Raw genomic sequence first — 72,089 nt, 5'->3', positions numbered from 1 at the left:
GGTTTATGATGCATCTTGAAAACAAATAAAGTCCCAGCAACATTTTTTAGGTAATGGGACAGCATTGTCAATACACTCCAGGGGGATGGGTTGTGAAGGCATCAATAACTAGTTACATTAGCAAGATTACAAGACTGGGATTCAAGGTATACTGCTTTGTCACTACCACCTCATTAACTTCACCATTACAAGGCTAAAATCTGGAGCATTGGAATCTTCACTGCTCACCTGGCGATTGGTTTATTTGCAATAATAGTCAAGAAGCTCAATATGATCAAAGAGAGAACAGTTTGATTGACTTGCAAAAGAACTAATGAACCTAATTTCCACTCCCTTCACCATCACTGAGCTACGATGTTGGGCTACCTCGTACTTCCACTCTACGGAATGAACTGCAGCAACTTATTAGCCTTACACTGAAAGGACCTTTCCTGTCTATAATCTCTATTTCTGAACAGAACAACGATCAGCTAAAGGTCTGTTACACCAGATTCTGACTTTGCATGGATATCTCTGTTCTGTTATTATCGCTATGGCAAAATAATGTGATTTATTAAAATTGCAGTCATTGACTAACTTAAGAAAACTAATCGATCAGGCTTGGAATATTGAATCGCAAGTCTGCGATGTTTTTTGTTAAATTGCTTTGGACTTAATTCTGAATAAGTTTACTGATAGCAAATTACTTAATTTGTGCTCTTCGATGAATTGCAGTTCTGGAAACATTGTCAGTGCAAACAGTGAGGAAAATGGGAATGCAGGTTCGCCTGGATCAAGTGAAGTAATTGCAAAGTAAGTTTAGTTTCATGCATGACTGACGAAGTCATTATTTCAGAATATAACAAACCATTAGGAAATAACTGGTGAGCTGGGAGTTTGTGCAATGTTATACAACGATCAGTGGTAACAACTCGGAGGCAATGATTTGATGAGCTCTCAAAGAGGAACTTGCCTGTGTTCACTCCCAAGTCCTTTTACTATGTGATACTGCAAAACCTCTCCGTATGAAAATCGTAGATTCCCTTTGAAGACCTCAGTTGAAGCTGCCTCAACCACTACACTATTAGGCAGAACATTCCAGTTTCCAAACTATGCTGTTTTTTTAAAAAAATGACTCCTTGTAACCGTTGTTTAATTTTGCTGATCATCTTAAATCAGTGTCCTTTTCTTCTCAAGCCATTTTAAAATAGAATCCGTACAGTATGGAAACAGGTCACTTGGCCCAACAAGTCCACACCAACCCTCCACAGAGTAACCAATCCAAATGTATTCTCCTCCCCTTTTACTCTACTCTATCCAAATCCCTCATGATTTTGAACACGTGTAAAATGTCTTCTTCATCTTCTGTTCTCCATAAAGAGCAGCCCGAGATTCTTCAAACTATCCAAAATGTTCTCCAGTTGCTCATCTCTGGTACCATTTTTGTGTACCTTTTGTGCACATTCTCAAATCCCTTCCTGAAGCGTGCTGCATAAATACTAAACATGAGGGAAAAGCAAGACTGTTTATAACTATTTGTCATTATTTCCTTATTTTGCATGTGACGGTCCTATTTCTAATGTTCAGAATCCTAATGATATCTTCAATCTGCACTGCCAACTTCATAATTTGTGTGCATACACACAATATGTATAAAATGCATTAAATATTAGACCGGGATCATTTCAGAAAGCATTGAACATTGTATCAAAAGATTTTAGCTTGTGTATAAAATGAACAAAGAACAATCCAGAATAATTCTGAGTTGGAGGAGGGCTGAGTTCAATGGGGCAAGAGGGCATTTGTGAAAGGACATTTGAGCACAAATCTGGGCAATGTTCAGCTTCAGCTGTACAGTACAGCTTAACATTTCCACAAGCAGGAAATGGTGGCAAAAACAGTACTCTAATTCCCTGCATGATGTTGCAAAGGATATGGATTATTGTTAACCCCAGTGAGGACCATGCGAAATATAGACTGTTCAGAGGGGAAATAAAGAGTAAGGGAGACTGGCAGCTAACTTTAAAAGGGAATCCAAAAGTCATCATTAGTCACAAACAGTGAAAGGGTAGCAAAGGAATGAGTGGGGCCAATTATCATTCATCTCCTGTTTAAACATCATCGGGGCAGGGGCCTGGCTGAGGTATTATGAAGAGGAAGTTGATGTCCAGTTCATGGTGAAACAAAATGTAGTTGAGACTTGGATGAGATGAAGTTTGACAGAGTTTTAGAAAGGCTAAAATAAAACAAAATTGCAGATGCTGGAAATCTGAAACAAAAATGAAACTGCTGGAGAATCTCAGCAGGTCTGGCAGCATCTGTGGCGGGAAAGCAGAGTTTTAGTTTTCGGGTCCTGTGACCCATTGAGTATATCCAGCTCTTTCTTTTTCAATGAGAAAGGCTGATCATCATTGAGTGTTGTATCTGATAACAGTGAAATTGGAGACACCTGAGGATACAGAGGAAAGTAACATTGAAGCTGCAGTGGGAATATCCACAACAACCGAATCCTGTTCAAATAGAGGCATGGAATCAGAGACAGGAGAATCACAACATTTCAAATACTTTTGTTCAAAATTGTCTGGATAAATCCAGCAACCAGATTCATCTTAGTGGTAGGAAAGTTTCTAATGAACTGTAATCACAGCTCAAGCAACAATACTTGGAGATCATATGGACTAAATGTATATGCTGACTAAAAATCTAATATGTAACCTGTTTACCTAAATCAACTGATGAAGGCTCATAATTCTGAATCTTCAGTTTTCTTGGGTATTTAATCCAGTTTAGAAACGTAGAAAATAGGGCAGGAGCAGGCCATGCAATCCTTCGAGCCTGCCCTGTCATTCATCACGATCATGGCTGATTGGAATATGACCTTGTTTCATTAAATTAGTTGATCAAGGCTTGAAATGCAGCATTGTGAGACTTCTGCTTTTTAAATGTCTGGCAATAAATTATAGACTCAGACACCATTTTAGTTTGCTTTTAATTTTGTGGTTATTGATCAATTGCAATTTAACAGACAGAGCATTCAAAAAAATTATAGACTCAATTCTACAGAAAAAACAGTGACGAAAAAGTAAGTTTGATTTGTCATGTGGCTAAATTGTATTTTTAATGTGGAATCAACACCATGAGAGAAATTGCTGGAGAGTCAGAATATCCTGCAAAATAATGTAGAGACTTTCTCATGAAGACATGCCCCGAAAACCAGTCTACATTGTTTGTCCTTGAATTTTTCCAAAACACTTTCAAGGATTATGATCTATATGTATGGTTGTCTCAGATACATTACTGGCAAATGTTATATCGCCAATACCAAACTCAAGGTCTCTTTCTCAACTTTAAATGTTCCTAGGAGAAATTGAGGACTGCAGAGTCTGGAGATCAGAGATGAAAAATGTGTTGCTGCAAAAGCACAGCAGGTCAGGCAGCATCCAAGGAGCAGGGCAATCGACGTTTCGGGCATAAGCAATAGTCAGTAATTTCTATCAGTGTCCACCGTTACAGCTACAAAAAAATCCTCTAATATCTCTCCTCAATGGGTCATTCTTCCCCTTTGATTGTTGGCAGTAGCACTCAGCTCTATCTTTTTTTTGGCAGCAATTGGCTATCTTGCTTCCAGCCTGCTCTCAACAAGAGGTTAACTTGCACTGTCAATCTGAGAACAATCCTCCCCATACATGACCCATGCTATGATCACAAGAGAGGGGCTTATGCCCGAAACATCGACTCTCCTGCTCCTTGGATGTTGCCTGACCTGTCAAATATTCCTGTTGATGAATGTTTAGCTTCCTGAGAAACAACTGGTGAGTCTTTTTATCTTCTTGATGCTTTCAGTAAGAATATAGCACCAACACTTCTATCACTTGCATCGATAACTATATTGAATAGCTTTGGGTTATTAGTTGTCGCTAATATTGGGGCAGTAGTTAACACAACTTTCAGGCTGACAAATGCCTTCTGACAGTTTTCCATCCATTGAAACTTCCTGCATTTCTACGCAATTCAGTGAGTGAAGCAGCCACACTGCTATGACTCCCTCCAACTTTCTGATAAAACCCACTTGTAGTACTACCAAATGCAGAACAAACTCTGTTTTACGAACGTTAATTATCCAAATTTCAGGTTATCCGAACAAGATCTCAAGGTCCTTTGTTTGCAATCTGATCAGTTATCCGAGCAATGCATTACATGAACAATTAGTTATCCGAACAATTAGTTATCCCCACCCGTCTAATGTAGGTAATCAAGATTGTTTTGTAGTCGTACTGCTCTTTTGGTCGATGAGGACACCTGTCCATGTTCAATAACATGGTCCAGGAGAGTGATTTGTGTTTTCTTGAGTTCGCTGTCAGCCAGGTTTATCACCAAGCCTGCCTCTCAAAGTCGAGTGAATATTTTGAGAAATTCTGCAAATTTTCCATCCATGTGTGACTAAAAACCAGGTCATCAATGTGTACCACGCAATTGGGGAACGAAGAAATTGCGTCATTGGTTAGTCTTTAAAATGTAGCTGGCACATTCTTCATACCACATGACATGGCTGTAAACTGTACAGTGCACTTTGGTGTCACGAAAGGCGAAATTGTCTTCACCTTTTGAATAGAAGGAGCTGAAGGGATCCTTTGAGTAAGTTGTACAGAGAAATATAAATTTCTAGTCACATCTTCTCAATATGGTCTTCCAAACTTGATTTTGGACACGTATCAGATTTAGTAACTGCATGGATTATGCATAGGTCCACACATAATCATTGGATATTATCTGACTTTGGTCCCACTGATGTAGGTGAGCTCTATTCACTACGACAGATTTTGATTATATTGTCTTTCAGCAAGTGTTCAGTCTCTTTCTGAACCTGTGCCAACCTTCAAAGGCTAAATCGGTAGGATATTATTTGATTGGAACAGCATTTCCTCAATCAATATTATGTGCAGTGAGATTAGTAATTCCCAGGTTATTCCCACATATCTCCCCATGTGAATATACTATTTATTTTGGGTCATTTCGATTTTCATCTGGAAGGGAACTCAGCAGTTTTTCCCAGTTTCCCAGAATTTCCTCATTGTTCAATTTAATTTGAGGAGACCAATTCACAATCATCTGAAATTATTTTGTCACTCTGTGTTGTAACCAGTACCACATTCTCTTTTGTTTTCCTATCAAAATAGCTTTTGAACAAAACATATCTCTTTAAGCCACAGAATTGTCACAGAAATAAGTGGAGCAGTAAGCCATTCAGCCCATTAAGCATGCACTGCTGTTCAAAATGACGATGGCTGATTATCCAATCCAGTACCCTGTTCCATCATTCTTTCTGTAAGCTTTGATCCCTTTAGCTCGAAAAAAAACTATTACATTTTGGACCCACTCAATTTCTATGACAGTGAATTCCAAAGAGTCACCACGATCAGGGTGAAGAAAGGTTTCCTCATCTCAGTCCAAAATGCCCAAGCCAGTATCCTTAGACCGTGAGCCCTGGTTCTGGACTCCCCAGCCGTGGAGAACATCCTTCCTGATTATCTAATTCTGGACATAAACACTGACTTGTACTACATCTTGTGATCTTAGCCTGGGTCAATATGGGGAGGGTTGTTCTCAGTATTGCCACACTTTGACAGTGCAAGTTAACCTCTTGCTGATAGCAGGCTGGAAGCAATGTAGCCATTTGTTGCTAAGGAAGAGATAGGACTGAGTGCTCACTGCCCATATTCAAAAGGGAAGAATTACCTATTGAGGAGAGATATTAGAGGACTTTTTGTAGCTGTAACGGTGGACAGTGATAGAAATTACTGACTCCCGTAGAACACACAGGGAATCAGCAAAGGTGACCCAAAGTGCTGATTCCTAATTACACATGTTGCACTTTCCAAATGACAACAGCCCATTGGTTGAAGAAGTTTTCCTTTATTTAAAATTAAAATGCCCATCGATGTATGATACACTTCTGGAGTAGGTGAGACAGGAAGATAAGCCTACTCAGTCTAACCTAGGAACTTAAGCTCCTGATCTAGGGTAGGGAGACTACCATTCGACGATAAGAGGCCTGTTTGGCATCTCATACAGAATCGATGCAATTGCCCTTAATTGCTTCATTAATCCCTGGGGATGTAAGTAATAAACCACTTGTCAGAGTGTTGTGTTTTGCTCAGGTGTCACTGAGTAGTGTGCTGATCTTTAAGTCGGAATGTTCAGGGTTCAAGATCTACCCTCGGGGTTAAAATAGACTAATTGATACTGCCACAGCAGTGCTGTCCTGAGATAATCCTACACATCAGACATATATGAGGCATTAAACCAAAGCCACTCTGCCCGCTAAAGGGACCCTTATTATTTTGAACGAACGTGAGGAGATGAGACTTGGTGTCCCGGCCAATATTTATTGCTCAATCCCGATGAGCAGATGATCCAGTCATCATCTCCTTCCTGGTTTTCTCATGGCACACAAATTAAATATCACTTTTCTGACATGTGACTACATGATCAAAAGTACTTCGGTTGTTGTATAGAATATCTCAGATTTAAAATTGATTTGTCAGAACCTGGATGTATTGTTACTCAACTTTGCTGTTCATTTTTTATTCTCTTCACTCTATGCTGTAAGAAAAACCTCCTTTCCAACTTCCACTAAAGGAGAATGAGACAACGCTCAGTGCAATAATGTTGCACTTTGTACTAACATCTGGATGAAACTAAAATACCATTCAATGCAAATATAAAACGAATTGAACCAGTTTTAAACGTTTAAAACAAATTGTATATTTCACCAAAGGAGTGTATTGAAATATTTCAATAGTTCTCATTGAGTCACGTACCAGAAAACAGTGGAGTCTGTTCCAATCTACTTTATCTTGTCTAAAGAAGAGGCTGAGGAAAAGAGCAGTGCATTATGGGCTCCTTCAATTTGAGAATGAGGAAAGGAGTACAGTGTGGATCAGTGACTAACAGCAGGAAAAGTACTCTTCAGGTTAGAATAGATGTGCAGTGGAATATACTAAAATGATAGAATGAGAGAAGCTGAAGTGGGATATTGTCAGCTGAATGCTTTATAAGCGTGTTCAAATCGGGTCAGTCAGGATCTTATTGAATGGTGGAGCAGGCTCGAAGGGCCAAGTGACCTACCCTTGTTCATTGTTCATACCTCGAAACAATAATGTTAGTTACTCTAGCGGAAATATTAATCACACATTTTAAACTGTTACATGGTTACATGCTGATATTTCCATCTATGACTCCCTGGGTTTGATAATATGCAGTTGACAGTGGCCCCAGGGGTTCTGCACTTGTTTCAGAGATCTGGAAATAGATGTATCGGATACTCTGAGGTTGCATTAAGATGTTATATAAATGCACAACTTTTCTACTTGTCTTCCTGCGAGGGTAGAGAGGGTTTTGCTCTTCATCAAACCTGTGCATCATTTGACTTCAATCTGCTTTTCTTTTTTGCATTATTGTGTGGAGTTTATTCTCTTAAGTCAATAGCCTGGGTTTTGCCCAAAGTTTAAGAGGTTTTTACTCACATTGGTGAGTTTCTGTATCCCATGAGTTAGATTCATTGCAATCAGTAATGGAAAATAGAGCAGATCAAATATAATGTTGTTAACTGTTATTAGGTCATTTAACAGGGATAACTATGTGCTGTTCTATGCCCCTCAGGATTTAAAAGCCTTTTCAGTGGGGCCACTGCTGATTTACCCAAGGCGCTATACTGATGAACTCACTGAGACTGAAACCTTTATAATCTGGGACAATGATGAAATACACACTGACTGGAGCTGCAACTTATCAGAAAAACTAGGGAACAGGGAGAGATTGGGACGGAAGCTCAGAACACAAAGGCACTGTAAACCCAAGCACCCATTGACACAGCTTCTCGAGATGAGTTATGATGTGGTTCTGCACTATTCGGGTCTGATCTCTGATCAGGACCAATGCTTCTCTGTCAAACCTATGTGGTTTGTGGAAACAAATAATGTCTGCTAGGAGGCAACTACAAAGCTCTCCTGCGATAATGTCACACAGAATCAAGTGAAATTTGGAGTATCCCCTTTTGGGGCTTCTTGCATCCTTTCAAGTGGCAGCTGAATTTGTTGATCAGGTATCAGTTACCATTGAATTGGATGAAATCTTGTTAGTGGTTCACTTATTTACATTTCCCTATCTCTGAGGTTTGCCCCATTTCTTTATTAAAGAGACAATGTGTGTGAGATCTCTTTAGTGCTGTCCATAGGAGAGCCGTGTTCCTGCCACTGTGCAACTTCATATTGATATCTGCCTTTAAAAACAATCTGAATCTATGGTCACATACTGGTGTCAGAACTGAGTAGGGCTCATAATAGAATGACCAACTCGACAACTGCTACAAACCAATGTGGGCTAGATTTTCCAACTGTCATTATCACAAGGGTGCTTTTGGTGCCACATTCACTATTCAGAATAACAATTAGTTTTTCTGCTCGTGCAGAATTTCTCTCTATTACTTTAAGTAATATTGTAATGATTGTGGTTTGTTTCTATTTATTTCTGTTCCTCAATGACTTTGAAATTCTTACTGTAATAGGATCAAAGGCAAAGTAATGCCATTCTTCTCTCTCCAGAAGTACATTGTTGCTGGTTTTCCTCTGAGGCCAGTGCAGAACTCTACCAGTTCATTGTAGGCCTGATACATTATCGTTAAGTTTCATCTCTGCCAGCTGGTACAACGTGGAAATTTGAGTATTGATGAAAATAAAGATTTTTTTAAAATTTAAGTCTTTATTATTGTACTTATCAGGACACGCTCAAGAATACCAATGGGAAGGGAGAAGACATTTAATCTGTCTGGGTAATGAGTGCTGATTGGTAAAGGCCTGGAGAATGGACCAGCTGATGATTGGCAGTTAACTGCCAATGCTTGTTGTGATTCGATTAAATTGGTGATGGCCATTCTCTGATTCATTTGGCAGTGCAATACCTTGACCACTCAGGCAACCTGCCAATTGAAAACTTAACAAAGTTTAGCTGTTAACTGTCCGTCACCATCTGACCCGCCCATTTCCATTGGGGACATCTCGATCAATCATTGTGCACTTTCCAAAGCAGCAGATCTCTTTTCCTGTTCAGTGTAAACTGTTGTTTCCCTTTACATCAAAATCCTTGCAGCTATGCTGATGCATGCAAGACAAAAAAAAAGAGTATGTCCTATTTTACAGCAATACCCAATTTCTGTATTTGCAAACAACTGTTTGAAAATGGGAACCTTTTGCTAATGGAGGATCCAACATCCGGCTGGTATGATTAAAATGGAGGAGAAAGTGAGGACTGCAGATGCTGGAAATCAGAGCTGAAAATGTGTTGCTGGAAAAGCGCAGCAGGTCAGGCAGCATCCAAGGAACAGGAGAATCGACTTTTCGGGCATAAGCCCTTCTGGAGAAGGGCTTATGCCCGAAACGTCGATTCCCATGATTAAAATGGAATCTAGTTTTCGAATTTGAAATAATTTAACCCCCTGACAAGCCCACCTTGTACATGCAGATCCTCTTTGAATATTGTATCAGTCTGGCTGTTGAAAGACAGCTTTGGAAAGTTGTTTGATTATGTTAACTTCATCTAATGAATTGCTGAACCGGTGGAAAATACATTCTATTGCATTTACAAAACTAAGATATCTTGTGAAATCAGGAGATGTGCACAGTGCAAATGAACATCCCATTTACTGCTGGCCTGGACAAGACTGGTAAATTTAAACTGGCGCTTATAGAGAAAAGACTGAGAACTTAACTGGCTCATTATCATCTAATGTATTGAGTTTAAACTTATGTCTGTCTGTAAATTCTTCAAGGCCTTGATCCATGCTGTCTCTTGTACTTTTTATATACACACTCTGTTCTTTTGGTTCTCTGATTGCTTTATATCTTTTTGTCCACGAGTATGGTCAAGTCCCCTTAATGAGCTGTACTTTACTGATAAACTTCCTCAGATGCCCTCTTTACTCATTCTCTCTTTGAAAGCCTACTTAAAAGGCAGTTTCATGTTTCTGGTCATTGGTCCAAACTCTACTGATACATGCCAACAACCTTCTCCAGTTTGGCTTTCGGTGCATCCTTTTCCAGTTTGGAAGGTCGAACTCAAATGCTGAATATAGGGTTAAAGACAGGATTCTTGGCAGTGTGGATGAACAGAGGGATCTGGGTGTGCAAGTACATAGATCCCTCAAAGTTGCCACCCAAATGGATAGGGTTGTTAAGAAAGCATATGATGTTTAGGCTTTCATTTACAGGGAAATCGAGTTTGAGAGCCGCAAGGTTTTGCTACAGCTCTACATGTCCCTGGTGAGACCACGATTGGAATATTGTGTCCAGTTCTGGTCACACTGCTATAAGAAGTATATAGAGGATTTGGAGAGATTGCAAAGAAGGCTTACCAGGAAGCTGCCTGGACTGGAGGGCTTGCCTTATGAAGAAAGGTTGAATAAGCTCAGACTTTTCTCTCTGGAGAGAAGGAGGAAGCGAGGAGACCTGATTGAGGTGTACAAAATAATGAGAGGAATAGATAAAATCAAAGCTAGAGAATTTTCTGCATGGCAGGATTGACAGGTACGAGGGGGTCATAGTTTTAAGATATTAGGAGAAAGGTGTAGAGGAGACGTTAGAGTAGGTTCTTTACACAGAGAGGTGTGAATGCATGGAATACATTGCCAGCGGTGGTGGCGGAAGCAGAGTCATTAGGGACATTTAAGTGACTGCTGGACATGCACATGGTTAGCAGGGAGTTGAGGGATGTGTAGGTTGTTATTATATTTTACATTAGGATTAAAACTCGGCACACTGTCGTGGGTCAGAGGGCCTGTTCTGCGCTGTACTTTTCTATGGTCTACGTGAAAGCATCTCATAAATGTGAGTAATAATGTCCACTTTTGACAGATTTAATTGGAATGTATCTGCCAAACCTTTAGCAAAACTGAATCAGCAAACAGCTTCAAACTGTGCGCACATCCATCACATAACATTGCTGCTCCTCATTAACTCTTCAAATACACTGCTCCATTCCAAATAGCGGACCATCCCGTTCCCATTCAGAGACCTTTGTCTCTGATGGATGGAAGCGGTTGTAACTGTACTTCTGCCATTTTTATTGAACTCATCTCAAGCTACACTTTAGAATTTGACAGTCAGGCCAAGACTGTTTGTGTTAAGCTTTATCAATTTTGACCAGTTTTCCAGCTCTTCATGTTCTTGAATATTGGAATGGGACTGGGGTCTATCAGGCCTCAAGGGACAGGCAGCAAGGTCATTAGGTGGATAATACAGTGGAAGATGACAAGGGAAGGAAGGAGTTTCAGTGGCTCTCATATTTCCACCTCCGTAGTATTTTATTGATCCCAAATTAGGGAAAAGATGACCACTCAGGTGGTCAATGTAGAGTCTGTTCCCGCCAGTGCTGGCAGTTTATTAGCAGTAGGTGGGTCCTCCATTGCGTGGGAGACCTCCTCCTGCATCCTAGAGACACGCCTGCAGGATGTCCCTCCTAATGAAGTACCTCATGGCTCACAACAGGGTATCCCATCTGCATACTGGAACAGTCTTCTGTCCATGGTAGCGATCATTACGGGAACTGGAAATCAGAGTATGTGAGTGAAAGAAGCTGTGAGGGCTAGAGTGTTCACAACATTCCCAGGACCAGGTTGGCAGGTCCTACTGAAGCCATTAATAAGTCATTAAGATCCCCCAATTGTTGCATGAACAATGAGTTACTCCTACTCCTAGTATGAGTATTGTGATTAATGCTTTTTAGTGCTATTAAGCAAATAGTGAAGTGTGGCCATGTGATAAAATCATTTACATTACTGCTGAATACTCGAGACTTTTTTGTGAGAAACTTTATCATTTTTCTAGCTGTTCTGAATACACTTTTTGTTTCATACAATGGTGATTTTCTACATAGGATTACAGAGGAAAACAGACCATTTGGCACAATCAGTCCATGCCAGTGCTTATGTTCCACTCAAGGTGTTTCACATCTTTCCTCATCTAAATCACCCATTGTAATTCACTATTCCCAACCCATCCAAGTGCTCGCCTAGTTTCCTTGAAATACATCTAAACTATTGATTTCAACTATTCCGTCTGGTCACATATTCCCCATTCTCATCATTCTTTCAGTGAAGAGGTTTCTTCTGAATTCCCTTTTGGATTTCTTGAGGTACCGCCTTATATTGACAGCCTCTAGTTATGTTCTACCCCAAAGTGAAATGTTTTCTCTGTATCTTCTCCTTCAAAACCTTTCATAATTTTAGAACTGTCAGCCTTCTTCTCAAGAGAGAAGTGAACAGCACAACAATTCTTCCTTGATATGCACATCCAGAAACTTGTGCAGTATTTTTATAAATCTTCTCTTCACTCTTTCTCATACATTCTATAATATGTCAACTGGAACTGCAGGCAATACTCTTAATTATAGTCAACCAAATTTTTATAGGGACCCTACTTTCAAATCTATCCCTTTCGAGATAAAGCTGAGAGCTTTTTTTGCATTTTTATGGCCTTTGGAACCTGTGGTGAAATTGTTAGTGACTGATGTAATTGTCTGAAATCCCTTTGTTTGTCTCCCTCACTTAGATGTGCATCTTTGAATAAATGACCTGCACATTATTCCTACCAAGATGTAACACCTTATGTTTATCTGTGTGGTTCTTCATTTGCTGATTATTTGAACATACCGAAAATTAATTAATGATCGCTTGCAACCTCTTGTAGTCCTCAGAATTGCCTACATTTCAACATTCCTTTCCAATTTGGTATCATTGAATTGCTAACTTTTTTGTCGTAATTAGATACAATATTTAATTTGCAGTTTTACTTTATTTTGTTTTGAACTTTTAGAGACGTGCAGTAATCAACACGGTAACTATAACAACTAAATGTAGAATGACAGATAGATGAAAATTATTACAAACACAGGACTAATTAATAGACTCTATTAACTGCAAGGTCAAAACAGGGAATTATTTTTTACATGAATGATATGGTGAGATTATCCGTAGTGCAATAACTTTTTCTCCATTTTTTTGTTGCAGTTTATTTCCTCAGGTCTTTCTGTGCTACTGGTATGAAATTGAAAAGGCACCCATCCTCCATTTTAAGCTAAATGATAATTAAAAAACAGCATTTATATAAAATGTAACATGATTTATGAAGCCATCCCTCTAGGCTTATACATATTCACAGCCATGTAGAGTTATATAGGGAGAGGCTGAATAGGCTGGAGCTGATTTCTCTGGAGCGTTGGAGACTGAGGCGTGACTTTATAAATGTTTATAAAATCATCAGAGGCATGGATATGGTGAATAGACAAGATTTTTTCCCTGAGGTGGGTGGAGTCTCACCGAAACCTATACTCGTGAGTATAGGTTTAGAGTGAGAGGGGAAAAAGTTGAAAGTACCTAAGGAGTAACATGTTCATGCAGAGGATGGTGTGTATAGAATGAACTGCCAGAGGAAGCGGTGGAGGCTGGTGCAATTTCAACATATAAAAGGCATCTGAGTGTGTATACGAATAGGAAGGGTTTAGAGGGGAATGGGCCAAGTACTAGCAAATGGGACTAGATTAGTTTAGAATATCTGGTCAGCATGGGCAAGTGAGACTGAAAGACCTGTTTCCAAGTTGTAAATCTCTATGACTATGATCTACCCCTTTGCTCTTAATGTACTAGTCGAATCTCTTTGGATTATCTTTAACATTATCTCCCAAGGCTATCTCATTTTCCTTTCTTGCCCTCCTCATTTCCCTCTTTAGAATGTCCCTGCACCTCTTGTACTCTTCGAGATTCACTTGATCTCATTTATCTATATCTAATTTATGATTCATTCTTAATCTGAACCAGACCCTCAATATCTTTATTCCTCCAGTGTTCCCTCCTCTTACCAGCCTTATCTTCACACTAACAGGAACATCACGCCTCTGAACTCACGTTATCTCACTTCTGAAAGCTTCACTCTTGCCAGCCGTCCCTTGAGCTGCAAACAGTCTACTCCAATCAACCTTTGAAAGGTTTTGTCTCATACTATCAAAATTTGCCCTAGTCCAATTAAGAACTTTAACTTATATATAATGCCAATCCTTTCCATAGATATTTTACAACTAATCGAATTATGACCCCGGCTCCAAAAAGCTCCCCTACTAACCATTCAGTCACTTGCCCTGCCTTGTATCACAAGAGTAGGTCAGGTTTGCTCCTTCTGTGATAGTTACATCTGCATTTTAATAAAGAAAATTAACTTTAGCACTTACCAAATTCCACACCATCCAAGCTCTTAAGAGCATGGCTGTCCCACTGTATGTTTGGAAGTTTAAAATTTGTGATTATTACAATTCTATTATTCTTACATATAAATAAGATCTTTCAACATATTTGTTACTCAATTTCACTCTGACTACTGGGGGGACTATTACAATTGCATCAAAGTAATCATGCCCTTCTTATTTATGAGTTCCATCCACATAGCTTCACTGGACCATTACTCAGAAATAACTTGTGTTAGAACAGCACTTATATTTCACCACAAGAAAAATTGACTCCAATCTCCTTCTAACTCTTCCTATTTCTGCCGAACCTTTGATGGTGGGCGGGGCTTAGAACATAAATTATTCAATTTACTGGTGATGGTTAGTAGCTGAAAATAAAGATACCATGGATGATTTGGGTGATGGGAAATAAAAGGTTACATTGTGTGGAAGGAAAATTCTGGATATAAACAAGTATTTTACAAACGGATCTCCATTCTGTCTGCCCAGGTCTTGCCTACACCGCTGTACCTCCACAGGACTTTCCTTTTATTTTGATGAGTTCAAGTTAATCTCAGCCGCTGTTTTGTACTTGTCAGCCATTTGTTAACGGGGGTTTGCTGTTTCAGAATGTAGGTTACCTTATTGTGTACCTTCTCAGAGTTCAGTGTTTGGAGTCCTTGTTGGTTCACCCTGTTCTTTGGTATATAATGCAAAATTACAGAAAAATATTAATAGCAATTTAAGGTAAAATGTCAGGATATTGGAAGAACAGCTAAGAGCATCAAGTTTGACAGAGGGGTTGTGGGACAGGACATGGAAAGCAGCAGGGTTTCCAAAAATTCCCATCTCTGCCTTTCCTGATCGAAATCAACCTGTGATTTATCATTTTTGAGGATTGCTGTTCATTAATATCGGTGTGTCAGATAAATCTCAGTCTCAGGGAGTGTGACATACTTCTTTGTTTTGTGATGAACTCAGAGGAACACACAATAGTAAGGGTGTAAACCCAAAGGGGTGAAGGAGCAGAGGATCCTCCGTGTGTATGTGCTCAAATCAGGGAATGTACAATGACACATGGACAGAAGAGCAAATAATCCCTACTTCATCAATAACGCTGTAGAGAACAAACACAAGGCAATTATATTAAACTGAAATAAAACAGTCTCTTGTCTCACCTGGAATGTTGCATCTTGTTTCCGCTGCCACGTTTTTGAAAAAATGTAAAGTTATGAGATTGGGTGCGTGACTGATTCACAACACTATTCCTGGAATGATACACCTCACCAACTCTGAGAAATTGGGATTGTTCTCCTCTGCTGATAGTTTCCAGACTCTGTGAACAGTTGCTCTGATTGGGTCTCAATTCCGTCTTGCGTCACATAGATCCCAATGGCTGAATATTTCAAGTACTCATGAGCTCTGCCTTGCCTGATCAACATCGAACTCTGATTTATTATTTGTGAGGGTTGCTGTTCAGTAATATCCCTGTCTCAGTTAGATCTTAGTCTCATTCCCTGGGATTTGACAGGTGTGGTGTGTCACATAGACCCCAGGAATTGTGCTCCATGAGATTTATGTGTGAGAAAAACTCCAGTTCTGAGAATCTGCCCTTGGATTGTGCATGTGTTGTGAAAGCATACCTGACTGAACGTTGACATTTCTGGCTGATGAATGTTTCGTTGGGCGCTTTAGGTGGCGATTTATGCATAACTAACCCAGGCTGTCCCCACATTGGGAATACTTTTAGTTTAGACAGTGTAGAGTAAACTTTCAAACTCCTTTGCCTGCCTTTTATCGGCTTCTGGTGGAGCCAATAAAATTATCATTACGTGACCCGAGGTCGTGACCCTTTGTGCATAAGAGGAAATGTTCTCTAATCATTCTGCCTCTGGAGTGTTCCATCAGGCATATCGTGTGAAAGATGTATTTACATTAGTGGGCTGCATGGTATCGCAGCATTAAACTAAATGACTGGATGAAACACAACCAAACAGAACAAGTGAAAGCATTTGGCTGGGAAAGGAGTAGGATGTGGGACTGGGCCTTGAAGAAAGAATTAAGCAAACTCAAGGTTAGTGCATATTCATTCGAGATTTATTAACCATTTCAGAAAGCAATTTATCCAAAAAGTTGATGTAAAAGCTCACAGAAGTGAATATAATGGCTGGATACCACATTGAGATGAGAACACATGCGCTGTGAGGTGGGAATTTTCTGTACATCGGTAACAGTCACAAGAAAGGGAATACAAAGGCTCATCAGAAAAGGTAGGCAACCATTCTGAGTAAGGAACAAATAAAACCAAAACAAATGGGCTTCAAACAACTGGGAAGGTACAATTTCTTCCAACAACAACCATCTAAACGATATCAAAGTAAAAAGGAAAATCCATTAATAATTGTCTCAGTTACACGCTGATAAACTGAAGTAATCTCACTGTTAGAGTCAGCAACAGGACAGATTGCAGATTGGGAATTCAGAGACCTTGATAAGCAGAGCACGAAAATCAAAGGGGTCCACAATTCATTCACTTAACCTGGAAAAGAGAAATAAAGCATTGACGCAGATATTTATGATCAGGGATTTTCAGATTTGATGTTTATTCAATGGCACACTTAGAGATTTCACAAAACATATTGGGCTGCTTGTCGTGTGAAGGATGTGATTATTCTCACCTTCACCAGAGTGACGGCAGCGCTGTAGAAAATACTCAGGAAGAACAAGGTAATGAATGTGGAAGCAGTTGTCCAGATTTTGCTGTTATCATCCTCATAGTCTTCAATCCAGGTGCGATCTATTGAATGTATGAATATAAAGCCGAGAGAAACTATTTAGATTGTTTATTGATCCAGATCGATCTATCTGCATCCAAGTCATGTAATTAGAGACCATTAAATCTTCATAAAGCAGTCAAGTATTTCTCAAATGTGACTCTTATCTGTATCTGTTAGTGCATTATTGACTCTCAGCAAGAAATTACAAATACTAACTGCACATGTTCTTTCTTCATTGTCCATGTCAGAACGTTTTAAATTATTTTTTCTTTCAATCTATTATTTAAGGATATTATTATTTGAGGAATGCTGATAACGAATGATTATTTTAATTGAATCATTATATTTTAAATGTAGGCTGTGACAGCACTTTAGTTGAAAATTGTGGCCATCACTGAATAAAAGTTCAAATGTGATTCTCATCTTTATGTATTGGTGACCAATTGTTTGGCAAATCATGAATATAAGTGACATCACAGTCAGGACATTGCTTCATATTTTTGTTTGTAGGATCTGTATATTTAGGAATAAGTTTTTGTGCATGTGTCCCTTAATTTATTTGATCTACTGCTTGGTGAGTTTGGTTTTCCTTTAATGTTTTTGTATGTGGTTATGAGAGTCTCTTACTTCACTCTTGCCCATGTTGGAGTCTGTGCATGAATAAACATATTCCTGTTCCTTTACTGCTGGTGTGCTCATGTGTTTGTGTACCTAAATTTTGGTCTTTTCACGTTGTGTAAGCATCATCATGCTAATATGCCACTTCGTTGCTGCCTATGCTTATCTTGTAATGTCTTTGTGAGTGTTCACTTTTCATTAGTGCTATCTAAAATGTGTGCTTATGTGTCTGTGTCAGATCCTACTTACATTAGGTTATTTTCATGTTTATGCTTAATAAATGTTAGCATGCAATGTTATGTTTTGATGGATGTTTATATTTATATGATGATGTTTGCTTGTGTGGCAATCTTTCCCAAACCATCTCCTGATAAGCTTGTTTGTGTTATTGTTTGTGGATGCTTGCTGATGCTTGGGCCCATTCTCCTTATTTAATAAACACCCCTCTATTTGTTGATCTATGCACTTGTGTGTCTGCATGTGAGACTCTGAATTTGTTGTGTACGTGTGATATTGTATACATACTGATCAATGTGGTTTAAAAATAACTAATTAAGCTGCCTCTGTTATCGTATGTTTGTGATTCTGAAAATGGTAAAATAATGATAATAATATTTATCTCTGTGCAATTACATGTCTGTGTGAGTCGACATGTGGGAGGACATTTTTCGGAATTTTTATCTGTGTTCATGCATGTATTTGTGCTGTACGCATTGTGCTGTATGAATGTATGTGTATTCATGCCCATTTGTGTGTTACCGTGTGTCTATGTTTCTCATGGTTATGTTTGAGTACACCAGTTATTTTGTGCAAAAGATTTTCTTTCGGTGTATGTGAGTTTTTGAAAGAGCTAAGGTGAGTGTTCAAGTACCACTTGCATGTGTGGCTCTGTGCGAGTATGCGTATGTGACGTCTTATCTATATGCCCATTTGAGTGTGCACATAAATATGTGTCTTTAGGTGAGAGCCTGTATATGTGTCATTACGTGTGTATTTGTGATCATCTCTCTGTATCTGTTCTTATGCCAAACTGCAATTTTTGTTATTCTAATTTATTGTCTTAATTTTAATGGATTGCTCATAATTAGATTTGACCTTGGTGTTGAAGGAAACATTTCCCATCGTCGTGGAGAGATAAGTGTTTTGTGTGGAACTCTTCTGTTGCAGTAATAGAACTTCTGTCTCTGAGTGAAAAGTCTTGAGTTCAAATCCCCACTGCCCCAGAGATAACATTTCTGAATATGTTTATTAGAAAATGTCTACTTGTGTTCTGTATGCGAAACAAAATGATATCAGGTATTCGAATACCAGAATTGATCCCATGTGCTCCAGAAAACTGAAACAAAACTATGGAATTCAAACCGGGACGATGCAAACACCAGTTTTGGATTATGGGAATCAATGTTAATCATTTATTAACAGGGCCAAGCGTGTCCAACATGCTTCAATTGTATTATTTTGCATGGAAATGTTAAATCTTTGAACAGTAAGCAAGAAGCTGACTGTTCCTGTTAGCAACTGAGTTACATTACAGAGGACATCTACTTTGAAAACTCTGCACAGGGAGAAAGAGGACAGACCATTCATCATTCCCCACCCCTCTGCTCCACGACAACTTATCTGTTGATTCTCTTTGGTGTGACAGTGAAGATACATCCTGTCAACTCATGCGCTGGCGCAAGATCCCTGGCAGTTCCCCAGAAACAAAGGTTCCATTCAAACTGCTCTGCACTCTTTCGGATTGGTATGTTCCAATCAAAATTAATTTTAAAGTGTTTAAATTTTCATTTCCAATTGGTGCAATGTGTCAGTTTAAAACTTACATGAAATTTGTAAAAATGTCCAATCGGGGGAATCAAGAACACCAAGTTCAAAACTTGAGCTCTACTCTTGACATAAAATGGACATTGTCCGATTTTGTCACAGAGGGATTTAGGATGGATAAGGTACTTGGCGGAATCCTGCAACGAGTGAGCTTTACTCTGTCTCTGACACAGGGTGTGTCTGAGCAGAGAGCATTAACTGCACAAGACACTCGTCCTAGACCTGTTAATAATCCACTTTAACTACACAGATGTAATGTAAGTCAGAGTGAGAAACAACTAATTCAGTATTTAACTCACAACTGGAGGAAAAAAACTTTATTACTTTTGTTGAATTATTAAATGCAACTTTGAGATTTTTATTGACATGAATTAACAGTGTCCATCAGTGCAAGTGAAATGTTTACGAAACTCGGTTTACCGCTGGATTTATCGACTGTTCTGTTGATGATCTTCAACGGAATCGCTTCATGTCCCACCACACAGGAGTAAGAAGCACCGCTGGCCCACTCCTCCGCTGTAATGGATAACAGGCTGTACATGAAGAAGGAGATGTTGTCACTCTCCGCCATCACCTCGGTGTTCTTGTAGTAACTGGGATTCACCGGCTTGTCATTGTTTGTCCACTTGACGAAGATCTCTCGGGGGGAGAAACCTCTCACTAAACAGGTGAGAGAGAGAAACCTCTGAGCGGAGATTTCTTCTGTTGGTGGCAGGAGGACCGACACTGATGGCTCCAGCGGAATAATCACTGCAAAATATTTGAGACAAATATAAATCAACCAAAAAATCCTGAATCAATATCACAATTTCACTAAATATTAAAATACGCCATGTTTAATTTGGGATTTATTCACTTCCGTTTACTAAAGGAGCAGAATGGTACACATTCTGTTCAGTTAAAAAAAGTAAAGTTTAATGTGAAAGTTGCCTCCATGTTTCCAGCCCACAACAAGGACATTCTGTCCAACTGTCATTGCTGATGGTGACGTCAAAACCCAGGCTTCTTCCCACTTTATCTGACTGAATCAGAATACAATATCCTTTGGTCCATCTTTTTCTTAATCAGCTACCTAACTATCCTGCCTTCAGATGCATCATTAATACTCCCAATGGTGTTTGTTCATTACCAATCAAAGCCTGACATTGATATAACTGGATCTGGATTACACATGGGATCCTTTGTGCTTTAATCTCACCGCTCACCTTTCTCCTTGTGGATGGAGTCTCTCAGCGGAGTCGGTAGATTCTGATGGTACACCACACATTCAAACGTAACACCACTCAGCCAGGCTTCAGTAGAAATGTCTAATTTGCTGATCACGCTGTCGGGATTCTGTCCAGGCTGGTCAGCAATCTCTGATTTCAGAGGCTTCTTTTCTTGTTTCCAGGTCACGCTGACTCCAGAAGGAAGATTGGACACAACGCAGGTTAACGTCACCGTCGCCTCCAGTAAGACTTGTTCTACTGGCGGTGGGAGGATTTTAACGGTGTTAGGGTGGCACTCGGTATCTTCTATGAAACAAAAATCAAAGTCAATGAAAAATGCCCCTTTATGATAAAAGCACCCAATCTTTAGATTACTTCTTCACAGGGTGAAGACACCACCTTCAAAATGGCAACTCCAACTATTGCAGAAACGATGCTTACTGTTGTTGATGTATTTTGATTTGTGAAAGCATTTGTGATTACCTAGGACATGCCCTGTGTAATTATTCCTAAAGAACACTGGCTTTGTAACAAGTGAAACCTGTGAAAAAAATAAAATCATCGAAGATACCATCATGTAACCCATGGAATTACCTTTCTTTCGGAGTTTGTCTCTCACTTTCGACCATCTATTGATACTTGTGACAAGAGTAATCTCAATATAACGAGTTCATTTCCATGTTCATAACCCTTAGGTGCAAATGCTGTTGGTCATGCTGACTGCCAAATCACATCCCAAATTTTGGGCAAATTATAATAAATAATAATTATTCTCTTTGCAGAGTTCTAAAGTGTTACATGATCGGTGACAGCCATGGAAATTCTGTTCATTATATTTAAAGTGATCAAAAATACTTTGCGTTATTGTTGTGATGTCATTCTCTAGTTTATGTCATTGTTCCTCGTGAGCTGTGTTTGGAGTAGATCTGAAAACAAGACATTGAGTACAGCATTGGATATCGAGAAGGACACCCATCTCCTTAAGTCTTTCCCTCCATTCAGTTAGTTCATGACTGGTCTGTACTTTCACTTTATTTAGCAAGCCGCATTTTTTAATTTCCTCATAGAGCAGGGGAGAAATGAAAACAAACAAAAGCGTCTTAAATTAATCTACAAACGCGATGGAAATGTACAGTAATTTTATAGACATCCACTACTCACTGTGTAAACATCGCCATCCCAAATCAGGCTAAATCAGCCTGTCTCGAATTCCTACTTCATTCATCCCTATTGTAGCATTCTTACCAGAATTTATTCTCCTGCCGCATCCAATAATTACAGAGAGCATCTTAAAGAAGCTCAGTGAGATCACTTTCATCCCAGTTCATCACATGTGATACTCACTTGGTCTGAGGTCTGATCCCATAAATGAAGTGAAAGACACCAGATAAAAATCGATGTCGTACAATGTCCAAGGCCAACAGGTCATTCCGGAGCAGGGAATGAAGCATTGAACGCTTTTTGATTTATTTTCAAGTAAGGGTCACTGCATATTTTAACCACGTCATTTTGAGACCACAACATCATAAGATAGAGGATCAGAATAAAGCTGTTCGGCCATTCCAGAGTTTAGATCAGAATGATGCTGGAAAAGCACAGCAGGTCAGGCAGGATCCGTCGAGCAGGAAAATCGATGTTTCGGGCTAAAGCCAATCTACTGTCTTCTCCCCATACTAAACAAGAGCCGATCTATCTCTGGCTTGAATACACACAATGGCCTGGCCTCCACAGCCCTCTGCAGCAACAAGTTCCACAGCCTCATCAGCCTCTGGCTGAAGACATTTCTCCTCACATCTCAGTTCTAAACGGTGCCCCTTTGACCCTGAGACTGTGCCCTTGGGTCCTAGTCTGGCCTACCAGTCAAAACATCTATTCCACGGTCACTCGACCTCAGTCTCTCAGTATTTTCTATGTTTCAATCAGATATCTCTCCAATATCCCCCCTCCACCCCAAACTTATCCTTGAAGCGGCTTCCAGGCAAGGATTCAGCACTCTGAATGCCTCTCCCAGCATGGTCAGGCAACAAACTATTTAACAAAGCTCTCTGTCTATATATCTATCTTCGACAGTGAGGAAACATGCTTTTCTGACTTGCCAAAATGTCGAGTCATGAGCGATGCTAATGTAACACTCAAACTGAAATGAGATCCGTGGCATGTTGGGACATGAGAAGCTGTACTGTGCTATTTACTATGCCTGATCAATTAGTGTGTTTGATTCACATCAGAGTTTAGAATGATTTGTAGCTCTCTCAGTGTGTGTCTCTTACCCTGGAGTGCGGTGATGTTTTTACTTTGAATATTCTCTCCATGAGTGACCTGGCAGGTATAGACTGCGCTGTTGAACCGTTCACCATAAGGGACCATCAGCCGACTCATCACCGAGAAGTTTCCATTTGCCTCACACACGGGAGACGTGAAGAAGCCAGAATCCAAGGGTCGGCCATTTTTCAACCAACTCACGGAGATTGACTTCGGATGGAAATCGATGATTGAACAGACGACGGTTGCAAACTTGCTGCTTGCGATTTCTTCACTGGAGCTCACAGTTAGGAGAAGAGTTGGTTGTAGAATACCTAGGTCTTTAGGAAACACATCGCATAAATTATCTGACGAATTTCATAACAAATGCAATCAGTTCTCATATATCACTGTTTCTTGTGGTTAATGGATACAAGAATCATAATTGTGCAGAGTGCTGGAGAAGCTGGGATCCACACAGAAAGATCAGCAGGACAATGTGAAAGACTAAAATTATAGGACACAGCAAGGGAGTCAAGGAGGCATAGAAACTATAGGCCGGTAACATCAGAAGGGAGATAGCAATGTTGGATGGTATTCGTTTTAATGACAGAGTCTGATGAACAAGGCAGATGAATTACCGGCATAAATGAGGAAATTATGCGGTTGCTATCACGGAGACATATTGAGAGCGGGGCAGGAGGGGGCTATTCAATATTCCAGGATTTAGTGCCTTCAGGCGAGACAGGGAAAGATGGAAAAGGATGAGGGCTGGGGGTGTGCGGTACAGAATGTTGCTTCTGTCACAATTCTGACAAGAGTATTTTAGGCTGTAAAGAGAAATGAAATCATGGAGACCTCCTCGAACAAAGGCAAATGGACAGTTCTTCAAAACCAAAATACAGCAAACATAACTACTGCGAGAGCACGATAGACCTTACTATATGTCCAAAAGACCAAGTGCAGATACATGGGCAAATTTCAAAGAAATGTAAATTAACTAGGGGAATGAGAAAAGACGTTATTACCTTCCTGTGCATAGGCTTGGATATTCATTTTGTCAAAAATTTAGAGGGAGCAGAATTCTGAAAATGCCGCCAGGAGAATATTTTAACAAAGTATGTGTTTAATACTGAGAATTTTAATCCAGACCTTGCAAGAAAGGGGTGAACATGGACTTAACTTTAGGGAATGAAGTCGACTCAGTGGGTAAAACCTCAATGGTGGAGCACTTTGCAGACAGTGATCGTAAATCAGTTGGATTTCAGATTGTGCTGCAAAAGAATAGAAATTGGCTCAATGTTCTGAAAAGGGGAAGGACAATTTTAGTAAGACCAGGTAATGACTTGACCAGAGTGGACTGCAATCTGACACTTATTGGTAAATCTGAGTCAGAGCAGTTTGACACATTTAAGAAAGAGTTAGGAAAATCACAGGGAGGACATTTCCCAGGAAGCCACTACGTGGGACCAAGAATGCAGTGGGCTCTGGACACCAAGGGCATGGAGGGTGAGATAAAGAGAAACAAGTGAGGCTTCCTGTCTATACTGAAATCTCAAAACAATAGGAATTAGTATGGAGTACAGAACGTGCAAGGGGGAGTTTGAAAGACATGTGAATTAGAAGAGCAAAAGGGACCATGAGAAAATAATAGCAGTCAAAATAAAGGAAAATATTTTTTAAAGTTACAGGCTCATTCATAATAAAAGAATTATTCGGGAAACAGTAATGCTCATTAAGTGTATTATTGGAGTGGAGCCGGAGGATTAGGTTGCGGTCAAAACGAATGTGTTGTGTCAGTGATCACTAGTAAGAGGGACAATGTGGGGACAGAAATCATGGAGGGGTGTTGTGATGTAGTTTTCAGAAATTAGGACACATGATGTGATGTTCTGTGTTGTCTTGTTGAATGAAAAGTGGTTATATTTCCAGGGCAGATGAAAAGTATACCAAGCGGCTGAGCGATGCAAAGGATGAAATAGTTGGGTCACTGACAATAATTTAGAATTCCTGTCTGGTCACAGCAGTTGTGCCAAGTGGGTGTAGATCAGCCAACGTTGCACTGTCATGCAGGACGAAGGAAGGGACAAATAATGAAAACACAGATCTGTCAAGCTAGTCTCAGTGGTAGGGAAACTATTGAGAAGTGAAATTAGTCTTCATTTGGAAGATAAATCATCAATTTTCAGCAGGGCTTTATTGAGAGGAAGTCATGTGTAACAATTTGATAGTAGGTTTCAGAGAGATAACTCGACGTCCAGATGATAGCAATAATCAGAGCCAATGGGATCTGAGTTAATTTGACAGATTGGATCGAGAACTGGCTGAGTGGTGGGAGCAGGGGATAATAGTCATCGGGTGTCTGCGTGAATAGAAATCTATGTCTCCTTCTGTTCTGTCGGGATTGGTGTTGATTTCCTTGCTATTTCTCTTACATACCAATGACTGAGACTCAAATTTAGGAGGATTAACCAGTGAATCCACAGATGAAATGAAAACTGTCATGTTGGTAAGTAATGAGCATAATGGCTTTAGATTGCAGGAGGATATACAGGGTTGGTTGTATGTGAAGAGAAGTTGCAAATGGAAATTATTCTGGATAAATGTAAGGTGAGGTAATTCGGCAGAAGAATCTGTGAGGTATGATGTTTTGAATAGTGGAACCCTGGAAAGGCCTGAGGATCTTTGGTGAATGTACCCACCGATCCCCTATAGTACTGTGTCGTGTAGATAAAGAGGCTAAGAAAGTGGGAGGATATTTGCTTTTATTAGCCTCGACATTTACAATGAGGAGTAGGGAGATGATACTGGAAGTTAATAGAGCACGGGTTAGGCCATACTGAAGCGTTGTGTGCATGTTATCGAAGGAATGTGATTACACTGAAGGTCGTATTGATGAGATTTGCCAGGATCTTGCCTGAGTTGGAGGGTTTTAGTTATGAAACTAGTTTAGATTCACAGGGGTTTTCCTTGGAGCAGAGGAGAATTAGGGAGACGATTATCATGATGTCTAGAATTATTTTAGGCATAGACAGGGTAAACTGGATGAAACTTTTCCCCTTGATGGAGAGATCAATGCCTCAGGGCATTGTTAGTTAGGTGGCTGTTATTGATAGGGGTGAACTGGATGGATCAAAGGGCCTTGTTCCTGTGCTGTATAAGGTGATTCTGTGAAAACGGTTATAAATAATGCCTTCTTCATATTAATCCCAGATGCTCTGTTTATCTCAGTTCCCACAACACGTACCTGGACATGGCATTTCTTTGCTCTTGTGTGACCCGCTGTGCTGAACCTCACAGTAGATTTTGCTGGGGCAATCTGCCGCTGACGCGGGCAGAGTTAACTGGCTGCTCAGGGTGTAGGTTCCCTTCTTGTTTCTCACTGATGGGTAAGTCTTCAATCCAGTCGTGATTAACTCCCCACCTTTCTTCCAGGTTACCTTGGTGACGTCAGGGGAATAGTCCATCGCCAAACAACCAAAGGTCGCAGAACCGGTGTCGTGCTCCTGACAGGAGGAGACCAGGCCATAAAGCGTGGGGGGAGATGGTGTCTCTACAATAGAATGACCAATTGAGCAAGTTAGTTTCTGTTCATTTGACCTTATCAGTTACTCAAATGTATCCTCAGCTGTAAACGTTTGCCAGTATGCTCCCACTGAGTCTACAGCACAACTGAAGTTTATTTTTGTTTCCTACCGGTTGCTGATCATGATCATTGGTTCCCTCTTTAGAAACATGCCCTTGACCTTGACCATTACCATATAATTTCGGAAGAAGAGCATCCTGATCCCACCGCAGTAACTGTTTGAAGATCTCACCAACTGACACTTTCACTGGATTGCTGTGAAGAGCAAAGAAGTTTCACAAAATACAAACCAAGGAAATGCAGATTCATCAAAATTCTACAGTGTGTGCAAACAGGCCATTTGGCCCAACAAGTCCACACCCACCCTCTTAAAAGTAACCCATCCAGACCTATTCCCCTACCCTATTATGCTACAGTTAACCCTGACTAATGCACCTAACCTCCCAATCACTGAACACAACATTTGCAATTCCCCCAGCTTGCACATCTTTGGACTGTGGGAGGAAATGCACACAGACATGGGGAGAAAGTGCCAACTCCACACAGACAGTCACCCGACGCTGGAATGGAACCCGAGTCCCAAGCACTGTGAGGCAGCAGCGCTAACCACGGAACCAATGTGCTGCCCCATTAGGTACCGTGGTGCTGGAAAAACCCAACCGCTGACAGTAACCCCGGAGAGAAATCAGAGTGAATCATAGAACATAGAACATTATAGCGCAGTACAGGCCCTTCGGTCCTCGATGTTGCACTGCCCTGTCATACTAATCTGAAGCCCATCCCACCTACACTATTCCATGTACGTCCATATGCCTGTCCAATGACGACTTAAATGCACTTAATCTTGGCGAATCTACTACCGTTACAGGCAAAGCATTCCATAACCTTACTACTCAATGACTAAATAAACTACCTCTGACATCTGTCTTATACATATCTCCCCTCACTTTAAAGTTGTGTCCCATCGTGTTTGCTGTCCCCATACTTGGAAATCAGGTCCAGTGAGCCTTCCTCACTTATCAATGCAAGGCAGAATGTTCTCTCTGGGAGGAAGGTCACTGCAGCAGCAGCACAGGCAGTAGCTGAGCACTGGGACTAGGAGGAGGGCTGTCACGGCTGAACTCATGCCAATTATCTGGAAGTTGAAACATCTAATTTACAATTATCTGAATTCTGGAGGCCTCTGAAAAATGGAGGACCATTCAGGTTCAGAGGCTTTGGAGTGTTACAGCTGAGTATTTACGTAAATATGATTTGAGAAATGAACTAGTAATCTTTAACTTTAATAACTATCAAACTGACACACAGTTCACCACCAAACCTCATTTTTCAGACTAACCACTGCACTTACTCTGTCTAGATCTAAATTTCCACTCACATTGACAAACCCTACCCTGCTATACACCTATTCATGTCCGGAACACACAACCCCTATCACACGAAACACATCCAAGGCAATCCATATTGGTAGTGTAGCTGAGCAGAGAGATCTCGGTGTCCAAGTACATAGATCCCTAAAAGTTGCCAGCCAGTTTGATACAGTTGTTAAGAAGGCATACTTTGTGTTGGCTTTCATCGATAGAGGGACTGAATTTCAGAACCACGAGGTTAGGCTGCAGCTGTACAAAACTCTGGTGTGGCCATACTTGGGAGTATTGTGCACTGTTCTGGTCACCACATTATAGAGAGAATGTGGAAGCTTTGGAAGAGTTCAGAAGAGGTTTACCAGGATGTTGTTTGGTATGGCGGGAAGGTTTAATGAGGAAAGGATGAGGGTCTTGAGACTGTTTTTGTTTGAGAGAAGAAGGTTGAGAGGTGACTTAATTGAGACATAAAAGATAAACAGAGGGTGGACAGTGAAAATCTTTTTCCTTGAATAGTGATGGCTAGCAGGAGAGGACATAGATGATAGATGTCAGAGGTTGTTTCTTTATTCAGAGAGTAGTAGGGCCATGGAACGCACTGCCTGCAACAATAGTACACTCGCCAACTTTAAGGGCATTTAAAAGGTCATTGGATAAACATATGGAAGAAAATGGAATAGTGTAGGATAGATGGGCTTCAGATTGGTTCCACAGGTCAGTGCAACATTGAGGGCTGAAGGGCCTGTACCGCACTGTAATGTTCTATATTCTATATTCCAGATGGACATATGATCTCAATTCCTTTCACTCATTTACACTCCTGCCGCCCTGCACCTGGCCCATGGTGAATCTGGCCCTGACTGGACCTGGCACCATCATTTTCACAACCTCTGACAAAAGCCCACTACCCAAGACATGACCTCAGCCCTTGATCACTGACCTTACATCTTACCCAAGTCAACCTGTGCACATTGCATCCTAGCTCTTTTCGCATCTGTGTTTTACAACCTACCATTTTGCCAGACTCCGAGTTTTGCATTTTGACAACACATCCACCTGTCACTTCATTACAGTGACCTTCCACCCCCGAAACATCCTGGCACTCTGCCCACCTCTACACTAACCAGCCTGGAATCATGCCCATCTCTCCATAAAGACAGACGTCCTGCATTTCAGCTTAAACTACCCCTCACCTACCAAACACAATTCGAACAAATTATCCTGTGACCATTACCATTTACCTTGATGCCACCTTGCCAGACAGAGTGCATGCAAGGTTACCCAGCAGCCAGTCAACACCTCACAGCCGACCAGCCCAAACTCTCCCACATGCCCAATCTAGCCCCTCACTTGCTCACCACCTTCCAACTTTGAGCCTACTCCAACATAAAGTCAGAGAGTCATAAAGTCGTACAGCACAGAAACAGTTCCTTTGGTCCAGCTCATCCATGCTGACCAGAGTTCCCAAATTAAACTAATTCCATTTGCCTGCCTTTGGCCTATATCCATCCATACGATCCAGTTCCTGTAGCTGTTCAAATGTCTTCTAAATGTTGGACCTATCTCTGCATTTACCACTTCCTCTGGCAGTTCATTCCAATATTTTGGACAGTTCCAACATGAAGCCCTAACTCCTGCCCTCAGTGCGCTGACCAATGAAGGTACACGTGCCAAACACCTTCAACACACCAGGTGCTTGAGACAACGCTTTCAAGAATCTATGAGTTTAAACCCTCAGGGTCCTCAGTGTTCAACATCACTACCCTGTGCCCTACCATTAACTCTGTAAGTTTTGACATGATTTGTCTTCTCAAAAAGTAATATGTCGTATTCATTTAAATTAAACTCCATCTGCCACTCCTCAGCCCATTGGCCCAGCTGATCAAGATCTCATTGTACGTTTAGACGACTTTCACTGCCAATTATACCACCAATTTTGGTGTTACGTGCAAACTTACAAACCATGTCCCATTCAATGTTTTCATGGCTATCAATCAATATTATAGCCTGTTTGCCTTTCTCCCACATATCTGTAGCATTTTTTTCAGGATTGAAGGAATCTATCTCCTGATTGAAATTATTTAATGTTTTGTCCTCAATCAATTTCTGTGGTGGAGAATTCCAAAGGTTCATCATTCTTTTGCTGAATAGTAAACAATCAGATTCAATGTTATCGAGTGTTGTGAAGATTGGTGAGCAGCAAGATTAATGATGATCCCATGAATGGAATAGCATTCTAGAGGGACTGAGCGGCCTTCTTCAGCTTCCATTTTGCATGCTGTCATGTCCCTTTGGCAGCATGTTCCAAAACTGTTATCTTTGAGGATAAGGGTGCACATGTATGTAAATGCTTCTCCTGAAAGCTTTCCTCCAAATCAGACTTCAACTTGACACTCAACTATTTCCCTGCCCGTTTCCTCTTCCTCAGTCACAGCCATGGGACTAACTTCCTACCAGCGCTGTGAATGTGCTAATACCACTCCAACTTCAGCAATTCAAATAGACTGATGACAACTGGTTTCTCAAGGCAATATAAAAAGTCTGACACTCCCACACCGGTCTAGAGATTCAAACAACCACTGGAAGAATTGTCAATTATTTGAGGCACTTGTGAGTCTACACAAGATGACATGGTTTCCTTTTGTGTGATTTGACTGTGTTGTCACTTAACGAACTGAGCTATTTCTTAATCATATAATAGGAATCAAGCATCCCTCATTTTTAGCAAGGCAATCGCACATTATATTTCTTTATTCCAGGGAAGTATAGTGTTAAATTAATGAAATATGATGATTGGGATGTTTCAATTGGAAATTGTCAGAGATTTAAAGCTTACTTTCATGAGCAATTAATTCCAGCCTCATTGTGTCACAGTACTCACAGGAATGTCTTTCAGAAATGGTGTCTCCCTTTGTTATGAGCAGTCGAATCAGTAAATCTGGGATAGTTTTTGCTTGTTAATCAAAGGTGTTAAAGAGATTTACCCAAAGGGAGACCTGCCGATTTAGCTCACAGATGCTACATGATCTAAGTAAGTGGTGGAACAGCTCGAGGGGCTGAGTGCCCTCCTCTTGCTCCTACCTTCCTATCATTGTGTCATTCATTAAGCTAGCACTGGCGGTGAACACTTTTTATTAAAATGTTTCAACAAATTAATTGTTTCACACATGCTTTAAAAAAAATCGTCAGTTGATTATTTGGAACGAGATAATTGACATTCTCTATTTGAGTGATCAAAATAACTTCCACCCAATTACAGCAGCCACTGCGCTCTGGAGTGTGTTGTTACTTCATAATAGTTTCTTGTGAAACTACAGCTTGAGATCAGGGCGCTCACATTCAATGATTCTCTGATATTTAATATCTCTGAACATTCACAATTTGTTCAAATGCATCTTTTCTCTGAAGAACGTGTTTAATCGAACAGAACTTTTTTCAATGAAACAACAAACTTTAAATGCTAGCAATTCAAAATAAAAGACAGACATTTCTGAAGAATCTCAGCAGGTCTCGCAGCTCCTGTGGAGAGAAGGCAAGGTTAACCTTTCGCATCCAGAGACCCCCTCTTCAGCAAATTATTTTCATGTTTTTGGCACAAGAGCTCACACCTGTTGAGATAAACAGTGATTCCGTTGGCTTGACTCCTGTTGGAAAAAGGATTCTTAGCAGAGGTACTGGATGGTCTGAGACAGCAATTGAAGACCAACTGAAAAGCTATCTCCATCTGCTGCAAGTGTTGGATTCAGCGGAACTCCCACCCGTACTGAACAATCAAATTCAGCGACAGCACTGGTTTAATATAAAGTAAAACAGCCGAAGCATCATCTCATCAAATATGCTTCGAAAATGGTTCATTCTGGATTAGTTATAAATGATATTGTTAGAACAGCAAATCATAAGCTGGGATTTCTTTGAGCACTTACTCCATTAACCACATCTAGCGATGCCCAAAAGCTTGTGAACAAATATTGATCTGGAAAAAGCTGCTAACCACCAAAATTCTGTTTAATATCTAAGAGACACAAGTCAGGACAGCTATTGAATAGATTTCACTGGCCCCTGTGAGTGGAATTCCAAAAAACACTCAAACATCTCAACCTGCTTTCTTGCACTGAAGTAACCTGATAAGAGATGGTGTTACATACTTCTCTAACGGGTTGTAAGTGAACACAGGCCTCCTGGCACCGAATCAGATACACTACTACAACATCACAACAGACCAGAAGACAATGAGCTCGACACTATCACAGAGAACACAGCCCACCTGTTTTGACAGTACATAAACCATGTTAGTTATTAACACCTTCCAACAATCAGGGATTGTTCCAGAATGGTTGTACAATGAAAGTAACATTTCAACATTTATCCAAGAATACTTTGACAGCATGTCTGAATTGCTCAAACTCTATGGGAACTACAGAGGAATAAAACTAGGAATTGCATTGCCATCAATTCACTGTCATTAGATTTCACCCTAGAACTCCCTTCCCCTTCCCCAGAATGTTACTGCACCAGATGGTCTACTTAGTCTGAAAAAGATTAAAATGTTTTGAAGTGTAATATGACCGTTGCCAGTGACATAAAAAGCTGATGATAGGTTTTCAAAAAATAAGATGCAAAATAATTCTGATTCTACATTGTGCCACGAAACATGTCCTGCACAATTGAGGCACAATGAAAATATACAGCATATTTCCATCTGCCTCGCTCAATCAAATATCTCTTGTTCCCAACAACCAATTTCAAAACTTTTGCTATCTGCCTTTTGTTCCTGAAGCGTTTGTTCTGATTGGAACAACTTCGTCAGGGCTCTCAATTCTGAGGCAACTAATCGAATATTGTATTTCTGGCCGATAAAAATGGTTTTGAAGCGCGAGATGAAATTGAACTGTGAGATTCAGGTATCCAAACTGGACAATTTACAAATGGTCAGGACCGTTGACAAGTTAGTCAGAGATAGTACTGAAACAAACTGTACAACAGACTTAATCCTAGAGGATACATTGTTCAACTCCTCACGTCAAATATATTCACTGTACTTGAACATTCATCAGAGGAACTAACCAGAGGATTAATGTGCACGAGAATGTGTTCACAATGAACATAAATAACCACTGAGTTAATAAACTTAATAAGTCATTGTATTTAACAAAATGAGTGAGGTGGGAAATATCGCCAATTAAAGCACAGATCCGAAGGCAATGGATTATTCTCTAAATTATTTTTACATACTCTTAAAACGTTCCTTGAACTGGGGAGATTTTGCATGCACTGCATAAAGTCAAGACTGCATTTCAGTGTGGAAAGCATTTCTGTTGAAGGAATTAGGGCAAGGTCATTTTCTTGTTTACTGCTTTTAATGAACGAAAATGTTTAAAAAGGTATGAATTGAAAACATGCTTCTGTCTGGAGTTGCCCGCTTTAACAGATGTCTAAGTAAATGTGGGCACTGCTGCCTCACAGATCCAGGTACCCAGGCTCGGTTCCAGCCTCGGGTGACTGCCTGTGTGGAGTTTATACAATCTCCCCTGTGTCTGTGTGGGTTTCATCCCACAATCCAAAGATGTGCATGTCAGGTGAACTGGTCATGCTATATTGTCCATAGTGTTAGGTGCATTAGTCAGGGGTAAATATAGGGTAGGAGAATGGGTCTGGGTGGGTTACTCTTCAGACAGTCGGTGTGGACTTGTTGGGCCAAATGGCCTGATACATACTGCAGGAAATCTAATCTAAATGATTGTCACACTTAACAAATGTGAGCAGATTCCTTCCGATCGCTACATTGCAATAATTCGGTCAAGTATATTAATTAAAATAAATATTACTCTATTTTCAGTGTCTGAATAAACAATGAGCTCCGTTATCCTCTAGTTCATGTCTTCTGCAAATTTGTCAACTCTGCATATGTCTGAACACATCGACATAAAATGAATTCTCTGCGTTTGCAGCAAGTATTCCCATGGTTTTAAGAGTAAAGTTCCTACAGTATGGAAACAGGCCATTTGGCCCAACAATTCCACACTGACCCTCTGAACAGTAAGTAGCCCACCCAGACCCGTTCCCCCTAATTTATATTTACCCCTGACTAATGCAGTCTAACCTACACATCCCTGAACACTATGGCTGTGCTAAATTGCACTATCACCTGACTTGCCCATCTTTTGGACTGTGGTAGGAAACCAGAGCGCCCGAAGGAAATCCACGCAGACACAGGGAGAATGTGCAAACTCTACACAGGCAGTCACCCGATCGTGGAATCGAATTTGGGATCCTGATGCTGTGAGGCAGCAGTGCCAACAACTGAGCCACCATGCTGCCCTGCGAGTTCATGAGTGGATTATTTTAATTAATTCGAAATTTGACCTTGGTCACATAATTCACTATAGTAGTTGTTTCCGAAAGAATGACTCTTCAGTTGATATTTTGTTGTAAAATGTAACTATTTATTTAAAATGCACAGATTGGGAACACCTAAAGCACTGTGCAGATTAAATAATTCAGTTAATATTTTACTTTTATCCTGCAAATCGAGTTTAATCAGGGACATAACAATTAATTAACTCAAGTTACTTGTGAAACTGATCAAAGCAGTGAAACTGATCTGTTCTTCATAGAATTGAGCAGAATTTCCTAATGGTCTTTGCCAATGATCTTTTCCAGCCAGAAAAATATGTATGTAGTGTACAGCGGAATTGAAAGGTGTTTCTTGATCAATTATAACACTGTCATGGCATTTTTGCTCAAGAGCAAGAACTATTAGAACATTAGACTTTTGAAATTCTATTTATATTTCTCTATGACTTGTAAACTGTTTAAAGACAGACCTTGTGAATGAACTAGATAGTGAAGTTCTGAATTTGAATTGTAAACCATGTATTAGATTAATTCTTAATAATTACTTTTAAGTAAAAATGGCGCCCGAAGGTATCTGTTTTCCCTTCATTTCTAAAACCTTTGCCATTTGCCTTTCACTTAATAATAGGCTTTATGAAATTTCAACTCACATGCTGATTGCAGTGAATGAGGAACCTGGAGCGGTTCACTGTCACCAACTGTGTTAATATTGCAAAAACAATGTTGATACCAGAAACGGTTTCCCAAATATAACACGTTTAATGTTACCCAAGCACAGTCCTTCCTCAACAGATGAACAATCACCAGATCACAACACTGTGTTTGCAGCAGAACTGGCTCTACAAACATTTTCAACAGAACCAAAAAACATGATGCAACCTCACAAAAAAAACAAATTGAAGTCTAACAAAGCTGCTCAGAATCAAGCAAACTAATGATTAAATTGAATAGAAATAACAAGTCATAACAGCAACCTTGTTTTTGAGGGGACTTAACACTTAAAGCTGTAACGTTTCTGGCAACAGTTCAATTTATTTCCAACCTGCACACCCTTCTTGATCATGACAATCTTGTGCAGCGCACAGTAGAGTAGTTGAAGGCATATATTGATTAATCACTTCATGGTCAAAACAAAATTACTGAATGGACAAATAGTACCACATTATAATTTTAAGTTAGTTTCAATTACATAATCTGATCAATTCTGCAGTTTCTGATTTTAGTCCCAAATTTTATTTTGAATGAGGCGACTCAAATCAACATTCAGTTAGTTTACAATTAGAACAGAGTTTGTTTTTAAAAAAGTCAATGCATTAAAAACTCGGTTTTTTTTCCATTTCTCAAACTTCCGGGTTTCTGCCTTAAGTTGTTTTCAGACCATTACAAATGGATGCAATGTTTTCAATCAAGCAGGGAAAAATGTGTCATATAAGTTGAAGAAATGCAGAAATGATTCATGAAAAACAATAGAACTTCACAAATATTGGTAATGAACAGTAATCCAGAGAGTCAATCTCCTCACCAGAAAGAAAACACCAATTACAGAAAGCATGAAAACGCTGATCAATTCCACAAATTGAATAAGAATTCAATCAACTCAATTCAACAGAATCAAGGAAAATAAAATCAGAATCCAATCAACTCGAAACAACAGATTTGAATGAAACATAATCAGAATCCAATCAATTCAATTCAACGGAATCAAATAAAACAATTTCAAAACCCAATCAACACAATTCAACAAAACCAAGTAAAAACAAAGCCAAAATCCAATCAACTCACTTCAACAGAACCAAGTAAAACAAAATCAGAATCTAATCAACAGAATGAAATATAGCACCACAAGAAAATTTTATGACAGTTTCTAACCTTCTTGTCATCAACAAAATTAACAAAATAATGGTATTTTAGCATGGTAAATCATGTTTTGTAATATCTTGAACATCTTTGAATTCTTAGCGTTTGTTGTTGATAATGAAACTCACAGTCAGGATGTCACTGATATTAATCATTATTTATAGCTGACTGGTTAAGAGAAATTAGGTGTTTCAAGTAATCCAGCCACGCAGAATGCCCATCTGACCAAAAAAAAAAGATACACCGAGCAACTGACTCCATCATCACCATTGTAACTATTTGCTGAGCCTTAACTGAAGTCTGTAATCAGTGTGAACAAAAATCAATCCGAACCAAACCAAACTCAGCACAGAATCCGAGTTTCATTTAATTCAGAAATTAGTCGCATGAATAGAAAGTTTTAAAAAAGTCGCTAAGAAAGTTCAAAGTTCTTACCTGAAGTCACTGTCACCATGGTCCCTTGGCCCCAGTATTCAAGATAGTCACAGTGTTACATTCCCTGGACTGGGTCACACAATAACTAGCTCTGCATAAAACAAATAAAAAATCTACCATCATTTTAAATTGTCAGAACCACAGGTAAAATAAAGTCACGATAAATCTTCATCACATAATTGTGTTAGTGAATTCTGATCATTCTTGATAAATTTTAATACTGTTTTATAACTACACAGAATAACGCATGAGCCGATTCTCAAAATCCCCAACTGGTGTATCAATAATTACCCAACACTTTTTACAAATTAAATAGTGATACTGGCATTAAACCCCACAGAATTAATACTGCACTGCAAGTTAAGACGGTTTGTAGAAGTAATCACTGACTAGTTTCAAACAATCGAGGCTGAATAGGTTTTTGTATTGATCATAATTGCAGTGTCATTCCAGCTTGTACCCACTCTTGCACAGTAATGGATGGCGGTGTCTTTGATATTCAGGTTCCCCATGTCCAACGCGAAAATGTTGTTTGAAATGTCTTTGGACGCAGTAAATCGACCATAAATCGCTGGTGCATAGTAACTTTTGGATGAATCATAGTAGGTAACCAGCCACTCCAGACCCTGTCCGGGAACCTGTCGGACCCAGCTCATCCAGTTGCTGTTAAGATCGAAGCCGCTGGCTTTACAGGTCAGTTTCAGACTGCCTGCGGGACGGCCAGTCTCTGCCTCTGGCTGAGTCAAAACAATCTCCGACTGGACACCTTTAAAAAAGAAAGCAAGTAAACCATGAGCATTAATGCTGATGAAATGATGGCTGAGTCTTTTACATTCCTGCAGTAGACTAACATTGAGACAGTCACAAAAAGAGACTTGAACAAAAAACACTCACATGATAAGAAAGTAAGGAATAAACTGAGAAAAATTGTCGACACAATCATTCTGATAACATGTGGGAAGCGGTTCTGTCAAGATCTTTCTAAATAGAGCCGACCCAGGAGTGTTGAATTACGGTCTAGTGCCCAGGATTTATATGGCCATCGGAAAGGACAGGCTTACAGCTTCCGCCTGTTGGTTTCCTGCTGGAGGCTCAGACTGGATCCTGGTCTCAGCTTGTACAGCCCGAACACATGGGCTCATGTATTTACATGAGATTCTGCTTAAACATGGACACGTACACATCTTGGGATATTTGTTTTGCTGAATAGCTTCTTTGGAAGTAAATTTGAGTAGCTTCAGGTCTGTTTCACATAATAGTTGCATGTATTTTGTTTAAAAAGAACAAATTCAACTGCAAGTTCGCTCCCTTTATTTCTACATTCATTTACAAGCAGATAAAACTAAAATTAAACTTCAAACATATTACTAGCTAATAAAACAGTTGAACTTTTCTTCCTTGGATACTGCAAGTCTTTGTTGCACTACAAAATAACATGTAATTCATATGAAACATTTCAAAATTCAATTTAGGCAACTGAACACAGAGCTTGTCCAAAGTGATTATATTTAGAATATTCAATTAGAACTTAACTCCCTTTAATCCTACATTCCACCACAAGCAGATAAAGCTAAAAAGAACTTCAATAATATTATTAGCCAACAAAATGAATGACTTTATTTTTCTGTTACTCAAAGTCTCTCTCACATTACAAAATAACATACCATTTCTAATCTGCGTTTCTAAATTCAGTTTCGGCAACCTAATATGGAGCATGTCTAAAGTGATTATGTTCAGAATGTGAGTATATGTCACTAAACAGTTTGGACCCGGAGATTAGAAGCACCTCCTTACATTGCAGAATATCTCTCCCTGCATCTTTTTTTTCAAATTGCTCGGACACTAAAATGCACAGTAAAGGAAAGGCTGAGAAAGAAAATGTGAGTCCGCAGTGATACATGACACCTAGGGAAACTTTGGAAAGAACATCTAATGAACGAGAACAAGTCAGTCCGTATGTTTTTTTTAAACGTCTAAACCATTGCATGTAACAGTCTGGGTACATCAGGAGTGTTTGGTTAAATTAGAGAGTATTACAGTAATAATTACCACGAATGTAGGTTATAAACAGTACATTTCTCTGCTCACTGCTAGCTCTGACAGGGCAGTTAACTCATAAAAATCAGCCAAAATTCGCTGTTACACGACACCAGTGTTAACCATGTAATAAGGGCCCACTCAGTTTTAATGAGATGCATGAATCAGAGAAAGGTGCAACAAGTGATTTGAGTTTGAACCAATTCAATTTTGTTAATTTACTTTCAGATGATAACGAATGTTACTGCAATATGGGATTTTGGATCCATTAATTTCATCTTCAGGAGCTTTAAAGATACTCAGTAAACAGGCTGAACTAACCAGAACGTCACTGCATTCAATGTCCTGTTTTCTGATAGTCATACAGTGGATGCTGTATTCAGTGACTTTCCTTTTTAAAGAAGAAATGACAAGTTAAATGTGTCCATTGTGAGTAAATGGGACAATATAGCTTGTTTCGTAGGACTTTACTTTAGTTGATTCATTTTCCCTTTAATCGGCCAGATAGAATAGTTGGCAGCAATTAAGCTGACGACAGAAAAGGTCCTTGAGTTACCAGTTTCATTTACTGGAAACAGGTGGACTTTCTGCATGGTTCAAAGATATTTTGTCTCACTGTTGACCAGTTGGTGGAAAGCAAACTGCAAACCATAACCACCGCCTCCGCAGAAACAAATCGACTCAGCAACAATGCTGGAGAAAAGTTTATTTTTCAGTTATGTAACTTGGAGAACTAGTCACTCCTCTCATTGAAGGAAATATTCGCAGAGTCTCAGACACAACCTTAACATCAACAGTTCATTCGAGGATCACTACAGCACTGTTTAATATTGAGAAAAAATGAAAAATAGTCATAGAGTCATGTAGTGATACAGCATGGTTACAGACCCTTCGATCCAACCAGTCCATGCCAGTCATAATCCCAAACTAAACTAATCCCACCTGTGTGTACTTGGCCCATATCCTTCCAAACATTTGATAGTCATTTACTGATCCAAATGTCTTCTAAAGGTTGTAAATATCCACCACCAGATCATCCCACACACAAACCATTCTCTGTGTAAAAAGTTGTCTCTGATATCTTTTTCAAAATTTTTCTCCTCTCATTGTAAAAACATGTTCCCTATTGTTGAAATCCACCACCATAGGGAAAATACACCAATGTCTGGGTCAAAAATTGAAAACAATCCCAGCTCCAAACATTTACAAAATATCACCATGGATCTTCCTTGAGTCCAAAAAAGATTGTCCCCTTTGATCAATGATTTGTAAAATTTATTCACGTATCTAATGCGATGGACATTTTCAAATAACTCCTGAAATGCAAATGGTTCACATCAATCGTATTAAAGTAACATTCCGTGTGTTACTCCACACACAAAAAAAAAGCAAGTTTGTTGACATGAGTTGCTCTGAGGAAGTCTATGATGAATTATTTTATCAAACAAAATAATTTCCAGTGTTGTGAGGGCTAGTCTATCTTTCTGTGCAATGGTCTGAATTTAAGTTATGTCTGACTGCAGATGAAACTGGCTGCTCTGGGTAAAAGTACAGTTTGTGCCTTTCACATTGTTGATGTATATTGCTGACTTTAGTTGAATAAAGTGATGTTGCCCCAGGCATCGTCTGGCACCATTAATTAGACCATTAATTTCCACATCGCTAGCCAGAGGGTCAGGTGGAGTTTCGTGATAGGTGATATTTTTTAAACGAAAACTTCGTAATTTCCAGTATGAATCATGTCAATTAGAGCCATTCACCTTTCCACTCATGGCTTTATAAACTTATATGAGGTCACCTCCCACCACCCCCCCACCCCGAACTCTCACCGTCCAGTGAAACAAGTTCCAGTCTATCTGGATTTCCAACAGTAACTTTGTTCCCTTACATTCTGCTGTTAAAGATCCTCCTGCCACCCTAGGTCAACAGACAGTGTCCCTTGATACTAGTTCAAAGAAATGAAATGAACTTGTCCCACCATATTGTTCAATTTTATTTGACTTAAAACACCACAAAAAAAAACTGTTCATGTCATTGCTGATTTATGGGAGAATTCCGTTTACACAATATCTACTGAAATACCTGTAGTACAATCCTGAATCTGGTTCGCAGGTTCATCTGTTGCTCACAACTGCAACCAGACATCAGGGAACAGTGTGTGGGATATAGGTAAAGTAGTGTTACTTCTGCAGTTATTATTACTTAAACAAAGTAAATGAACTCACACCAGTGTATAATTGTTTCAGCCAAGAGCTGAGTCAACAAGAATGGAAACTATGTGAAGGAAATACATAATTCTTTTGTATTAGCTGAAATTGTATGCAAGAACGAAACGTGATTGCGAAACAATGGTAGATATTACAGACGAATAGATCAGATGCTGCGAGGGGAGTGAGTTATGCCAGATACGCCTGTACAAACAGTAGGTATAAACATGTTTCCCATTTTTACAGAAACACTGGAACAAACCCCAATCTAAAGGGTCATAAGGATCAGTACGGTAGGGGAAGGCACAGATGGAGGGAGTAGATAATGGTGAAGAAAGGATATGCCGAACAATGACCCACAGCGGGATGAGGTCAAACGGCCTTGTGAGGCCAGATGTAAGCATTTTGTCACAGACAAGGCCGGATAAGGCAAGAGATAAACAGGAGTAATGGGGGCCGGTCTTAGGGAAGTGGAAGATGTAAACGGAGAGGAGCAATGAAATAAAAAATAGAAACCAAATTACATAAATATTGTGTATGAGTTGAATTCAGTGTGTGTGTCCCTGCCTTGTCGACAGTGGACATCACACCCTCTTGCAAGAGTAAAATAAAGGGCACTAGTGATTCAGATTTTGTCTCGGACTAAAACTATTGAAGTGTGTGAGCTTTATTTCTCACAAGTGAACATCGTCCATACCCACCCCTCCACCCTTCCCTTCTGTACTTTTCACTTTGTGAAATCCGTGCTGTCAATAATCAGTTAAAAGAAAGATTTTTTAAAAACTTTCTTAATTTATGTTGCTGATCTTGGCTGAGTAAAGGTATGTTGCTGTCAGCATTTCTGGGGAACATGTCTGCATTTTTTTCATGTAAGTCAAAAATTGTCAAAATGTCCTAAGAAACAATGTTTAGAAATAGGCGCCTCAGGGCTGTACCACCTGTTTGAATATTGATACAGTTCTGCCCCAACGTTTTTCCCCATAAGCCAGGACTTACAGCATTGGAGACCATATCTATGTTGATAATGGATTAGACCCTACACAATATTCCCGAATGTTTACAGTGCTATCACCTGCAGAGTTATGGACAACATGCTATAAAAAGGGTGTTGGCTGGAAGGCTCTGTCTTCACGTGACACAGGTGTGATGGGCAAAGTGATCTCTCTCTGTCGTGAAAACTTCATCTTTCCTAAATTCATCTTTCCTACTTTGTCTTGTTCAGAGGCTCTAATTCACATGATTCATACCGGAAATTTTCCAAGCCTTCAGTTCAATGATATCAATAAACTCCACCTGACTCTCCGGCGAATGATGTGGAAATTAATAGTCTAATTAATGGTACCAAACGATGCCTGGGACAACATCACTTTATTCAACTAAAGTCAGCAATATACATTAACAATGTGAAAATCACAAACTGTACTTTTACCCAGAGCAGCCAGTTACATCTGCAGTCAGACACAAAATTCAGACCATTGCACAGAAGATAGACGAGCCCTCACAACATTGGAAATGATTTTGTTTGATAAAACAGTCCATCATAGACTTGCTTAGAACAACTCATGACAACAAACTTGCTTGATTTTTTTTGCGTGGGGTAACACATGAAATGTTACTGTATTCTCACTGATGTGAACCATTGCACTTCACGTCATTTGAAAACGTCCTTCACAACAGATATGGGAGTTAATTTTAGAAATCACTGATCAAAGGGACAATTTTTTTTTGGATTCAAGGAAGATCCATCGTGATATTTTGTCAATGTTTGGAGCTGTTATTGCTTTAAATTTCTAAGTAAGACATTGACATACAGTGCACAACTTCACAATTTGATGTAACATGAAACTCACAACCACTGTGAACCATCGCCTGATGGTTCAGAATTTAACAAGGACCTAGCAAGGTTCGTGGAATGTGACCGATGAGTGATACATGAAATTTATCAAAGGCATTTCTGAAACGATTAATTTAGCTAGGAAGAATGTAGAGACACAATTTCACATCTCTGTTTGCATTTCAATATACTATAAATCACTTTTCTATTACATCCTAAAATACTTGCGTCTTCGTTCATATTTAATAAACTCTATCTTGTTCCGGTGTTAAGATAGTTTCTTTATTTATTTCACTCAAGACTTTATGCTCAGTATTGACCAAACTCAGTTTGGTGCCAGCTGATATCACTTGAGCTGCTTTTTCAGGAAGTGAATCTCTCCACCTGTTACGTCAAAATAATCTGTTCATGCTTAGATCCAAATAAATCCTGTTAATATCATCCCAAATTCAGACTCGGTTATTTTGTATTTATTCGTTGGAATTGAACAGGAATATGACAGGCCTGTTCTTGGTGGAGTGGGAGAGGGAGTTAAAATGTTCAGCCACGGGGTTGTGGCGTTGGTTGGCACGGGTGTCCCAGAGATGTTCTCTGAAATGATCTGCAAGTTAGTGTCCTGTCTCCCTGATGTACAGGAGACCACATCAGGTAGAACAGACACAGTGGATGACATTTGTGGAAGTATAGATAAGTTTCTGTGTGATGTGGAAGGATCATTTGGGGCCTTGTCGGAGGTGAGGGGGAGGTGTGGGCGCAGGTTCTTCACTTCCTGTGGTGGCAGGGGAAGGTGACAGGGGTGGGGCTTGGGCTAGTGCGGGGTATCGACCTGACGGGGGAGGGAATTGTGTCTCCAGAATGCAGATAGGTGTAGGAAGGGAAATATACCCCGAGTGATGGGGTCTGTTTACAGGTGGTGGAAGCAGTGGAGGATGATATGATGTATGCGAGGTTGGTGTGGTGGAAGATGAGGACCAGGAAGGCTCCCTGTTACGATTGGAGGGATGGGGTTCAACGGAATTGTCGACCACGTGGGAGGGAATTTGCAGTCTTTGAAAAAGGATCTGGGATGTTTTTTGGTAGAACTTGTCCTCCTGGGAGCAGATGCGGGTGGAGGCAGAGGAATTGAGAATAAGGGATGGCATTTTTACAGGAGGTCGGGTGGGAGGAGGTGTCGTCCAGGTAGCTGTGGGAGTCAGTGGGCTTGTAGTAAATGTTTAGTTGGTCACTGGAGATAGAGGTGGAGAGGTCTAGGAAACGGAGGGAGGTGTCCGAGATGGTCCCTGTGAAGTTTAGGTCAGGGTGGAAGGTTTTAGTAAAGTTGATGAACTGTTCAACCTCCTAGTGGTAGCATGAGGTGGCGTTGATACAGTCATCAATGGCGTTTGGATGTGTACAGGGCCTGGACATTCTGTTCATTCCGGGGCTTATCAATAGCTTGCAGTTATTATGGAACTGCAAGGACAATGGCTGGGAACCCGGAGAAACCAATGTTTAAGTCTTCTGCTTGAAGCAAATTTTGACCAGAACATTTAAAACACAATGCTCCCTGTAGGAAATGCCAGTGATGCAACTTTTAATAAGATTTGAAATTTTGTTAAAAATAGGGATTTTAGTCATAGTTTCTGAAATAATCAAGAAAAGAATTAACTGTTAGAACAAGCTCGATCAAAGAGAGAGGATTTGCAAAGTTTGAAACCATACAGTGCTGTGGTTTATTTGAATTCAATGTCGGTCAGAGTTAGATAAAGCCAAGGTGATCTCTCCATATAAATAGATCAAACAGAATGTATTCGGCTGGGAAGGTGATGGATACAGAAGACAGAATCAAAAACTGGGAACATTAAATATGAAAAGAGAGTAACAAGTAGTACAAGATCAAAGACATGAAAAGGTGCATGTCGATATGTTCCAGGCGTTACTGAATCGAATGAGCTTGTTAGATGGTCGAGAGACTCGTCAAATGACGTCCTGGAATCAGACCGTGAAACAGAGATCGAAAGGTCGACTTGCAAATGTCACTTCAATGTGATCACTTCACACTCTGTGTCCTGATATAGGCCACATTGGCAGATGTTTCCACTAGATTGCATCCCCTGGGTTTATTTTCTGATCAGAAATGAGATGTGTGGCTTGCTGCTGGCACATAGAAACAGGAAGTTGTGCGCCAGCTGAGAATGATACATCAGGTGCTATTTTCCGTATTATCAGCACAAACAGTCTTCCTACCTCTGAGGGTGAACACACACTGACAGGGTCAAGAACAAATGGACAGATTGCTGTAGGTCTCAACGTTGTATTCAATTCCATTCCCATTTCCCAGAATGAAACAGAAGAGACACAAGATTATTTCAGCTAGAGTAAATTATCCGGCAGAGAGATAAGAAGAGTTACCATCGGGTGAAAGGAGCTAAATGACAATATGTAGTTTCGCTCATAAACCTATGTTTAAAAGTAGAAAGCTTGAGAGAAGTTAATAAATAAATCTAAGAGACAGTATTCATTAAGAGATGGAATAATAAAGTTTAAGCAATAGAATTCAGCATGGTAACTCTTCTTTTCTCTCTGACAGATAATTTACTCGAGCTGAAATAATCTTGTGTCTCTTCTGTTTCATTCTGGAAAATGGGAATGGAATTAAATACAATGTTGAGACCTACAGCAATCTGCCTGTTTGTTCTTGACACTGTGGAAGTGATATCCTATCGGAAGTGGTTGATTCTGTTTTCCGGAGAGGCAATGAGATGTGTCCTCGGGAGTAAAAAGTGTGTGAAATGCTTCTTGACTTCAATCAGGTTTTTGACCAGATCTTGCATCTTCAATAAGGTAAGGGTTCATGGGATCTGGTGCAGTTTGGCAAATGCATCGAAGGTTTATTTGTTGGCAGAAGGTAATGGTCGAAGGTAGTCCTTGTGAAGACATCTTGTGTCCAGTAGCTTACTATATCACTTGGTGCTGGATCCTTTGCTGTTTGCAGCATACATGAACGGTTTCGTCAAGAATGGAGCAAATGTGATTAGTAAGTTAAAAGATGAGGTGAAAAACGTTTGGTTTTGCAATTAGCGAGGAGGAAAGCGAGTGTGACATCAATGACCTTGCCTGTCGGAGAGAAGAATTGAAAACAGAACATTATATCCTAAAGTCTGTGAAGTAAAGCATTTTCGAGACTAACAATTTAAGCGAATATATGATGTATTGTTGGAATATACAAAATACAAAGGATAAGCGATCTTCAGGAATCCTGAAGAAGGGCTCATGCCCGAAACGTCGATTCTCCTGCTCCTTGGATGCTGCCTGACCTGCTGCACTTTTCCAGCAACACATTTTCAGCTCTGATCTCCAGCATCTGCAGTCCTCACTTTCTCCTCGATATTGTGGCTAGACCATTAATTCAGGAAGCTGGGGTCTGAGCCCACAGTGCTGCCACATCAAGTCGTGAATTAAGGTTGATAATTAAACAACTCATTGAAGGAATAAGCTCCACAGATATTCCCTTGCTCTGCTTTGGAAAGAACAACACATCAGCGCAAAAGTTAAGGCTGAAGCATTCACAGCAACCTTCAGCCAGATGTGCCAACTGTCTGATCCATCTCAGCATCTTCCATAGATCACCAATATTACAGATACCTGACAGCAGAGAATTCGCTTCGCTCCACGTGAAATCAAGACACTGTTGGGCGAGTGGCACTGGTTACTGCAAATGCTATGGAGCCTGACAAAATTCTGGCAATAATACTGATGACTTGTGCTCGCCAAGCACTCCCGGTACAGCTACAACACTGGCATTGACAATGTGGAAAATAGGCCAGGTATGTCCTGGGCACAGAAAACAGGTCAAACCACCCTGGTGAATTACTGCCCCATCAGTCCATGCTCAATCATGAGTTGGGTGTAGGAAAGTGCTTTCCACAGTGCTATCAAGCAGCACTAGCTCAGCAATAACCTGCGTAAATGTGGGTCATGCAAGGCCTATTCAGCTCATGACTGAATTATAGACTTGATTTAAACATGGACAAAGAACTGAATTCCAGAAATGAGGGGAGAGTGACAGCCCTTCACATTAAGGTCACATTCGACAGAGTGTGATATTATGGAGTCCTAGCAAAACTAGATTCAACGGGTATCAGTTGACAACCTCCCTGCTGCCTGCAGTCATACCTCCCACATTGGAAGATGGCTCTGCTTGTTAGAGGTCAGTCGTCTCAGCCAAAGCAAATCTCTCTTGGAGTTCCTAAAGAAAGTGCTCTTGGCCCAATCATGTTCCGCTGCTTCAGCAATGACCTTCCCTCCATCAGAAGGTCAGAAGTGAAATCTGCATTGATCTAGCACTTTTTCTGTGACTCCTCAGTCCACATTCAAACGCAACAAAATCTGGATAATATCCAGACTTGAGCTGACAAGTGACAAATAGCATTCACACCACAAAACTGCGAGACGAAGACCATTGACATTAGGAGTGAATCTAACCAAAACCCCTTGACATTCAATAGTGTTACCATCACTGAATCCCTCACCATCGACATCCTGGGTTTTATTGTTCATTAGAAATTGAGCTGGACACTCCATATAAATACAATGGTTGTAACAACAGGACAGAGGTGAGGAATACTGCAGCGAATAACTCACCCTTCTGACTTGCAAAGTCAATTGACTATTTAAGAGGCAGAAGTCAGGAGAGTAATAGCACAGCTCACCCCTTGGCTGCATAGGACCACCTTCAACTGCACACAAGAAGTTAGGCATTGTCCAGGACAAAGCATCCCACTTGATCAGCAGCACATCCACAAGCGTCCATTGCCTCCATTTCTGATGCTTAGTACCAGCCGTATGCTGAAAAATGAGTTGCTGGAAAAGTGCAGCAGGTTAGGCAGCATCCAAGGAGCAGGAGAAGCAACGTTTCGGGCATAAGCCCTTCTTCAGGCATACCTGCCATATGCACTATCTAAAATACTGCACTGCAGAAACTTAGCCACTTCCTTAGACAGTACCTTCCCACTACCACTTGCATCTCGATGGACAAGAACAGCAGATACATGGGAACAGCATCACTGTAAGCTCCTCTCTAAACCACTCCTGACATGGAAATATATCATCGATCCTTTACTGTAATTGGGTCAAAATCTGGAGCTCCCTTCCTCAGGCCATTTTGGAACATGTTATTTCAGAAAGGCAGCTTACTGCCATCTTCTGAAGGACACCTACAGACAACTGAAAGCAACCACCGTGTTCCATGAGTCAATAAAAAAAAATTCAAGCTAACATGACAGTTTGAGAAAGTGGTTGAGGAGGCACTATAGGTATGTAATAAGCAATCGAAAGGTTTGGAGCAAAGTTCCAGAATCAATCTCTACAATGGTAGCTTCAATTAATGAAAGAGTATGAAATGAAAATGCTGGGGTAATGAATGATAATCACAGACCTACCAAAGTTTTGAAACATGTTACATGGTTCAGTATTGTCCTTCAGAGGAGGATGTGTGACTTTCCTACTTGGCCTGCCTACCTGTTCAACAAAAAGGTGATGGTTCCTTTCCTGCGCCGAACCTGACTAAGAAAGTGAGGACTGCAGGTGCTGGAGATCAGAGTTGAGAGTGTAGTGCTGGAAAAGCACGGCAGGTCAGGCAGCATCCAAGGAGCAGGAGAATCAACGTTCCAGGCATAACAACTTCATCAGGTATCTTAATGAAGGCCTCATGCCTGAAACGCCGATTCTCCTGTTCCGGATGCTGCCTGACCTTCTGTACTTTTCCAGCACTACAGTCTCGACTGAGAAGCCATTTGGTTGTAATAAAGCTTAAGAAAGATCAACCATAATTAGCCGAGCAAGATGGCAGGCCTTCGAAAAGGTAGCTGATGACCACCTTCTTGGGATATGTGACTAACTTTTTCATAAGTCAGTGCAGAATTCAAAAATGCAAATTATGGTGAGTCAGGCTGTTCAGACAGAGTCCGGTACACATTTAAGATTGATGATTGGATGCAAAGTCTCCTGTGGTGTTGCTGTGAACAGCAAGAGAGTTCTTGCCAGTATTGCACTGCAACTTTTGTTCATGAAGTAAAGTGTCAGATTTATTGCATTTCTGTACTTTCTGTGCATTTCCCATATTAGGATCACAGTGGTGATATCATGAGACCAGGATTCTCGAACTCCAGTTTGATGTTGAATGGCCAGGGTTTGGAATACCATCGTTTGCCCAGGTTGAAATTTGAATTTAAAGAAATCCTGGAATCGGAAAGAAAGCCAAATGGTGACCATGTAGCCCGAGTCAATGGAAAAATACACAAACAGCTGCTGCACGAATGCCAAGTCATCTGTCACCTTTCCATGGTCTGGCCGACATGAGATTCCAGACCCACTGGGAAGTAATTGACTGTGTTCTGAAGTGGTTTTAGCAAGTTATTCAATGGGCAATTGGGGATAGGGACTCATCGATGACCCGAACCAGAAAGTAATACGTGTAACAAAACCTCACAACAACTATATCAATTAAATGTAATTGTTGCGGCAGTTCCTGATGTCATTTCAAGTATTTCATGTGAATGTTCTAACACACACTTTGAGTGATGATGCACCGTCTAAACGGACTACAATATAAATCATTGGTCATTCAGAGTAGATCAGTTCAACATTTAAGTTTAATTGCAGAATTTTCGGCACTGAATTTTTAACCTAAATAAAAGTTTTCAATGAATAAAATCTGTTGCAATTCGTCTTCATAAATTTGTATTCACTTCTACAAATGGTCAATATTCTTAAAACATACTTGTTTCGATTTGAATCTTAGCAAAAAATCACTTTGTTCATCTGGCTTTGCTGTCATCATCACTTCCTTGAAGCCAGTTAAGCATTTATGTAAATAAATACAGAAATAGAATTCTCAGAATAGATTACAGAACCACAAAACCCTAATTTATATTTCCCCACAAGCACAGCACACGAATTGTGGAAAAAATGCAAATAACTCAATGGATTCCAATACTAATTGATGTTAGGACTTTTTAATACATAAGTTGTATGATTGTTGAATGACAGAGGTATCAGTTGTCATGTTTAGTCAAAAGTCTATAATTCAGAGATACATTGGCACAGCTAATATTTCTGTCTCTATTTTTCTCTCTTCCCCTCCTGCCTTCTCCCCTTTTTTCTTTATATCTGATGCCGTGTTTTGCCTCTCCACAATCGGAAGATGTTTTCCTTAATAACCTGAAGCCAACACCTCACCAACATATCCTCTCAGCCAAATTCATCCATTTCATTCGAGAGATTTGAGTCAAGGTTTTCTCAAAAATCTGTCTGAGTATTGAGTGATCTGGAAATACTTGATAGGAATGAGGCTGCAAGACTGTGATAGCGTTTTCATTGTATATCAGCAGTATTATTCTTGGCTGAGGAATGTTTAATGGTTCAGGGCAATGCTTATTTAGACTATAATTAACATTTACTGCACATCTCATGGAATGTTTAATATTGTAGAGGTCGATTTAATCTGTATCGACTCTGTGTTGTACCTACTCTGGGAGGGTTTTTTTTAGGGAACCCTGGATGCAGCTCTACTCTATGTCTAAACCAAAATATAATTGACATGATTGCATTGGACAGCACAATATAAAGGGAGATTTACCCAGCACATTACATGAGCTGTACAATCACAGAAAACATTTGATGTAGCCGTGTAAAGGGGCTTGGACTCCTACCCACTGTCTTTCTGGTTTTGAAATGCTTGATACCAGAATAAAAAGGGAACAACACTATGCACCGAAACTTTGTTGTACAAGCAGATTATCATCTACAGGCACATACGCAAATCATCTATGAACAACCCTTGCAGTGTTTAATGGATGAGTGTTGAGAGAGCTTTAATATGCAATACGTGTCTATTCCATGCAACATATGCCGACATGGTATTCCATGGTATTCCATGGCAACATATGCTTGATATGGTAGTTTAAATGTAGTTTTGATTTGTCTTTAACCTTTTCTGTGACAGTCGTCGTTGTGTTTGACAAATATCCAACAGAACTGGAGGACTCTATGACTATAAATGCGGTTACTGCATTCGAGGCAGAATGCAATGCCATCAAACAGGGAGAAAGATGATCCCTGTCTTTTTTCATGATGAGAAGAGATTGAAGCAGCTGGGCTTCAAACATGAAATTTAAATGAGGCCTATATAATTCTGAAAAGAGTAACTTAGAGCAAAGGTCAATGATAGGGAACCAGAAGCAGCTTGTTCAGCCAATGGAGTTTGGTCTTCCAAACAATGACATCATGGCTGAACTGATAATCCTCAGCTCCACTTTCCAGCGTTTTAAATGTAAGCATTGTTTCAATTACCAAATCAAATTCTGTCCATTTCAGCCTTCGGAATACTGAATGACCCAACCTCGACAGTCTTCTGTGGAAATGAATTCCACAGATTCACTACATTCTGGGAGACAAATTCTCTTCTGCCTGAAATTTGTGACCTCTAATCCAGAGATTCTACTCCCTGGTCCGAAACTCTCCCACAAGGGGAAACAACATTTCTGCATTTACACCATCAAGTTTCCTGAAAATAATCGATGTTTCAGAATGTCACCACTGAATCTTCTATGTTCCATTGAGTATAGGCCCAAACGACTCAATCTCTACTCTCAAGACAGTCCCTGCATCCTCAGGATCAGTCGACTAAACCTGGTGTGGATTGTCTCACATTCCAGTGTACCTTTTCTTTGTGATATGAGTCCAAAGAACAATTCACAGTATTCCAGCTGTGGTAAGAATAGAGGTTTTTTTCAGCTTTAACCATACATACACGTGAAAAGGTTATCCCTCATGTTCTTTTCAAACGTTTCTCCTCTCAACTTAATCCGCTGTCCTCTAGTTTTGGACTCTCTCACTCGAGGAAAAAGGCCTGGGCTATTCACCATATCAATGCCCCCCATGATTTTATAGGTCTTGTTCAGGTCACTCTTCAGCCTCCTTTCCTCTCACTGCAGGGAAAAGAAAAGCCCCAGCCTATTCAGCCTCACCTTATACCTTAAACACTCCAGTACCAGCATCATTCTTGGAAATGTTTTCTACACCCTCTCAAGTTTCACAAAATCCTTCATAGGAATGGTCAGCCAGATTTGACTGGAATAATTCTAAATGTGGCTTCACAAATGTTCTGTATAGCTGAGACATGACATCTCGACTCCTCCACTTAATGTTATGACCGATAAAGGAAAGCATGCCAAACACCATCTTCCCCACCCTGTCTCCCTGCAACTCCACTTTCAAGGAATGATGCATCTGCACCCTTTGGTTTCTTTGCTCAGCAACACTCCCCAAGGCCCAGCCATTAATTGTGTAAGTCCTGCCCTGGTTTGCCTTACAAAAACGCAACACCTACATTTATTTAATGAAGCATTGGTTCATGAAAGGCAAGTCATCTTGAACTGATTTATTGGAATTCTTTAAGGTTATAACGAGCGTGGTAGACAATGGGGAACTGGTGAACGTGGTGTGTCTGGATTTCCAAAAGGCATTCAGCAAGGTGCTGCACAAAAGGCTGCTGCATAAGATAAAGATGCATAGTGTTACGGGCAATGCATTAGCATGGACAGAAGAATGGTTAACTAACAGAATGCAAATATTGGGGATCAATGGGTGCTTTTCTGGTTGACAATCAGTCGCTTGTGATGTTTCTCAGGGATCAGTGTTGAAACAGCAATTATTTACAATTGTTGGGACTGCAATTGTTTACAATTCAGATAGATTGCTTCAAGTTAGAGACCCAAGTATAGAGTGTTGTAATTCACAGAAGCCACTTAAATGAGTGATAGGGCAAAGTGTGCAGGAGGATATAGACAGGCTAAGTGAGTGGGCAAGGGTCTGGCAGATGGAGTACAATGTTAGTAAACGTGAGGTCATCCATTTTGGTAGGAACAATAACAAAGTGGACTACTTTAAAATGGTGAAAAATTACAGAATGCGGCTGTGCAGGGGGACCTGGGTGTTCTTGTGCATGAAACACAAAAGTATGGTTTGCGAGTACAGCAGCTAATTAGGAAGACAAATGGAATAATGTCCTTCATTGCCAGTGGATAGAGTTTAAAATTAGGAGCTGCAGCTGTATAGGGTGCTGGTGTGGCCACATCTGGAGTACTCAGAACACTCTTCATCGCCTTACATGAGATGGCACTGGGGTGGGGTTTGCTGAGGAGGTTGACTGTGTTGATTCTGGATATGAGGGGTGGGCTTACGAGGAGAGATTGAGCAGACTGGGATTATACTCATTGAAATTCAGAAGAATGGGGGACCGGGTTTGTAAAATTATAAATGGGATAGATAAGACAGAAGCAGGAAGGCTCAAAGTTTGGGAGAAGATTTGTAGCTCGGGTGCTCGTTGTGGTTGTGTTTGCCGAGCTGGGAATTTGTGTTGCAAACGTTTCATCCCTTGTCTTGGTGACATCCTCAGTGCTTGGGAGCCTCCTGTGAAGCGCTTCTGTGACGTTTCCTCCAATATTTATATTGATTGGTATCTGCCGCTTCCGGTGGTCAGTTCCAGCTGTTCGTTGCAGTGGTCGGTATATTGGGTCCAGGTCGATGTGTTTGTTGATAGAATCTGTGGATGAGTGCCATGCCTCTAGGAATTCCCTGGCTGTACTCTGTTTGGCTTGTCCTATAATAGTAGTGTTGTCCCAGTCGAACTCATGTTGCTTGTCATCTGCATGTGTGGCTACTAAGGATAGCTGGTCAAGCCAAAGTCTTCACCCAAAGGGTTGTGAATCTCTGGAATCCCCTGCCTAGTGAAGCAGCTGAGGTTAACCTGTTGAATGTTTTAAAGGTGAAGATAGATTTGTGAACAGTAAAGGAATGAAGGGTTATAGTGAGCGGGTGGGTAAGTGGAGTCTCAGTCTATTGAAAGATGATCCACGATATTATTGAAAAGCAGAGCTGACTCATGGAGTCAGATGGCCTACTCCTGATTGTATTTCTTATGTTCGGATGTTGTTATGTTCTAACAGGCCTCCAATTCAAAAAGTAATGCTCTCTGACTACTAAATAAAAACTGAAAGAACTGTGGATGCTGTGTATCAGAAACAAAAGCAGAAACTGCTGGAAATGCTCAGAAGGTCTGGCAGCATCTCTGGCGTGAAAGGCTCACCAGTTTATGGTTCCCTGGCTTTTCCATCCAACTTTCTTCAATAATGCTGCCCCATTCGTCACTCTCCAGTCTTCTGGCATCTCATCGATGATTATCAACGATACAAATATCTCAGCAAAGTGTCCAGGAATCTCTTCCCTAGCTTCCCACAAAGTTCTGGGAAACACCAAATCAGGTCTCCAGGATTTATTTCCATTTTTCTACTTTAGTCCTCCAACATCTCCTTTTCTGTAAAATGAGCTCATTTTCAGATCACATTAGTTATTTCCCAAGTTTCTTCGCTTCCATGCTCCTGTCTACTGTAAATATTGACGCAAAATATTTGCTTAGTGTCTCTGCCATCTCCTGTGGTTCCATGCATGGAAAGCCATGTTGATCTTTAAGGGCTGTATTCTCTCCTTAGTTATTCTTTTAACCTTAATCTAATTTTGGAATCTTTTCGGATTCTCCTTAATTCTATTTGCCATAGCAATTTTATGTCCTCTTTTTTCCCTCATGATTTCCTGTTTAAGTATACTCCGTCTGCCCTTATACCCTTCTCAGGATTCACTCAATCCCAGCTGTCTATATCGGATGAATGCCCCCTTCTTTTTCTGGACAGGAGTTAAAATTTCCCTCATCATTGAGCTTTTCCCATGCCTTGCCCTTCACACAAACAGAAACATACCATCACTGAACTCTCATTGTCTCATTCTTAAAGACCTCCCACTTGTCAGCCGCCCCTTTACCTGTGAATAATCTCCCCCAACCGACTTCTCAAAGTCTAATACCATCAAAACTGGCCACACTCTAATTTGAAACTTTCATTTTTAAATCAATTCTATCCTTTCTCATCATTATTATTAAACCAATAGAATTATGATCAGTTTCCCTGAAGCCTGCCCCTATTGACACCTCAGTCACTTGCCCTGCCTTGGTTCCCAACAGAAGGTCAAGTATTGCGAACTGTCTTGGAGGTGCATCCACATATTGAATAACAACATTTTCTTGTGCACACTTAACCAATTTCTCCACATTCCAAGATCTTAACACTACCCTAAACTCTGTTTCGAAAGTTAAAATTCACTACCATTATCCGTTTTTTCTTACAGATAGCATAATCGCTTGTAAATTTCCCACTAACTATTAGAAGGCCCATTTTACAATCCCAGCAAGGTCAGCACCTCTTTCTTATTTTTATGTTTCATCCATATAACTTCACTGGGCAGTCTCCAAGAAATATCCTCTCTACATCCAGCTGTAATGTTCTGTACAACCAAAAACACCACTCCATCTCCTCTCTTGCTCCTCTGTCCATACATTCTATAGCATCTGCATCCTAGAACATTAAGCTGCCAGTCCTGTTCATCCCTGAGCCACATTTCTGTAATGGTAATGATATCCTTGTCTCACATTCCCATCTATGCCCTATGTTCATTTGTCTCACATATCAGGTCTCTTGCATCAAAGTAAATGCAGTTTAGCAGTCTTACCTCGCTCTGGCTAAACTGTTGTCTGCCTTCACCCCGAGAATTGCTCGCCACATCTCACCTCAAACATTTCTCTTTTCTCACTATCTTGTTGGTTCCCACCATCCCCCTTACTAGTTTAAAACCGTCAGCATACTGCAAGCAAATTTCTCCACAAGAATATCGTCCCCTTCCAATTCAGGTCCCTCTTATAGGTCATTTCTATCCCTGAAGAGATCCCAATGATTGGAAAATGGGAATCCTAACCCCTGCAGCAGCTCCTCAGCTACATATTAGCTGCTCTATCTGACTTTTCCTAATCTCAATATTCCATTATTTTTAAACAAAACCCAACATGACATCTGCCATCTTTATTGACAGTTGAAATTAAAAGCTAACTTTTTGTGGTTCGGAGATGCAGACTCCCTGTAGATTTCTGAATTCAATCTCTATCTTGCCGGTTAAAATGCATAACTTCACTGTTTACGTCTGTTCTCATTTGTTTCATCCACATTACATTATTATGCAAAGCTCCTTGTTCACTCTCTTGTCCTATCTGTATCCCTCCGCAAACTTCTTTTTGTGTCATATTCACCACTTGTCACCGCTCCAATTTTTGAGTCAATCGCAAACTTGCCCACAACATATTCACTTTCCTCATCTAAGTCATCAAAACACTTCGTAATTTTTTTTGTCCCCAGAACAGACTTATATGGTACTCCACAGATTGACATCCTGTAAAATAAAACACTTAATCAAACTTTTCTGATTGGGATTTCAAAAATCTTCTCTCCATTTGAATACAGTACCTCCAAAGCCAAGGCTCCTTTCTTATTCAGTACTCTTATGAATGGATGCTATCAAACACCTTCAGAAAATCAAAACATATTACAATCACGATTTTCTCCAAGAATTCCGATACTTTTATTAGACAAGATTTCCATTTTATAAAGCCATTCTCAGTTTTCTGCTGTTACATCCTTTTTGAAAGACTCCACCATTTTTTTCAATAAATGATGTTAAACTAACTAGCCTCAGTCAATCTTTTGTGTGCCTTAACTTTTATGAGTGAAGGTGTTGGGTGAAGGATCTACTTTCAGCCCTCACTTCCACCTGCTGGAGAAGCACTGTCATTGCATCTACTGTGAAAATCTCAACAAAATGTATCTATGTTCATTTAGTGAGAAGGCAATTCCACAAATGTTCTAGCTCATCACCTTCTGCTGGCGGTCCCAGATTTTACGAAGCAATTCATTAAAAGTCGACAAGGCTAATTAGCATCAAACCAAGATCAATATTTGAGCAAAAATATCTCAATTTCTGGTCACGTATTTTTGTTCATCTCTTTTTCGGACATTAGCTTCGACAATGTGGAGTCTGTGTGGGTGGAGCTGTGAAATACCAAGGGACAAAAAACATTAGTGGGTGTTATACACAGACCCCCAGACAGCAGTCGTCATATTGGAATAGTATTAAACAGGAAATTAGCCAAGCATGTGATATGGAGACATCGGTGATCATGGGTGACTTTAATCTGCATCTAGAGTGGACAAATCAAATTAGCCACAATGACTTAGAGGAGGAATTCCTGGAGTACATATGGGATGGTTTTCTTAACCAATATGTGGATAAACCCACTAGAGATTAGGCCATCTTAGATTGGGTACTGTGTAATGAGAAAGGAGTCAATGCCAATCTAGCAGCGTGAGACTCCTTGGGAATGAGTAACCATGACATGATACAACTTTTTTATCAAGATGGAAAGTGAGCCAGCTGATGTGGAGACTAGGGTGCTGAATTTTAATCAAGGAAATTATGAAGCATGAGTTGGCGTTGATAGATTAATGGAAGTTGCTTAAAGGTGTGACAGTAGATATGCATTGGCAAATATTCAAGGAAATCATGGGGGAACTGAAACAACTATTTATTCCTGTCTGGTACAAAAGCAAAATGAGTAAGTGGGCCAATCCGTGGCTTATAAAGGAAATTAAATAGTATCCAATTGAAGGAAATAGCATAGAGATTGGCCAAGAAAAATAATAGGTCTGATGTTTGAGAGCAGTTTCAAATTTAGCAAAGAAAGACCAAGGGATTGATGAAGATGGGGAAAACAGTACAAAAGAAAGCAAGCTTTCAGGGAACATGAAGACTTACACTGCAAAGTTCTACAGTACGTGAAGAGAAAGAGATTGATGAAGACAAAATTAGGTTCCTACAAATGGAAATTGGGGAAATGTATAAGAAAGGACAACGAAACAGCTGAGCAATTGTATACATACTTTAGTTCTGTCTTCACAAAAAACGACAGTTCTACAGGAGGTTGGTGAGGCTGCAGTTGGAGCATATTTTATGTTTCGGTCACCTTGCTTGCGGAAGGATGTTATTAAACTGGAAAGAGTGCAGAAGAAATTTATACGGATATTGCTCACACTCAGTGGTCTGAGTTATAAGGAGAGGCTGAACAAGCTTGAACTTCTTTTCTTGGCAGTCGAGGAGACTGAGAGGGGATCATATAGAACTACACAAAATTATGAGAGGCAAACACTCAGTCTTTTTTGCCAGAGTGGGGAACCGAGAATTAGATGGCATTAGTTTATGATTAGAAGGGGAAAGTACAAAAGGGAACCTGAAGGGCAATTTGATTACACAGAGGCTGGCACGCATATGCAATGAGCTGCAAACGGAAGTGGTTCAGGTGGGTACGTTTACAACATTTAACGGCATTCTGACAAATACATGGATAGGAAAGGGTTAGAAGGATGTGGACCAAATGCAGGGAAATGGGGTTAGCATCGGTGGACATTTTGGTCAGTATGGACCAGTTTGGGCTAAACGACCTCTCTCTGTGCTGTGGGACTCTCTGACTCGAAGATACAAATAAAGTTCCAGAAATCCTGGAGAATTCAAATTTAGTGAGAGGGAAGAACTGAGGAAGGTCAATACTAATAAAGAAATGCTGCTGGGAAATTGAGGGGATTGAACCCGATAAATCCTCAGGGCGTGATAAATCTACATCCCAGAGTACTTAAGGAAATGGTTCTAGAAATAGTGGATGCTTTGGTTGTCAGGATTCATTAGATTTTGGTACAGTTCCTGCAGATTGGAAGGCAGCTACTGCCATTCCAACACTCACAAAGAGAGGTACAGAGAAACCAGGGAATTATAGACCAGTGAGCTTCAGATCAGTAGTGGGGAACATTATCAAATCCTTTATCAAGTACTTTATGGCAGAACATTGAGAAAGCCGTAGCAATATCAAAGAGAGTCAGCATGGATTTATGGAGGGGAAATCATGCTTGTCAAATCTATTGGAATTCTGTGAAGATGTAAATTTCAGAGTCGACAAAGGGGCACTGGTCAATATGGTACATTTGGGCTTTAAGAAAGTGATTGACCATGTCCCACTTAAGACATCACTGTACAGTATTAAAGCGTATGGGATTGGGGTAGGTGTACTGAGATAGATAGAAAACAGATCAGTCGAGAGGAAACCGAGTAAGGCTTAAGGGGTCCGTTTCAAATTGGCAGCCAGTAGCTAGTGGGGTGCCACAGGGAGCCCAGCCATTAACAATTATTTTAATGATTTGGATGAAGGAATAAAATGTAATATCTCAAGGTTTGCAGATGATACCACGTTGGGTAGGAGGGGAAATAGTGACGAGGATGCAGAGACCCTATGGCATGGTCTGCACAGATTGGGTGAGCGGGCAAATCAATGGCAGATGCAGTTATTTTGGATAAATATCAGGTTATTCACTTTGGAGACAAATGTAAGTTTGTGGATTACTACCTGACTGGCTGAAAATTGGGAGAGGAGAGTGTGCTGCAGGGCCTACCTGTCCTTGTGCACCAGTCGCTGAAGGTAAGCATGCGAGTGCAGCAGGCAGTAAAGAAGGCAAATGCTATATTGGCCTTCATTGTGAGATTCTTCAAGTACAGGAGCAGGGATGTGTTGTTACAATTATACAGAGCCTTGGTGAGGCCACACCTCAAACACTGTGTGCAGTTTTGGTCTCATTTTCTGAGGAAGGGTGTTTTTGCTTAGAAATAACATACGAGGATAGACTGTCCAGCTTAGGATTGTAGTCGCTGGAATTTAAACGAATGGGAGGGGATCTCATTCTAACAGGACGATACAGGGTAGATACATGGAGGATGCTCCCGATGGTGGGTGTGTCTCGAAGCAGGGGACACAGACTGAAGATTTGGGCTGGATCATTTAGGACAGAGATGAGGGAGACATTTCTTCACCCAAAGAGTGATGAGCCTGTGGAATTCATTATCACAGGAATGAGTTGATGCCAAGACATTTAATGTATTGAAGATGCGGCTCAATATAGCACTTAAGGCAAATGTGTTCAAAGGGGAGTAAACAGGATGAGGTTGTTGAGTTGGATGATGAGCCATGATCATGATAATGGCAGAGCAGGCTCAAAGGGCTGAATGGCTTCCTCCTGCTCCTATCTTCTATGTTTAAGAGGATATTGCCCTGAGAAAACCATGGACAGTATTAGTGCTTCCCCATTTAACTCAAAATATCACTCATCATCCCACCCGAAAAACAATATGGAGACATAACCACTCAAATTTCAATGACACATCGCCTCCCATGTGTCAAGATGTGATGATTGAAGTGCAGCTTTGCTCATTCTTAACACAAGATGTCATTTTGTTCTGTGATCGTTTGTGTGTGTGTCTGCAATTCTGTGTGTGTGTGTGTTTGTGTCTGTGTGGTGTTGTGTGCCTGTGTGCGCATGTGTCTGTGTGCGTATGTCTGTGTATGTATGTGTCTGTCTCTGTGTGGTTGTATGTGTGTGTGAGTGTCTGTGTGTGTCTCTGTGTGGGGGTGTGTGCGTATCTGTGTCTTTTGTGTCTCTGTGAAGGTGTATGTCTGTTTGTGTCTGTATCCGTGTGTGCGCATGTGTATGTGTGCATGTACATTTCTGTGTCTGTGACCATGTGAAGCACATCATATTTACTTGAAACTACTTTCTTTGTCAGAGGCCACCAGCATGCTCCAGTTGCTGGAAGGTGCTCTGATGTATTTCAGATTGTGTGCCTCCATGCAATGTAACTTTGCTGCTTGATGAAAAGACTGATTCATAAGAGACAGTTTCTATCACCAATTTCTCACTAACAATTACAGAGTGTCATTATGAGTTATTATCTTTAGTTTTAGCATCTAAGGTCACCTTGACAGCTCATGTCAAACCAATGGAAATGTTCCCATCCATTCCTCTCAGCCAATAGGGTCTCTCTCCATGTACAGTCAATGTTCAGGGTTGTCATACCATTCTTCAGCATTCCTGAAGCGGACCATTTGGTCCATCACTAGCTGCCTGGCTGTAGGAATCTCACCATGCAGGAAGTAAGTTCACATGTCACATGCTTCTATTCTGTCAACATGCCCAAGATACACTTGTTGGATGATTTAGGGACTCTCCATTTGAGAGGACACAGAATTCAAGAATTTGTCATGTCACCTCCAAATCTCAGCATTCTAACTGGGATACCTTCACCCACATCTCCATTCAACCCAACAAACGCTGCATGTCTCCATACAACAGCCTTTTTACTCCTCCCTCTGCATGTTACAGGACCACAAAACTCCTTGCAAGGGCATCCATATCTCTCAGATTATTCCAGACCAGACAATCAAGGGAAAAGGAGTAAGAAAGGACTGCAGCTCAGAGTCAAAAAGCGTGGCGCTGAAAAAGCACAGCGGGTCAGGCAGTATATCAAAGGAAAAGAGTCAACGTTTGGGGAATAAGCTTTTCATGGACTGTCTTGCCCGAAACATTGACTTTTCGGTCAAAAGTGAATACTGTTGTTGGGACAAGGTCTACTGTTAGAATTGGGCAGTGAAAAGTTAGTTGTCACTCTAATAGAAAGCCATAATACGACATTCTTGTGGATGGATTATCTCAAACTCGAAATAAAATACAATGAACATCATTGTTATGTTAATCATGAAAAAATTGGAGAACATTAACAGACTGATACAAAGTCACAAAGCCATCAGTTGACACAGAAGAAAACAAAGAGTACAGATAAGCAAGTTCAAGACGAATTATCAGACCATATTTGATTGAATGACTAAGACAAAACAAGAACAGATGGAGAATAAATGGATATATTCAGTTCAGAGAAATTAACTGAGCTACAACGGAAAGATGAAACACTGAAGCAATATATTGAAAGGCATACACAGAAGTAGAATCTGAAAGCATTCCCAAATGTTACTAACCTAAAAATGATGTCTTGATGAGGAAATGGAGGCGATCACATATTCAGGCAGATGGGAAAGTGGCACAAATTCATTACCAGGGGCTTTTCGAAAGGAGGTGTGGCATGGAGCACCTGAGCTACCTGTAGGTCAGTGTGGGAGTGATAAAACTCACCAAATTACAAGAACATTTTTACTGGCCAAGACTGCATTAAATGGAGTTTAAAGTTGATAGAAATGTCATACATGTCATGCACTTGGAAAACCTCAGGCAGGAATAAAACCAGCACCTTAATACCCATCCCTGCATTTGAGGAACCTTTTTCAATTATTTGAAGAGGTGACAAGTAGGTTAGACCAGGCAAACCTGTGTGATCTACCTAGACTTCCAAATGGCCTTTGATAAGGTGCCACACGGGAGGCTGCTGAGCAAGGTGAGGGCCCATGGTGTTCGAGGTGAGCTACTGGTATGGATTGAGGATTGGCTGTCTGACAGAAAGCAGAGACTTGGGATAAAAGGTTCTTTTTCGGAATGGCAGCCGGTGACAAGCAGTGTCCCACAGGGTTCAGTGTTGGGGCTGCAGCTGTTCACATTATATATTAATGATCTGGATGAAGGGACTGGAGGCATTCTCGCGAAGCTTGCCGATGACACAAAGTTAGGTGGACAGGCAGCTAGTACTGAGGAAGTGAGGAGGCTGCAGAAAGATCTAGAGAGTTTGGAAGAGTGGTCCTGGAAATGGCTGATGGAATTCAATGTGAACAAATGCGAGGTCTTGCACTTTGGAAAAAAGAATACAAGCATGGACTACTGTCTAAACGGTCAGAATATTCGTAAAGCCAAAGTACACAGGGATCTGGGAGTGCCAGTTGAGGATTCTCTAAAGGTAAACATGCAGGTTGAGTCCGTGATTAAGAAAGCGAATGCAAAGTTGTCAATTATCACAAGAGGGTTGGAATATAAAAGCACTGTTGTGCTGCTGAGACTTTATAAGGCTCTGGTTCGGCCCCAGTTGGAGTACTGTGTCCAGTTTTGGTCCCCACACCTCAGGAAAGACATACTGGGACTAGAGCATGTCCAGCGGAGATTCACTCGGATGATCCCTGGAATGGTGGCCCTAACATATGAGGAACGGCTGAGGATCCTGGGATTGTATTCATTGGAGTTTAGAAGATTAAGGGGAGATCTAATAAAAACTCACAAGGTAATACATGGCTTGAAGAGGGTGGACGGTAGGAAATTGTTTCCGTTAGGCGAGGAGACTAGGACCCGTAGACACAGCCTTAGAATTAGAGGGGTAAATTCAGAACAGAAATGCGGAGACATTTCTTCAGCCAGAGAGTGGTGGGCCTGTGGAATTCATTGCCACAGAGTGCAGTGGAGGCTGGGACGCTCAATGTCATCAAGGCAGAAATTGATAAATTCTTGATGTCACAAGGAATTAAGGGCTACGGAGAGAATGCGGTTAAGTGGAGTTGAAATGCCCATCAGCCATGATTGAATGGCGGAGTGGACTCGATGGGCCGAATGGCCTTAGTTCCGTTCCTATATCTTATAGTCTTATGGCCTTACAAGGGTCTTAACTGATCCAGTAGGTCCACTACATAAAACGAAAAGTGGGAATCAGTATTTGTTTCCACTAATAGATGAGTCCATTAGATTTGCAGAAGCTATTCCATTTGTGCAATATCACTGCTAGAAGGATTGTAGAAGAGTTACCCCAGTGTTTAACTCAATAAAGACGACCCACAGAGATACAACAAGATCAACGATCACATTTTACATTAAATTAATGGCAGGGAGTGTTAGAAAGGTGGCATCAAACTTCAAAGACCATTAGAAAATTCAGAGAAGACCATATTGAGGGCTTATATTCAAGATAATCCAACCAACTGGATAAAGGAATTCCATTTGCACATCTTGCCAATAGGGATGTACTAAATGAATGTGCCTCATTCAGTCCATTTGAATGAGTGTTGGGGCATGAGCTGAGAGGACCACTGAAATTAAATAAGGAGAAATTAGTGAGTCAGAGTTCAGCTACATATTTGCACTGTGTATCAAATTTTAGGGAATGATTAAATTGAGCGGGGAGTTGGCTAGATGGCATTTAAAAGTAGCACAGCACGTGATGAAGCAGGAAGCAGACAAGAGATGGAAAATGTGCAATTTTTTGAACATGGATAAAGTGTGAGTGTTACTTTCAGTTGAACCTATAAAAGCAAGATTTAGTGGAACTTATCGAAGTGAAAGAAAATTGAGTGAGGTGAATTATTTGATAAGGACTGCAGATAGAAAGCAATCTCAGAGTGTCATGTGAATATGCTCAAATGATAATTTGATCCTGTGACAAAGCTGTTACTTTAACAAGGTTAGGTTGTCATTCGGTCTTTTTTCTTCTGGAGGTCATAAAAACACAGGTTCAGAAAGGTATGAGTTTGGAAAGGTTCTAGGGCCAATTTGACAATAGTTAACAGATACTGCTGCAGGGAGAATGCTTTCAAGTTTAAAAAACAAACGCTTGTATATTGAAAGGGAGTGGCCAGTTCTCCCAGCTCAGCTCACCTCTGGTTTGGCTTTATGAGCAGTCGTGTGAAGAAAGACTGCTGGACCCAAAGAAGCAGGTCCAGTCTGGTAATCTCTCTCAGGTGTCTATCCTGTGATAACTTGTGTTTGATATGACTTTTTGTGCCAAGGGGTGCCTGTGGGGATGTTGTAAGTACCTTGGAACAGATACACTGTTAGGTTTTAGGATAGGATAAGTTATTCGGTATTCTGTTTCTGTTCTTTGTGTTTCATTCAGTAAGCTTTTAAATAAATCCTGTTTGGTTTACAATGAGACGGTTTAACCAGCTGATTCTCCCCTTGAATATCCACTGTACACCTCCTCAAAACAGCTAGAAGTTAGGGTCTGGGCTACCTCCTTGAAATATTTTAAGGGGTTTGGTCTGGTCCATAACAATAGAGAAGGAAAATAAAAGTATAATGTGTTACTGGATACAACACACGTGACTAAGTGAGTTCACAGGATTCTGAATTGGACTTTCCTCAAATTAAAATGGACAATGAGGACGTTCTCAAAATTTGGTATAAATTATTGAGGTACCTTCCACCGGAAATCAAAGTGACCTGAAAGAGTTATTTCTATTGCATGGGTGAAAAATGTGGGAATAAGCTGGGAAGTCCTAATTTAATTATGCATGATATAGATATAGGAAATGCTGTTCCAATTAAGCAATATCCTTATAGATTTACGCCAAAAAAAGTTGGTATAGGTTCAAAGACAACTCGAATGGATGTTCCAAAATAACAGCATCAAAGTGAGTTGCAGGAATTGGAGCTCAGTCATAGTAATGGTGCCACAACCAGATGATTGCGTGCAGCCTATTGCAAAGTTAATGCACTTGCAGCGTCTGATTCATATCCGATTCGACATTGAGAAAACTGTATTGAAAAGGTAGAACAAGCAACTTATATTTGTAATTTGGACTTGCTCAAAGGATACTGACAGGTACCTTTATCCGAAGGAGTGAAGACAATTTCGGCTTTTGTAACAATGAATGGACATTACCAACTTAAAGTCATAGTGTCATGGAGATGTACAGCATGGAAACTGACCCTTCGTTCCAATCCGTCCATGCAGACCAGATATCCCAACCCAAACTGGTCCCAGCTGCCAGCGCCCGCCCATAACCCTCATTAATCTTTTAAATAAATCCTGTTTGGTTTACAATGATGTGGCTTAACCAGCTGATTCTCTCCTTGAAAGTCATATATCAATCCAGATGCCTTTTAAATGTTGCAACTGTAGCAGCCTCTACCACTTCCTCTGGGAGTTCATTCCATACACGTACCACATTCTGTGTGAAAACGTTGCCCCTTAGGTCTCTTTAATATCTTTCCTCTCTCACCCTATCCCTCTGCCCTCTAGTTCTGGACTCCCTAACACCAGGGAAGATACCTTGTCTATTTATCCTATCAATGCCCCTCATAATTTTGTAAAATTCTATAAGGTCACCCCTCAGCGTCCGACAGTCCAGGGAAAACAGCCCCAGCCTATTCAGCCTCTCTCCATAGCTCAAATCCTCCAACCCTGGCAACACCCTTGTAAATCTTTTCTGAACATTTTCAAGGTTCACAACATCTTTCCGATAGGAAGGAGACCAGAATTGCAAACAATATTCCAACTGTGGCCGAACCGTTGTCCTGTACAACTGCAGCATGACCTCCCAACTCTGTACTCAATACTCTGACCAATAAAGGAAAGCAAACCAAACACCACCTTCACTATCCTACCTATCTGCGACTCCATTTTCAAGTCTCTATGAACCTTCACTCCATGGTCTCTTTGCTCCCTCGGACCTTGCCATTTAGTGTACAAGTCCTGCTAAGATTTGCTTTCCCAAAATGCAGGACCTCACATTTATCTAAATTAAACTGCATCTGCCACTTCTCAGCGCATTGGCCCATATCCTGTGGTAATCTGAGGTAACCCTCTTCGCTGTCCACGACACCTCAAATTTTGGTGTCATCTGTAAATTTACTAACTGTACCTCTTATGCTCGCATCCAATTCATTTAAGTCATGTAATTTGGTTTAGAAAATGCACCAGCTACATTTGAAAGACTAGCTAATAAAGTAATTTCTGGTTTATCCAATTGTACAGTGTACATCGACAACCTTGTAATCTTTTAGTCTCTCACGGAAGGAACATTTGCAGTATTTATTGGAAGTATTCAATTGACTTTGGGAGGCAGGCTGGTGATAAACCTGTCTAAGTGTGAATTCGCCAAAGTCCGAGTCATGTCCCTCGGCCATGTTGTCAGGCATGGGCAGATGGCCCCGACAATGCCATTGACAACGATAGCAGGACGATGATTCCTGGGAGTGAAAAGGTTTACCAGAAGTTTGTACCAAATTATAGTAGTGTGGTTGCTCCACTGATTAACTAATTGAAGAAGTGCAGGAAATTTCACCGGACAGTAGAATGTCAGAAGGCATTTGCCCACCTGAAAGCTGTGTTCGCCACTGCCCCAATGTTAGCGATGCCGAATTGCACAAAGCTACTCAAGATGGATTCTGATGTGAGTGATATGAGTGTTGGTGCTGTATTCTTACAAGATGACAATGAGAAGATAGAAAGCCCCATTGGGTATTTCTTCAGGAAATTGAATACTCATCAGATATATTCCACAATTGAGAAGAGACCTTGAGCTTGGTGTTCCAACATTTCAACATTTGTATTGTCAGTAATGGGCCTTGGTCAATTGTCTGTACTGATCATAACCCATTAAAGCTTTTGGAGAAATGTAAGGGCTGCAGTTCCAGATGGTTTACATGGACCTTATTTCTGCAGCCATTCAATTTGAAAATGATACACGTGGCAGGACGAGAAAATGTATATGCTGATGACTTGTCACAACTTGGATAATGTAAGATGGAGGGATTTGGTTGCAGGAGTAAATGGACAGAAACAGAATGCTGTAGTGAATACTTGCATGGTTACAGTTGATGCAAGGTGTATGCATTGTCACGTCATAATAGATGAAGACTAAGGTTTTTAAAATGAAATCATCTTCGTCTCTTATTAATGTTGCAGTACAATTACAATACTGGTACCAAACCAACAATGTGGAAAATTGCCCAGGATGTCCTGTACATAAAAAAGGACAAATTACAGCCAATTAACGCCCCTTCAGTCTATTCTTAATCATGGTAAAGTGATGGAAAGTGTCATGAACAGTGCTATAAAGCAGCACTTGCTCAGCAATAAGCTACTCAACATCCTGCGTGGTTATCATTGACCAGCAACTCAACTGCACTTGCCACAAACACAGTAGCTGCAACAGCAGGTTCGAAGCTAGGAACACTGCAGCAAGGAATATTGCAGCCTGTCCACCATCTACAATGTACAAGTTGGAAGTGTGATGGAATTCCCCCAACTTGCCTGGATGGGTGCAGCCCCATCAACACTCAAGATGTTTGGCACCATCCAGGAAAAGCAGCCCACTTAATTGGCACCACATCCACAAGTGTCCACTCCCTCCACCACACATGCTCAGTACACACTGCTGCTGCTACTATCTACAAGATTCACCTCAGAAATTCACCGACGATGCTCAGACAGCACCTTCCAAATCCACAGCTACTTCCATCTAGAAGAACAAGGGCAGCAGATGTGTGGCAACTCCACTATCTTCAGTTCCCCTCCAAGTCATGCATCATCATGACTTGAAAATATAACGCCGTTCCATCACTGTTACTGGGTCAAAGTCCTGGAATTCCCTCCCTAAGTAAATTGGGAGTTAACCCACAGTAGTTCAAGAAGTCAGCTCACCCCCACCTTCTCAAGGGCAACTAAGGACAAGCATAAAAGGCTGGCAAGTCAGCGACATGCACACCCCATAAAATAAATAAAATAATAGTTCATTGTGTGTGCGTGTGTGTGTGTGAGAGACAGAGAAAGACCATACCTCTGTGTGTGTGTGTGTGTGTGTGTGTGTGTGTGAGAGAGAGAGAGAGAGAGAGAAAGATCATACCTCTGTGTGTGTGTCTCTGTGTGTGTAAGAGAGAGAGAAACACTGTGCCTGAGCATGTGAGTGTAAAGGAGTGAGTCAGAGAGAGAGAGAGAGACCATGCCTCTGTGTGTCTGTCTGTGTGTGTGTGTGAGCGAGATAGCGAAAGACTCTGTGTGTGTGTGTGTGTGTGTGTGTGTGTGTGTGTGTGTGTGTGTGTCGGGGGCAGGGGAGTGAGGGGTGTGGTGATGTGTGGATGCTGTTATCTTAAAAAGGTTATTTTGTCCTGTGTTTGTTGAAGAGAGATTGTAAGGGCAGAGGTGCTGAAGAGTCCAGAGTGTTTGTAGCTTTTTCTTTCAAAGAGTTTAACAATGAAAAAGGAGTGGCCAGTTCAGGTTCTTCTAGTTTTGGTCTCGCTGCAGCATTTTCAAGATGTTTTGAGTATCAGAAGGTTGCAAGCTTCAGTAAATGATTCCTAACTGAGCACTCAGGCATTTCTCCAGATGCTGTTCCCTCCTGTCTGTAAGAATATGAGTTTGAATTTACCTTTTTGCCAAGGGGTGTGTTTATGATTGTTACAACATTGGATCAGGAAATTAGGAAAGGCTGAAGAAGCTGCAGCTGTTTTCCCTGGAGTGTCGGGGGCTGAGGGGTGACCTTATAGAGGTTTGTTAAATCATTGAGGCATGGATAAGTTAAATAACGTTTTCTTTGTTTAAAGGCAAATGTGACATTGATGTTCCAGGTGTGATGCAACTGGTTAAACCACTCTGAATTAAGCCAAACAGAATTCACTTAAACACTACGGTTGAAACACAAACAAAAGAAAGTGGCATTAAACAATTGGAAAACATAACTGGCTACTTGATACAGTAACTTACTAATTTCCTGATCCAATGTTGTAACAATCATAAACACACCCCTTGGCAAAAAGGTAAATTCAAACTCATATTCTTACAGACAGGAGGGAACAGCATCTGGAGAAATGCCCGAGTGCTCAGTTAGGAATCATTTACTGAAGCTTGCAACCTTCTGATACTCAAAACATCTTGAAAATGCTGCAGCGAGACCAAAACTAGAAGAACCTGAACTGGCCACTCCTTTTTCATTGTTAAACTCTTTGAAAGAAAAAGCTACAAACACTCTGGACTCTTCAGCACCTCTGCCCTTACAATCTCTCTTCAACAAACACAGGAAAAAATAACCTTTTTAAGATAACAGCATCCACACATCACCACACCCCTCACTCCCCTGCCCCCGACACACACACACACACACACACACACACAGTCTTTCGCTATCTCGCTCACACACACACACAGACAGACACACAGAGGCATGGTCTCTCTCTCTCTCTCTGACTCACTCTTTTACACTCACATGCTCAGGCACAGTGTTTCTCTCTCTCTTACACACACAGAGACACACACACAGAGTTAAGATCTTTCTCTCTCTCACACACACACACACACACACACACACACACACAGAGGTATGGTCTTTCTCTGTCTCTCACACACACACACGCACACACAATGAACTATTATTTTATTTATTTTATGGGGTGTGCATGTCGCTGACTTGCCAGCCTTTTATGCTTGTCCTTAGTTGCCCTTGAGAAGGTGGGGGTGAGCTGACTTCTTGAACTACTGTGGGTTAACTCCCAATTTACTTAGGGAGGGAATTCCAGGACTTTGACCCAGTAACAGTGATGGAACGGCGTTATATTTTCAAGTCATGATGATGCATGACTTGGAGGGGAACTGAAGATAGTGGAGTTGCCACACATCTGCTGCCCTTGTTCTTCTAGATGGAAGTAGCTGTGGATTTGGAAGGTGCTGTCTGAGCATCGTCGGTGAATTTCTGAGGTGAATCTTGTAGATAGTAGCAGCAGCAGTGTGTACTGAGCATGTGTGGTGGAGGGAGTGGACACTTGTGGATGTGGTGCCAATTAAGTGGGCTGCTTTTCCTGGATGGTGCCAAACATCTTGAGTGTTGATGGGGCTGCACCCATCCAGGCAAGTTGGGGGAATTCCATCACACTTCCAACTTGTACATTGTAGATGGTGGACAGGCTGCAATATTCCTTGCTGCAGTGTTTCTAGCTTCGAACCTGCTGTTGCAGCTACTGTGTTTGTGGCAAGTGCAGTTGAGTTGCTGGTCAATGATAACCACGCAGGATGTTGAGTAGCTTATTGCTGAGCAAGTGCTGCTTTATAGCACTGTTCATGACACTTTCCATCACTTTACCATGATTAAGAATAGACTGAAGGGGCGTTAATTGGCTGTAATTTGTCCTTTTTTATGTACAGGACATCCTGGGCAATTTTCCACATTGTTGGTTTGGTACCAGTATTGTAATTGTACTGCAACATTAATAAGAGACGAAGATGATTTCATTTTAAAAACCTTAGTCTTCATCTATTATGACGTGACAATACATACACCTTGCATCAACTGTAACCATGCAAGTATTCACTACAGCATTCTGTTTCTGTCCATTTACTCCTGCCACCAAATCCCTCCATCTTACATTATCCAAGTTGTGACAAGTCATCAGCATATACATTTTCTCGTCCTGCCACGTGTATCATTTTCAAATTGAATGGCTGCAGAAATAAGGTCCATGTAAACCATCTGGAACTGCAGCCCTTACATTTCTCCAAACGCTTTAATGGGTTATGATCAGTACAGACAATTGACCAAGGCCCATTACTGACAATACAAATGTTGAAATGTTGGAACACCAAGCTCAAGGTCTCTTCTCAATTGTGGAATATTTCTGATGAGTATTCAATTTACTGAAGAAATACCCAATGGGGCTTTCTATCTTCTCATTGTCATCTTGTAAGAATACAGCACCAACACTCATATCACTCACATCAGAATCCATCTTGAGTAGCTTTGTGCAATTCGGCATCGCTAACATTGGGGCAGTGGCGAACACAGCTTTCAGGTGGGCAAATGCCTTCTGACATTCTACTGTCCGGTGAAATTTCCTGCACTTCTTCAATTAGTCAATCAGTGGAGCAACCACACTACTATAATTTGGTACAAACTTCTGGTAAACCTTTTCACTCCCAGAAGTCATAGTCCTGCTGTCGTTGTCAATGGCATTGTCGGGGCCATCTGCCCATGCCTGACAACATGGCCGAGGGACATGACTCGGACTTTGGCGAATTCACACTTAGACAGGTTTATCACCAGCCTGCCTCCCAAAGTCAATTGAATACTTCCAATAAATACTGCAAATGTTCCTTCCGTGAGAGACTAAAAGATTACAAGGTTGTCGATGTACACTGTACAATTGGATAAACCAGAAATTACTTTATTAGCTAGTCTTTCAAATGTAGCTGGTGCATTTTCTAAACCAAATTGCATGACTTAAATGAATTGGATGCGAGCATAAGAGGTACAGTTAGTAAATTTACAGATGACACCAAAATTTGAGGTGTCGTGGACAGCGAAGAGGGTTACCTCAGATTACCACAGGATATGGGCCAATGCGCTGAGAAGTGGCAGATGCAGTTTAATTTAGATAAATGTGAGGTCCTGCATTTTGGGAAAGCAAATCTTAGCAGGACTTGTACACTAAATGGCAAGGTCCGAGGGAGCAAAGAGACCTTGGAGTGAAGGATCATAGAGACTTGAAAATGGAGTCGCAGATAGGTAGGATAGTGAAGGTGGTGTTTGGTTTGCTTTCCTTTATTGGTCAGAGTATTGAGTACAGAGTTGGGAGGTCATGCTGCAGTTGTACAGGACAACGGTTCGGCCACAGTTGGAATATTGTTTGCAATTCTGGTCTCCTTCCTATCGGAAAGATGTTGTGAACCTTGAAAATGTTCAGAAAAGATTTACAAGGGTGTTGCCAGGGTTGGAGGATTTGAGCTATGGAGAGAGGCTGAATAGGCTGGGGCTGTTTTCCCTGGACTGTCGGACGCTGAGGGGTGACCTTATAGAATTTTACAAAATTATGAGGGGCATTGATAGGATAAATAGACAAGGTATCTTCCCTGGTGTTAGGGAGTCCAGAACTGGAGGGCAGAGGGATAGGGTGAGAGAGGAAAGATATTAAAGAGACCTAAGGGGCAACGTTTTCACACAGAGTGTGGTACGTGTATGGAATGAACTCCCAGAGGAAGTGGTAGAGGCTGCTACAGTTGCAACATTTAAAAGGCAACT

General features: G+C 40.6%; 1 pseudogene; it reads right to left on the bottom strand.

Moving 5' to 3' along the window:
- Window positions 1-19,800: 19,800 nt before the first annotated feature.
- Window positions 19,801-37,503, bottom strand: LOC140470937 (Ig heavy chain C region-like; annotated as a pseudogene).
- Window positions 37,504-72,089: the final 34,586 nt, after the last annotated feature.

This window comes from Chiloscyllium punctatum, chromosome 52 (genome assembly GCF_047496795.1).
Source record: "Chiloscyllium punctatum isolate Juve2018m chromosome 52, sChiPun1.3, whole genome shotgun sequence".
Taxonomy (NCBI): domain Eukaryota; kingdom Metazoa; phylum Chordata; class Chondrichthyes; order Orectolobiformes; family Hemiscylliidae; genus Chiloscyllium; species Chiloscyllium punctatum.
Note: the sequence above shows the minus strand (reverse complement) of the source record. Positions and strands in the feature narration are given on the sequence as shown.